This window comes from Peromyscus eremicus, chromosome X, assembly GCF_949786415.1.
Source record: "Peromyscus eremicus chromosome X, PerEre_H2_v1, whole genome shotgun sequence".
In the NCBI taxonomy this organism is placed as follows: domain Eukaryota; kingdom Metazoa; phylum Chordata; class Mammalia; order Rodentia; family Cricetidae; genus Peromyscus; species Peromyscus eremicus.
The window spans coordinates 104,081,612-104,150,600 of NC_081439.1; the positions used below are offsets into that span (position 1 = coordinate 104,081,612).

The following is a 68,989-nucleotide window of genomic DNA, read 5'->3' on the forward strand; positions in this document are numbered from 1 at the left end:
TAGCCATGATGACCTAGAATGCCTGATCCCCGAGCCTTCACTTGCTGTGTGTTGGTGTTATAGGTACTGGAGCCATGAGGCCTGGTTTACTCAGTGTTATGATCAAATCTAGGACTTCATGCATGCTAGACAATCCACCAACTGAACTACATCACCAACACTATACTTTCTTTCTTTTTAACATTTCTCTGTTTATTTGGGGGAATTATAAAAAGTGCCATAGTTCAAATGTGGAAGTGTGAGGACAAACTCCAGGAGTCCTTCCTTCTACTGTGTGGGCCCCAGGTATCAAACCCAGGCCTTCAGGCTTGGAGGTAGGCACCGTTAACTGACGAGCCAACTTGCTGCTGGCCCCTTCCTGCCTTTCTTCCTTGTTTTTGGACTCTCCCCACTTTTTAAAAATGTTGACATCATGATAATTCCATACATTTAAAGTGGAAGACAACCTGTTCAATAAAAGCAATTTCATATATATGTGTATATAACATATATATATATATATATATTACTTTAAAAGGTCTGTCATGCCGGGCGGTGGTGGCACACACCTTTAATCCCAGCACTCGGGAGGCAGAGCCAGGCAGATCTCTGTGAGTTAGAGGCCAGCCTGGTCTACAAAGCGAGTTCCAGGAAAGGTGCAAAGCTACACAGAGAAACCCTGTCTCAAAAAACCAAAAAAAAAAATGTTCAGGCAAAATTCTGTCTGTACATTCAGGAACACTCATATATCTGGTTATATACAATTCTCTCATCATGCAAAAAACCTCAGTTAATTTTTTTCTAAAGTCTAAGTAGGTCCGATGAACTAATATTAGCCATGTATTGACCAAGCTGTTAATCAGAGAAGTGCATGAAAGACCCTAACCCTTCAGGCTTACACCCCAAGCCCCAGGAAATGAGAAACTAAAAATCTAGTTCCAAGGGCAAGCTGACTCAATCATTATTCAACCACCCCTGCAACAATGTAACAATATAAAAAGATTTCTGTTAAGAGATGTGCTCAACTGTGACTGGGATAGTTACAAGTGTTCCAGGAAGGACCACTGTGACCTTTGTGTAAACTCCACTCCTGCCTTGATACCCCCCTTGAGGTTTCGGGAAGAATGTACATGTGGACATGACTGTACTCACTCTGTGATCAGACAATGATCTTGTGAAACGAAATTGTATGGGAATTGTAATCTTATGGCTTTTGTGGGTTTTTCCTTTAAAAGTACCCATGTGATTGCAATAGGCGTGACTCTTGCTCTCTGGAGCTGAGTTAGCCCAACTGTACAGCCGCAACAATAAACACCTCTTGCTGTTGCATCAACTGGATCGGAGTCTGGGTTCTTGGGGCGCCCACTCGAGACCCTAAACTTTGGGAAAGAGAGAGATCAGGCTGCTCAGCTGTCCTTCCTGCCATGGTGTGGCTACTCGATCTATTTACTTCCTGTATTTGTATCAAAGTGAGAATTTCATGACTGCAGCAAAGGACAGAATATGCAAGAAAGGAGTTCCTCGTGTCTGACAGACTTCGCCATCCTATAATACAATCCTTACAACTGTATGTGTCTAGGCAGAAGGGAGGAGGAAAGAAAAGCAGATCAAGACAAGTACAGAAGGAGAACGTCAAGACAGCACGTGGTCCTAGAAAACCAAAACAAGCAGAGCAGATGTCAGGGCCACTTGAGCATGGTAATTTAATTGGGTGGGAGTGGGGAAAACTAGTCTGGATGAGAAAACTTCAGTTCTTCCCTTACAAGCACAAAGAAAATCAACAGGACTTTTAGAGGTCATAGATGAGAAAAAATGCAACGGTAACTCCTAGTCTCCTCAATTAGCCAAAACAAGCTAAAGAAAACAGGTAAAAATACTTTCACCCTAAATATCTACCTATATATTCTACTGAAACCAACAGGTTTTTGAATAAGAAAAAAATATCAAACCACCCCCTCACAAAGTTTTTCTAAGAGGTACCACCATGTAGAAGTGACTAAAACAAATTAGTTCCCCCAATGACATTTCATTTCTAAAGCATAAAAGCTATGGACTACCTCACACAAATTAACAAGCATTCTTATAAAAAATAAAGCCGTTTGGGACTAATGATATTACACTGTATTTGTAGGGAAGTTCGAGGTACAAGAATACATGCAGTAATCAGGCATTTCCAGTCTAATGCGTCTTATCACTTAATGTTTATCACTTAATGTTTGGCAATAGATGCTAACTGGCCATGCATTTTGATACTTAAGTCACAAATTGTAGAGATCAAGAAGTAGTGTGTCACAGTAACGAGGTTTGTACTTGACGAATGACTGCAATGTTGAACACATTTCTTTTATGCACTTTGGGATTTGTTTTGCTGTCAGTGGATTGTTGTAGGTCCTTGACTCTTCAATATTCAGGACGTCTCCATCTGCATCCTCTTCCTCTTCATCGTACAGATCTGTTGAAATGAACTGTCCAGCTAATTTAATATTCAGGCCTTCGTTCTAATGAGGCTTCCTTTTCATTTCAAACTCTTGCTTCTTTTTTTGGCTCTTCCTCTCCACTGTGTTCTTATTCCTGAATCTGATGTTTGGGCTCCTAGCTTTCAGCAGCAACTAATTTCTTAGCCAGTGTATCTGGAGTCCTGGAATCACTGGCTTCTGAATCACTGGAGGTATCTTCCTCATCACCTATCACCTTGTGGTAAAGAGTGTTTGGGTCATCTAGTTCAATCAAACCATTGTCTTTGTCAGCTGGAGATACATTACCAGGATATTCATTTCATCCCACTTCTGGGACTTTTTACTCATCTCTTCCCCTGGCCACCACTGGGGAAGCTGCAGATGCCTTGTTCTTTAGGATTCCCTCAATGCGTCTATGCAAGGCCATCGAGGTCGCCATTACTGGTTGCTCCAGCTGTCAGCTCAGGGTTCCTGCTGACATGGGACAAAGGGATGGTGGCTGAAGAGACCCTCCAGCCCACTGCGGAGCAGACACAGAAGGCTCAAGCCGCTACATCTGTTGTCCTGGAAACCACTATCAGTATCCCCTTATGTCACAATGTCCTCAATCAATGCCACAGCAGACTGCACAGCTGGATGCCCTTTGCTGTCTCCTACACTGAATCCCATGGACCCACAGAGGAGACCAACCTAGTGTCCCAGGGCAGGAGCAACATAGACACCGAAGCCCCCTTTATTTCTTTAGATGCAATTCTGGAGTCAGGTCCAACGGCACATTCCTGTAATCCTAGCAGTCTGGAGGTGGAACTGGGAGGATCCGAAATGCAAGGTCCTCCTCAGCAGCTTTGTGAGACCCTGTCTCAGACAAAACAAAAAGTTCTGTCATTAAAAAGAACATGAGTCCCAAGAATATCAAAGTCTAGAAAAAAAGTCTAAAAACCCCTTCTTGTTGTGCTAGCAGCCAGTCACAGCCCATTTCCTGGTCTCTATCATTTCTCAGGAGATACCACTAGTAGGGAAGTGATCACGAAACAACATCACTTCCAATGATGCGATGAACAAACGCATCCAGATTAAGCATTTCCTAAACAGACCAGGGTTCTTGGCCAACCTTTAGTTAGATACACAAACCCCTTCCTTCCCTCAGATACTGCTCATGCCTCCACCAGGTAGACAAACTTCATGGAGACCAGCGTATGATCACCTCCCCATTGAATATAGGACACTGGCTGCAACTGTGACCACATACCCATGCAAACTCAGTCGACAGTATGTAACTATGCCAAGATTAAGATTTTTTTCCTGATACAATTGTCTGGGGTCACCAACCCTAGTTGAGACCCTCACAGAATGGTATCAGTACAGCCTCTGGCCTTTATGGATATACCAAATCACATGCCCAAATCGGAGCTGAGACAAAACCCCTACTGTGTTTGTCTTGCCAGATGAAGGCTTAAGACGGACCACTTCCAGGGCTGAATGGGACATGGAGCAATGGTCCCAAGGCCAACGCTAGTAGGCTATAACTCAGAGTAAGGCCTCCTGAGCTTCCTCTGCTCTGACACTGTCAGGCTTTCCAGTGTCACCTAGAGGGGGATCAAATGTCCCCCTGTGCACAGTCTATCCTGACTTGTTTTTGTTGCCAGGGTTTTCCCTTTTTTTGAGAGACGATCTCACTGTAGCCCAGGCTGGCCTTAAACTCCTGATCCTCCCCACCTCAGCCTTCCCAGTGCTTGGATTACAGGCTCGTATCACCATGTCTGGCTTATCTTGATGTTTGAAATGCAAAGCCTGGCTCCCAACTCCTAGGCAATCCTCCAGGCCCAGGAGAGCTGGTAAAGGTGGCCCTGTGTCTCCCTCTGATGGGGCACCTCCCCACCACTGCCCAGAAGGATGCTGGGCCCCTGCATGCAGAGAGAGGCCTGGCTGCTCTGGGCGTTCAGAAGCCATCACTTGACCTGGAATCGGAGGGCCATCACTCCCATTTGCGCTGCTGCAGCCAAGTGTGGCTCTCTCCTGCCTCTCTCAAGCCTGCCAAATTGCCCTGACTCACAGCAGGACTTCAAGGGTCCTCCAGGCCTCTCATGATGGCTAAGTCTGCACCCACACATTTAAGCCAATTCAGCTCCCACTGACTCTGCCCTCTGGAGTTACCAGAGCCACTTGCTGGGAGCGGTCCTGACTGCACAGCCCCTCTTGTCTCCTCCTTCTTCAGCTTCTACCCAACAGGGTGCTGGCCTGTGTGTCCTCTCCTGCCTGTCTGTGGGAGCTCAGGGATTGCCTGTGCGGGTCACAGCTCCTCCTTCCCCCTTTGGATCTTCCAAACACACAGGCCTCTGGCTGGGGAGGAGCCCAGTTCTGTGTAGCCCTGTCCTGGGGGACTTGAGGGTGTGGGACAGGGGGTTCCTATCAGTGAGGAAGTAAGGGGGTACCCAGGATCATCATCTTGACACACTGTGACAGAGAGGAAACACCAGGTTATTCTTGGGTGGTAGGGGACACGTGGGCAGACTAGGGCCACAGAAGTAGTGTGAACTAGGGAGCTCTGCAGAACACAGTGGGGAGCCCAGAGGACAGCATCCATGGAGGACTGAGGTTGGCTTAATGGTCTGATCAGCATACATCAAGCCCGGAGTGGGAGGCTCTCTCTTCATAGTGCCCGCATTAGGTCAGATGGAGTCCTTGTCTTACTCCTGACTACAGAGCCATAGGACAGGTACAGCGATCCACCCTGGCATGTGTGTCTCCTTCTATCCTGAGCCTGCCCAGGGGCATGGACCCAGCTCTCAATAAAGTGCCCCCCCAATATTTTTCCCTGTTAATCTGCTTGTCATTCCATAAAAATTAATCTGAACCCACCCTCCAACTCTGTCTTTGGGATATGCACCATGGCTGCCAGGACAATGAATTCTTTGCTCTCCAGTCTTTTTTCTTAATCAGATATTCTGGCTTCCCCCACAGCCTTCTCCCTTGCCACAATATATAAAAACTTACTTTACAGATTTATGGTGTTCATATTTAGAACTAAACTTCCAGCTTTTACATATGTGGGTTCTAAATATCTATCTATAGAGATATATTGAAACTTGGCTGTCTTTTATTGATCTTGTGTGTACAGGTGCAGGTATGAATGGCAGAGCATACATGTAGAGGGCAGAGGACAATGTGCAGGAGTTGGTCCTCCCCTTCCACCAAGGGGGTCCTGCGGATTGAATTCAGGTAGCCACACTTGGCAGCAAGAGCTTCGACCCACTCAGCTATCTTTTTTGTTTGTTTATTTTTATTAGTTTTTAAAGTTTTTTCTCAACTGAGCCATTTTGCCAGCCCTAGATATTATTTGTTTTCAACATTTATATTAGCATATTTTAATTATACCAAATAATGTGTCTCACTGGGATGCTTTCTCATATTCAAATAATGTGCTTTCATCATATTTACCCCCACATTCAATCTCTTGTTCCCTCCTCCAGCGCCTAGTATTTGGAAATGAACCTCGGGCCTTCTTTGGGTTAAGCAAGGCTCTCCAATACTGAGCTGTATCCAGGACTTCTTTTTACCTTTTATTTTGAGACCAGCTCTTACTAAGTTGTCAAGTCTGACCTTGAACTTGCAATCTTCCTGCCTCTGCCTCCCAAGTAGTTGGGGTTACAGGCCTCTATCGACAAGCCTAGTTTTCTTCTTTGTTACTTAGTCATAGGCTAGCCTACAAAACCCTATCCTTTGTGTGCTTCACAACATATTATCACACACACACACACACACACACACACACACACACACACACACAAATGTGTCCCCTTTTAAAAAATATTTATTTTATCTGCATGAGTTTTTTACCTGAATGTATGTATGTGTACTACATGCATGCCCATGGAGGTCGGAAGAGGACATTGGATCCCTGTAACTGAAGTTGCAGATAGTTTGGGGTACTATGTAGGTGCTGGGAATCAAATGGAGACCCTCTGTAAGAGCATGAAGTGCTTTTCTGGCTATTTTTTGGAGGATAGTGCCTGATGTAGGCCAAGTTGGCCTGAAATTCACTAGGTACCCAAAGCTGTCCTGGCCCCCCTGTCTCCACTGTCTCCAAGTGCCTATTTCAGGCATATGCCTCTACTCACACTCAAACTAGGCCTTTTGCTATCCTAAATTCCCTCATCCATTTCTCCTTGCCCATCAATTGTCCTCATTTCTCTCTTTCCTTTTCCTGGTTACAGTTTTATGACAGAAACCCCTAGCCATACTGCCTAGGTGCCTAGACTCTGTACAAAGTTAGACTTCTAGACTCTGTAATGCATCGTAATGGATAACCCTCAAAGACCTACCGAGGAGAAAACATTGGGGACTAACGCAACCTGGCTAGAAAATAGCTTGCTAACACCCATGCTTCTCTTAAAACCAACTACTTCATCCATGTAAGGGAACTCAACTGGTTTACATGAACCTCTGTAGCACATAGGCTTCTGCTTTTCCAGATCTCTGCTTCTGTGTGCTCACTTATCCCTGGATAACACCCAAGGCCACCACACCTACCCCACCCATACCACATTCTCAGTTGTGGAGCCTTGCCCAACCTTTGTAAGTTGCCTCAACTAGAGCCATGCCCCACAGGACTTTGACTTCTCCGCAAGGTCTGCTTTTGGTGTTTGTAACAGCATATTGACAGTAGCTCAGGATGGCCTCAAATTCTCAGTCTCCCTGCCTCAGCCCCTCAAGTGCCAGGATTGCAGGTATGTGCCACCATGCCCAATAGACACAGGGTGCTTTGTCAAAATTCTGCCTTATCCAACCATGCACTATGCTAACTGATTCATATCTACTATCTCATTTGGTGAGCACAACAACCTTATAGGGATGAATTAGGCCCTCATTTTCAGCCAATGATTACATCCTTCATTCTACAGGAAAAGAACAAGGCCAACCAACACAAGCTGCTTCAGGTTCACTCTTACCTACTTCAAGATCTCTATGGGCTTTTGATCACAATGTTTCCTTTATTGCAGTTATGAAAAAAAATGTCAAATGGGCAGAATCAGAAACAGGAGAGGGAGTGAGAGACAGAGACAGACTGTAGTTCTCAAGAGCAGAAAACTTGATGGAATCTCTAAGGATGACAAGAGATGTCTAAAGTGCTAGAGAGATGTCTCAGAAGTTAAGAACACTTCTTGCTGTTGCAGAGGACCTGGGTTCGGTTTCCAGCATACATGGTCGCTCACAGTGATCTGTTACTCAAGTTCCAGGGGATCTGATGCCCAATTCTGACCTCTGAAGGCAACAGGCATGCACATGGAGCACATACATACATACAGGCAAAACACTCATACACATAAATAAACAAAACTTACTTAGTTTTTAAGAACAGATGTCTAAGAGGGTGTGGATGTGGCTCAGCGGTAGCACACTTGTCTTAGTTTGCTTTCTATTGCTGTGATAAAGACCACGACCAAAAGCAACTTGGAGAGTAAAGGATTTATTTCATCTTATAGTTTAAAGTCCATCATTATAGGAAGTCATGGCAGGAACTCAAGGCAGGAACTTGGAAGCAGGAACTAAACCAGAAACTATGGAGGAATACTTCTTACTAGCTTGCTCCTCAAGGCTTGCTCAGTAGGATGGGCCCTTCCACACCAATCATTATTCATGAAAATGCCCCCACATACTTGCCTGAAGGCCAATCTGATGGAAGCATTTTCTCAACTGAGGTTTACTCTTTCCAGATCACTCTTGCAAAGTTGACCAAAAACAAAAACAAAAACAAAAACAAAAAAAAAAACCTAACCAGAACACTTGCTTTGGGTTCTATTCCCAGCAAACATACACATACACACCACACAGACACACTCATACTTGCACACACACAGGCACATACATGTTTACACAAAGGAAAATGAGAAACAAAGACATATATAAAATGAAACGCCAACAAACTTCCAAGAAAGTTCAGAAAGTTGTCATCCACAGACATGCTGGGCAGGGCTAAGGATGCACCTCAGCTGGTAGAGAGCTTACCTCACAGGTAGTAATTCCTGGGATGGATGCCTAGCATCACATACCTGGGCATGTGGTAACACACACCTGTTATCACAGCACTTCAAAAGTGGAGGCAGAAGGATCGGGAATTCAAGGTCATCCTTGGCTACAACAGGAAGTTCAAGGCCAGCCTGGAACACATGAGGCTTAGATTTAAAAAAGAGAAGGCGTAAGGGGAGCTAAAAGCAAAAGAAATCCTCCTAAAAGGTAGGGATGCAGCTCAGTGGTGGAATGCTTCCGTACAAGGTCTTGGGTTCTGCCTCTAGCATGCACACACACAACTTTAAATTATCGAGGTTCAAAGTGTAGCTTGCTGATGGAAAACCTCCTCCTTTCTAGGATGTAAAAGCTTTTACCTTTCAGTCTTTTAAAGGTACTCCTCACTTTCTAATCTCCATCATTTCCACCAAGTGAAGTTAATCACTGTAATGGCTTTGATTTTATCTGCACAACCACCACTTCTAAGTTGATGGCTCCTGACTCCTCCCTGATGATTTAAAATGATGACTCCAAATGTCTGTCCCCCATGGTAGCCAAGGGCCTCTGCATTGAGGAAAGCTAATAACCACTCTTCTTTTTAGACATCTCATTTGACTGGTCATGGTTCTTCTCTCATCCCTTCATCTTCATGTACTCTGTGCCACTTCCTAGCCCTAAATGAAAGGTACCACTTCTCTTGTACCTCTCTCCAGTGGAAGATGCTCATTTATTTATGCTGTGTATATCACAGAACCATGTCCGAGGTGAAGCTTGGCATTCTCCTACTTCATCACTGCTTCTGCTTTGCAACAATTCTTTTAGCATTGCTTCTGTGAGTTCCACGCTATCTACCATCAGCTCTTCGTTGAAACTATCCAACAACATACTGGCCAGTCTGTCACCGAACATGTCGCCAGTCTCCCGGTCTCCTTGCCAGAATATTGGCCATGCGTATGTATGGAATTCACTATGTAAACCAAGCGAGCCTCAAACTCAAGGAGATCCACCTGCTTCTGCCTCCTGAGTGCTGGGATCAGAGGCATGTGTCACCAGACCTGGTTGGTTTTTAATTAATTATTGTGTATATATGTACATGATGTGGGGTGGGCAGGGGTGCCAGAGTGTGTATGTGGAGGTCTGAGAACAACTTTGTGAAGTTAATTCTCTCCTTTCCACCCTCTTGGGGGTTCTAGAGATGTAATGGAGGTTACCAGGATCATGCAGCTCACATTTTACCCACTGAGCCACCTCCCTGGCCTTTCCTGCAGTATTTTTATGAGTAAAAATCCATCTTGAGAGCCCATTCAGGTGGAACAGTCTAAAGTAGCAGCAACTGGACAGCAGTAGATGAAGTAACTGTCTGGTTTCTTGCTGAGTTTTGAACATACACCAACTGTACTAATAAAATAATTAATTTGGTCTGAGGACAAAAATCTCACTCTGTAGCCCAAACTGTCCTGGACCTCGCTATGTTAGCCAAGGCTGGTTTCAAACTCTCAGTGATCCTTCCACTTCAGCCCCTTAAACGTCAGGATTACAGGCATGTGCCGCCACTCCCAGCTTCCCTGGTGCTGGAGTGCAAGGCTGGGCCTTCAAACTTGCTAGGCAAGCATTTTCACAATTAAGCTGTAGACTCGGGTCCTTAAATGACCTTACCAGTTCACTATAAATCATTCATATACCAAGTTGTGATGGTGATACCCACTGCAAAAGGCTGTTTTGGGGGATTTGGTTTGGTTTGGGATGCAAGAGCATCACTCTGTAGTCCAGGCTAGCCTGAACTCAAGGCAGGGCTTCTGCTTCTGCTTGCCAAGGCCTGAGCCACCATGCCTCGTTAGGATTGTTATGAGATAGATTTATTTCTTTTAATTTACTGTTATTGGATTTTTTGTTCGGTCTTTTTATTTTTTGGTTTTCTGAGGCACAGTCTCATATATCCCAGGCTGGTCTTGAACTCCCTATGTAGCCAAGGATGACCTTGAACTCCTGATCCTGCCTCTACCTTCCAAGTGCTGGGATTACAGGTGTACATCACCACATCTGGCTTATGCAGTACTGGGTCTTGAACCCAAGACTTCATGCATAGTAGGCAAGTACTCCACCAACTGAGCTACATTTCCAGCCCCTTCCATCTTTTTTTAAAGACAAGGTCTCATACTCTAGCCCAGGTTTCCTTCAACTGTCAGCAATCCTCCTGCCTCAGCCTCTTGAGTGCTGTGAACCAGCATGCATGACTTATGACATTTAAATGAGATAATTCCTTTAGGCAGTAAATGGTAAAGAAAGGAAGGAGGCCATTGTGAACTCTTCTGCACCTCCCGTGTCTGACCACCAGGTGTCAGCCTCCCATAGCCAAACCCTTCAAGGCCAGGGTGGCCTTAGTCGATGGTCCTGTCCAGCCCCAGAGAAAGAAGCAAAGCACAATGATGCAAATTTTGCCCCTCACATGCTCCTGGTACCAGTTACTTTGGTGGAGAAATTTCACAGGACTGCCTCTGAGTGGTGACCCTCCTGTCTGCACAGAAAGCCCTATTTAAAGCATCATAATTTGGAAATGACAAAGATAAGGTCAGAAAGCAGAAAAAAAAAAAAAAAACATTCAAGGCAGAGACGAAAAGCCAGGCTGATTTAGGAGAAGGCCAAGGGGAGAATGAAATATATAGGTGAAAGAGTAGGCTGTGAGAGAAAGAAAGATAAAACTTCTGTCCTCAGTCACCTCTCACACTCAAAGCTTTATTGTAGCCTCTTCATTTAAGCCACCAGCAACCAGACCCCCCCACCTCCCAGCCTCTGGCCACACGTCCAATCCCTTTTCATCTCTTTAATCCCACTGGTTCTCTAGCTGGCGTTTTCTCAGGTATGTTTCAGAGAGGAGCACTCGAGTCCCTAGCAAAGAAGTCATCATTCTTTTGCAGTCCGTGTAATTTCTGCTTAGCATCTGAGCTGCCATGTTTTTCTAACTCCCCAATTCTCCCCATCAGAAACTATATTTCTAGGTTTTCAAAGACATCTTTTTCCTTCTTATAATAGCTTCTTTGACATTGCAGCTAACCAAGTTGCGTATTTGATTTCCCATGTACCTAGTACTTTTTTTTTTTTTAACATTGGCATACATTTTTTCCAGGCTTCCAACAGGGTATTTTATTTTTTCAATAATCCACGGGTTTCCTGTGGGTTATTGACTTTGTGAGTGTTAGCCTTAATTTTTCCTAATGTCTTATACCATGAGGCATACCCAAACAGGAATAGGCCTTGTTCAGACAGCATCCTGAAAAGGAACTGTTGATTTAGGCTGCTCTATCTGGACAGAAATGGGGCTGTAACCATCGGTAATGCCAAACCACTGCTTAAGAGCTCGTTCCTCCACACAGCAAAGATCTTTATTCAGCATTTTCTTTCGGTGCTGAGGACAGAATGCCCAGGGTTTTCACATGCTAAGCACAGACTCTACCACTCAGCTCTGCTCCAGCCTAAAGCCTTGTAAGGAAATAAGAAGGACTAATTGAGAAAAGGGAACTGTACTGTAGAAAGAACAATACAATACAAATGAAATCATCGGAATTCAAAGGCCAATGTTGTTAGCTTACCACTAATCCCCTCACTCACCTGACAAGACATGGCCGGAGGAAGCAAATCAATTTCTAGAACATCGAGACTCTAAGATCTAACCGTCAGAAAATAAGACCTTGTATTTTCTGCAAATCGTGATCAATCAAGTGAGGTCTGCATCCTTCCATCCACACAAGACTGCAGCTGCCATTACTAACAAATAAATAGGCTTGCTGTGGGCATAGCTCTAGACAAGGCATTTTACAGCATCTCCTCTAAGGCTGAGGGAACACTATGGAAAAGATGACAGGAAGTATGTAATAGCCGGAAGATACGGTGAAGCGGTATGAAACGCCATTCTCTAGACTCCATACAACTACGGCAATCACTAACGTACAGTTTAGCTACCTGTACCGGGTGCATATAAGACAAGCCCTATCGGTAACTCAAGGCGGGGTTGGGGGTGCTCACCCTTGAAATACTGGCTATTGATAAGACTCTGGAAGAAGGGCAGCCGCCATCCTTAGTTGTCTACCTACTGCTGAGTCCACTAGGCTCCAAGAGATAGCTCAGATCCCTAGTCACACAGACAGACCTGGTTAATCCCAGTGGATCACAAAACAGCTGTGAATGAGTCAGAGAACTTCTATGGGGTGGTAGGGAGGTGAGAGGTGAAAGTGGTCAGTGTACACTGTGTCCATGTGCAAAACTGCCTAAGAAATTAACTTTTTGTTTTGAGACAGGGTTTCTCTGTGTAGCCCTGGCTGTTCTGGAACTCACTTTGTAGACCAGGCTGGCCCCAGACTCAGAGATCCGCCTGCCTCTGCCTCCCAAGTGCTGGGATTAAAGGCGTGCGCCACCACTACTGGGCAAGAAACTAACATTTTAAGATTTATTTAGCTTACCATGTGTAAGAGTTTTGCCTGCATGTACATGTGTGCACCACCTGTGTGCCTGGTCCGTGCAGAAATCAAAAGAAGGCATCCCTAGAATGGTTGTGAACCATTATGTGTGGGGTAGGAACAGAATCCAAGGCACTGAGCCATTTCTCCAGGCCAGAATAATAATAGAAATAATAATAATAGAAATAGGCTGGAGGAAAATGACCCCATCATGGCGTGTATCCACACAGGCAAAGGTCTGACCCACAACTGACCTGAGTTCTGACAGAATGAAAGCCTTGTGACCCTTGTGGAACGACTGCCAGACCCTCTCACTCACTGTCCTCCATCTCCCACGAGACTGGCATGAGCCAGTTTCTTTTTGCTTCCCTGGTTCTGATGAGAAATGGCTGTTGTGGCCCTGTCTCTGCAAAAGACAAAACTGCTTTCATGGACAATATGTACATTCATAAAATGAAACGGTGGGGTTTTTTTGGGGGGGGTGTTTGTTTTTCAAGACAGGGTTTCTCTGTGTAGCCCTGGTTGTCCTGGAACTTGCTTTGGGGACCAGGCTGGCCTTGAACTCACAGAGATCCGCCTGCCTCTGCCTCCCGAGTGCTGGGATTAAAGGCGTGTGTCACCACCTCCTGGCTAAAAGTGTTATGTCAGTATGGAGTACAACTTTGTGTAAATGGAGATTTCATAGAATGTAAAGTCACAGAATATGATCTCCCCAAAGGCAGCCTAAAATGGCTTCCTCCAAAGAAGCGTGTCTCCCAGTTCCTTCTGTAGTCATCTGGTTCCTTCCACTTCAGTGTAGTCCTCTTCAGGATGGCAGACAGGGGTCACAGGCAGATGGCATTAGGTTGACTTATGTAAATCTAGAAATGACTTGTATCTTTATAGATGTTAGTATAATAAAAGGCTTGGCTCTACCTTGTCCCATGTGTGAACTTTACAAATCTTCATGGCTTCTATATAACCAGGTGTTAATTGTGTCCAAGGCATGACTGATTGAGGACAGAGTGATACTTTGACCAGCTCTGAGTCATCCTCCCTGATGGAGGCTGTTGCAATTTCCAAGTGAGGGTTCATTCGAGACAAGTATTCTCTGTTAGTGGAAAAATATAGAGCGACATGTATGCACTGTTACTGCTGTCATACAAAATAGTCTCGTTGCTTTAAGAGTCTTCTATGCGCTTCCTATTGGTTCCTTTCACCAACTAATCCTGGGCTAAGTGACCTTTTAGTCTCACACTCATTTAGCCTCTTCCATAAAGTCACACAGTTAGAGTCACACAGCATGTGGTCCTTTCAGACTGCCTTCCTTCACTTAGTATGCATTTCAAGTTCTGCAAATGTTTTTCCATGGTTTGGTAGCATATTTAATCCTAGTGCTAAAACAGTCCATTGGCTGGCTGTTGGAGGCCACTACGTTTCCTAGTGGCTGTACCCAGGAGGACTGCATAAGAGGTTGATTGGACCACCGGCCTGGGTGCCAGGTGTTTGTAAGGGTCTAACTAGCAAGTCTTTCGCTCCACCCCTTGGCACTGTTATAAACTGACCTTTGGAATAAAGTTCTGGGCCGGTGGATAAGGATCCACGCCCACTCGAGTCTATCCTGTGTTTTCTCTCTGTTTCTCTCCCTCTCTATTTCTAACCAAGTCTCTTATCCCTCATTCCTCAAGAGTTCCTGGGGTAAATAAGTGTGGGGGCTGGTCCTCTACATCTGGATTTTGTTTATTCATTTACAAACTAAAGGGCATCTTGGTTGCTTCCAAGTTTTGGCAGTTACGAAAAACACTACCTTACAATGCTGGGTCTGGTGGTCCCAGCCTTTAATCCCAGCACTATAGAGGTGGAAACAGAAGGAGCAGGGTTTACAGCCATCTTCAGCTACAGAAAGAGCTCAAGACAGCCTGGAATGTACATGATTCCCTGTGTCACACAACAAGGAAGGCGCAGTGCTCTAAACATACGGTTTTTGTGTGGACATACTTTTTCAATTCATTTGGGTAAATATCAAAGACCATGATTATTAAGTTATATGGCAAGACAGTATGGTGATACTTTATTTGTGCTGAAATGTGATTTTATTTGTATGTTAATAAAGTTGCCTGGGGGTCAGAGCTAAAAGCAAGCCATTTAGCAGAAGTCCGGAGGTGGTGGCACACGCCCTTAATCCAATCACCTGGCAGGCAGAGTCTCTGTGTGTTCAAGCAGTGACCCGAGCCTTTAATCTCAGTATGAACTATAGAGACCTGGAGGTCTGTATAGACAGGCAGTGACAAGGAAATCATGTGGTTGGGTTTAGAGCCAATGAAAAGGTAGAACAGAAAGGCAATAAAAAGACAGGTCACACAGGAGAAGGTCTCTCTCTCTCAGGGGAAGGACAGCAGTGACTGGTAAGCTAAAGGCTATTCACTAGTGCTCTGACCTCTTGGGCTTTTAACTCTGTATTTGGCTCTGCGTTTCTTATTTAATAAGACCATTTAGAATTACATCTACAGGACAGTGCTGAGTTTTATAGCAAACCAAAGGAGGCAAGTGTAAGAGATAGCTTAGTACCCTGGGAGCTCCATTTGGTTTCATTAGACACACCCGCTCACTTGTCCCATTGCCCTTGGCAGCCCAAGTTCTTCACCTGCACATAGTATGCACCCACAGCCCTATCCAAACAAGGGATCTAGTACCCTCAGAACTCAACCCTGACTCCTGCATCAGACAGCATACACTCCTGTCTCTCAACAATGGCATAAGTTTTCCGCCCCCGGGCAACAATCAAATTTGGACAGTTTCTATTCAAGCATATCTAAGTATAGAGAATAGAAGGGTCAATCCAGTCTGAACTGGTTTTGGGTTCATGAAAAGCAAAACTGAGACTTCTAGTAATATTTTAAGGAGAATCCACTATTTACTATCTTATACCTATGTATAATGGGGTGTGCATATAATCGAAACAGGATGCATTTTGGGAAGGGACATACACAGTAGAAAAATGATTATAGACCCTAATCTATCATTCAAAATAGTCACCCAAACTATGTTCTTTAGTAACCAACTCTTCCTTCTCTTGAGCCCCATAAAAGGAAGCCCTGAACAATAATTGGGGCCCTTGGGTCTCCTCACCCATGTGGCCTGATGTCAACCTTTCTAAAATTTATTTTTAACTTTATGTGTATAAGTGTTTTGCCTGCATTTATGTATGTGCATCACACGCATACAGTGTGCCCTTGGAGGCCAGAAGAGGGTATCAGATTCCCTGAAACTGGAGTTAAAACAGCTGTGAGCTGCTACCTTGTGGGTACTGGGAACCAAACTCAGGTCCTCTGCATGAGCACTATGTACTCAACTGCTGAGTCACCCCCCACCCTTTTTTGTTTTCTTCAGAAAGGATCTCCTGTAGCCCAGCTTGGTCTGGAATTTATTCTGGAGTTAAAACTAACCTTGAACTCCTTCCTAGTCTCTTCAAGGCCTGTTGAACACTGGGATTATAGGCATGCACTATCTACTATCATTTTTCTAGAAAATATTTTAGATAATATACTGCTTTTTCTTGTTCTGGATACTGTAGGGAAAAGGGGCTGGCTAGAGAAACCCACCCTGACCCTGGGGCCCAGAATTAGGGTAAGATGGCTCAGATAAAGCCAATGAAAGAAACACAGTTTAGCTCAGATCAGAGCCATCTCTGCCCCTGTCCAACTGACTTGTGAAATCAACCAATCACAGAGCAGGATAGCAGAATCCTGGCCCTAGGGCCCAGGACCAGGGAAAGAAACACAGCCTGTGTTTGGGACCTGGACCAGAGAAATGAACCAAGGAAACATGCCCTGACTCTGAAACTAGTACCAAAGAAACACTCTTGTCCTCTAGAATCAGAGTCAGTGAATGAAATGTGCCCTGGCCTTAGAGGTAGAGACAGAAAGTTAAGTAAGGCCAGTGAGAGAAACACAGTTTAGCTCAGATCAGAGCCATCTCTGCCCCTGTCCAACTGACTTGTGAAAACAACCAATCACAGAGCAGGACAGTAGAATCCTGGCCCTAGGGCCCAGGACCAGGGAAAGAAACACAGCCTGTGTTTGGGACCTGAGCCAGAGAAGTGAACACTTTATCCCCAAACCCAGAACCCAAGAAATATGCCCTGACTCTGAGACTAGTACCAAAATAACACTCTTGGTCCCTAGAATCAGAGTCAGTGAAAGAAATGTGCCCTGGCCTTAGAGGTAGTGTCAAAAAGCCAAGAAAGGCCAGTGAGAGAAACACAGTTTGGCCCTGAAATCAGGGCCATCTCTGCCCCTTGCTCACAAAACTGGCCAATCACTGGGCAGAAAATAAACTAACCAATCACAGTTGACTCCGCCCCATAGACATCCTATATAAACCACCCTGCCGGGTCAGTTGTGAGCTGTTCTCTCCACCCTGGTAGAGGCAGTTACTCTCTTGGTCTCCTCCTTCCCAAATAAACCTCTTTCTCAAAAGAGTATTGGGTGAAGACCTTCATTGACAGCTGAACAGAAGAACCTTGTTGGGACATCCCATAGTGGACTGAGCAAGGGGGAGCTGAACAGAAGAACCTTGCTGGGACGCCCCATAGTGGACTGAGCAAGAAAGAGCTGGTAACACTGAGCCAGAGATTGTGGCTCTCCAGGAGAGGAGCAGGATTGCTGTGTCCTGCGGGGAAACCATCCCCCATCATACCAGGTATATCCTGACCTTCCCGAAGAGTCAGGATACCCTTCCTTGCTGAAGCAGTTCCAGGCCTGACTCTCCTGAGAAGTCAGAAAACCTTCCTTTCCAAGGTTGGGCTGTTTCTTTACAGTCTCAGCCATCAGAGCTGTGCTAAACAGCTCCAGGTGTCCGGGACACCTTCAGGGCAGAGCTCTTGTCCTACGTAGCTCCGAGTTGTCCGGGATACCTCGCCTCTGGGGCTGAACTGTCTCCAGTTCAGCCATCAGAGCTGTGCTAAACAGCTCCAGGTGTCCGGGACACCTTCAGGGCAGAGCTCTTGTCCTAAGTAGCTCTGAGGTGTCCGGGATATTTTGCCCTCTAGGACTAACTGTCTCCTCGCAGTTTCAGCCATCAATTTACTTACATTTGGTGCCGAAACCCAGGACACCAAACCCAGAGCTTTTGCAGTTTACTAACAGATACTGTGTACTGTTTTGTGGATAGTTTCTCCCATTCAATGTAAAATTTTTTGAGATTTGTCCAAGTTGTCACATCTATGAGGAATTTGTTCTTCTTTACTGTTGAATAGAATCCCACTACATGAATATTCCAGTTGGTTCATCCACTTTTTCTAGTGATGGGCATTGTTCTATTTTTAGTTTTTAGCTATTATAAATGAAGCTGCTTACCATTCTTCTGGTAAAAATTCATTTATTTCATGGGTTTTCATATGTTTGGGTATGTGTACATTACAGATTGCATGTGGAGATCAGAAGCCAGTTTATGAGGGTTGGGTCTCTCCTTCCACCATGAGGATTTCAGGGATGAAACTCTGGTCGTCAGGCTCTTTTACCCACTGAGTCATCGGGCTGAGCCATGCCATCACTCTGTGGATGTACATTTTCCTTTCTCTTCCATTTATTGTTTTCATTTGCATTTCCCTGTTTACCAGCAAGCCTGAACACATTTTATGGTAGGCATATTTCATCCTGTTTTTCTACCCATACACTTTGCTCACTTTTGATTGGGTTATTTGTCTTTTAACATTTTCAGTATTTGAAGCTCTTACTCTGGATGCTAATCATGAGTCTCTAACATGTTGTACATATCTTGTCCTTTTACTTTGTTTATATATTTTTCTTTCACAGAATTTTAAATTTTTAATTCAGTCAAATCCATAATTATTTTCTATTTACAGTTTATAGTTTATCTTCTTTAAGACCAGGGTCTTAATGTCTGAGGTATATTCTTTATATTCCTTAAGGGTATCTGAAGACTTTCCAAGGTGTTCAAGTACATAGATGGCTTAGCCTAGTATCATGACACACGTATCAATATTCCTACCACTAGGGAGCAGGGACGGGGATAAGGAGTTGAAAGACAGCCACAGTTACACAGTTCAAGACCAGACTGTGTTACATGAGACATTACCTCAAAAAACAAAACAAAACTATCTGGGGATGCAGTTCAGTTGGCACAGTGCACACCTAGAATGCACAAGGCCATCCTTTGATTCCCCAAACTGCATACAGCTGGGGCTGGGGAGTTGGTTCAGCAAGTAATGGGTGACTGCTGAGAAGCCTGACTGCCTGAGCCCCATTACTGAGTCCTCCACAGGGAAAGAAGAGAAGAGCCGACAACAGTTGTTCTTGGACCTCCATGTGTGCAAAAGAAATAAGTATCAACAACCTAAACCAAAAATGGGTATGGTGGCACACACTGGCAGTTCCAACACTTGGGAAGTGGAGACAGGAAGATCAGATGCTCATGATTATCCTTGAGTATGTATACAATGAGTTCAAGGCCAGCCTGGCCAAGCCCTGTTTCGAAGGACAATAACAAAAGCAAGCAAACAAACAAACCAACACAGCAAAGCAAATATAGACAACTTTAAGGGACTTTATTTCCATATCCTCAATTTCCATGTCTACTCTGGCGGGGGGTTTTGTTTATTTGTTTGAAAACAGGTTCATGTAGCACAGGCTGACCTTGAACTAGCTACATAGCTGAGAATGACTAACAGGCAGGTGCTGCTGTGCATGGTTTTATAAGGTACTGGGCACAGAACCCAGTACACTGTGTATGCTAGGCAAGTGCTCTACCAATTGAGCTACACCCCCAGCCCCGACCAGCCTTTTTCATGTTCACTCATGCCTAAAGTGGAAATACCTCAAGAGTACCTGTGTGGTGTCCTCATTCTTGGTTTCCTTTCCCCTGCTTTTTTCCACAAGTGTGCCTGCATCCTTTCCCCACAATTGGAATCATGTGAAACCTCTTAAATCACACTTGAAGCAGACAGAAAGCCTGTGACAAAGCAAACAAAGGAGCACATCAATAGATCGATGTTAAAAGTGTACATGCTGTCAGGCCGAGTGGCGAATGTCCTTACTCCTAGCATTTGCAAACATGAGGCAGGAGGCTCAAGAGTTCAAGGCCAGCCCGCCGACGTCTCCATTTGTTTAAAGTGTTTCACAATGACATATCAAAGGGATAATGGACAAATACTACTGATGCCAAGAAAGTCTCTCCACGTCCATAGTCTTGTGTCGTTTTTCTGTTCCAGAGAGGTAGTCCCACAGGAAAAAAAGAAAGTAAATAGAGTTTGAGTAAGAAATACTGAAGGCGGCAGAGCCTTATTCCTTATTTCAGGCAATAACGTCACAGCAAGACTATGCCACATCTATCTTAGAATTCAGAAATGATAGCTGGAGAGATAGCTTAGGCACATAAAGGTGCCTGCCACCAAACCTGACGACCTGAGTTCCATCCCCAGTATCCACACAGTTGAAGGAAAGAACTGACTCCTGAAAGCTGTCCTCTGACCACCGTAAGATATGGATGGCACTTGTACACACAAAAGAAGAGAGGGAAGGAGGGAGGGAGGGAAGGAGGGAAGAAGAGAGCGTGTGCACATGCTGGAGAAATGGCTAACTAAGTGTGCTTGCTACTTTTCCAGGGAACCACAGTTTGGTTCCCAACACCCATGTCAGGGAGCTCACAACCTCCTGTAACTCCACCTCCAAGGTATCTGACTCCCTTTTCTGTCTTCTGTAGGTGCACTCATACACACACAATCAAATATAAATCTGAAAGGCTGGGTGGTGGTGGCACACACCTTTAATCCCAGAACTTGGGAGTCAAAAGCAGGTGAATCTCTGTGAGTTTGAGGCTAGCCTGGTCTACAGAGCGAGTTCCAGGACAGCCAGAGTTACATAGTGAAACTCTGAAAAATATCTTTAAAAAAATTAATCTTAGAGCTGGAAAGATGGCCCAGATGTTAAGAGCATTGACTGCTCTTCCATAGTACCCAGGTTTGATTCCCAGCACCCACATGTCAGCTAGTAACTTTCTGTAACTCCATTTCCAGGGGACCCCACATCTTCTGACCCCCACAGGCCATGCATGTACATGGTGTATAGACGTGGAGGCCAAACACCCATACACATAAAATACTACATAATATTTCAAATTAATTTAAATGTAAGTAAAACTTAATAAAAATAGACTTCATAAATGAGACAGTGATAGTTGTTTACAAACACTATATTAATATGCTTTCATTTGAATTGAAAGTAAAGTCAGTTTGTAAAAAACAATGTAAATCTCACTCACTTCACAGTATTTTTTTTGAACATTGTAGGGCTGATTGTGCCAATGAGATTATATGGCACACTATTTCCATAAATTAATGAATGTAAACAAGCAGTTCTGAGGCATTAATGAAAACATATTCAAAGCACAAGGGAAGATAGGAGCATTTAATTTTAAACTCTAAACTGATAAAGATTGCTTCAAATTAATAATAGTTTATTTTCCAAGACTATCTGAATATATCAAGTGAATTAACCATCCTCTAAGTAAAAGAATAGATAAGCACAACTATTGGCCATTTAATAAGCTTATTGATATAGTTCCTAGAAACTGAAAAACAAGCAAATAACTCTAGGTAATGAGTGACAAATATTTTTTAATTCAGTGGTTTCCAATCATCTGCTTTCAACAAATTTAAGAGCAAGTCTAATCAAGTAAATAGATTACAAAATAACATTGCTGATACATCACTATGCATCTTTTGTGTTTTCTTTTTTTTTTTTTTTTGCCAGAAGACTTCTGAAGAGTTCACATAATTAAATTGACAACACTCTATTCCCATTTTCTTCTGTGTTTGAACAGGTCTCTTGGAGTACTGATGTCTATAAAAACAGAAATAAAGGTGGGAGCTGGAGAGATGGTTCAGTGGTTAAGAGCACTGGCTGCTCTTGTACAGGACCCAGGTTCCATTCCCAGCACCCACATGGCAGCTCACAACCACCTGTAATTTCAGTTGAGAGGATCCAAGGCCCACTTCTGCTCTCCACAGGTAACAGGCATGCATGTGGTCCACAAACATACATCCAGGTAAAACATTCATATGCATGTAATAAAAATAAGTAAGTCTTTTTTTGAAAATAAAGAGGGCTGGAGAGATGCTCTTTCAGAGGCCCTGAGTTCTATTCCCAGCACCCACATGGCAGCTCACAATTGTCTGTAGCTCCAGTTCCAGGAGATCTGGCACCCTCACACAATGCCTTCACACAGACATACATGCAGGCAAAACACTAATGTTCATAAAATAAAAATAAATTTTAAAAGGTGAAAAAAAATAAAAAGAAAGAAAGAAAGAAGTCTAGGAGCAGTGGTTAAGAGTACTTACTGGACGAGAGGCATAGTACTGCATGCCTTTAGTCCCAGTACTCGGGTGGATATCTGTGAGTTTGAGGCCAGCCAGGTCTACAGAGTGAGTTTCAAGACAGCCAAAGCTACATAATGAGGCCCTGTCTTAGAAAAAAAATAAGAGCACTTTCTGGTTTCTCAGAGGACCAGAGTTCAGATCTCAGCACCCACATGGGGCAGAGGCAGTTCACAACTGCCCCAGCTTCAAGAAATCCAGTGCCCCTTTATGGGCACCAATACACACACACACACACACACACACACACACACACACACTTAAAAAAAAACAAGTAATAGAATTGATGCTGAATTCTGTCATATTCTAACCAAAAGTAGTACTCATCCATTCATATTTGAAAGAAAAAAAATGTCTAGTAGTTAAAACTTATGCTGGCTAATAACTTACTTTTTCTAATTTATTTTATTATTATTATTTTTTAATGTATACAGGTGCTTTGTATGCACATATGCCAACAGATCAGAAGAGGGCATCAGATTGTAAGCTGCCATGGGGATGCTGGAAACAGAATTCAGGACCTCTGGAACAGCAGTCAGTGCTCTTAATCACTGAGCCATCTCTCCAGCCCCTCTCATATTTTCTAAAGCCCTCTTATTTCAGGAGGTCTAATGTAGTCCAGGTTGGTAGTGAACTCACGGCGCAGATGATGACTACCTTGGGTTCCTGATTCTCTTTGTCCACATTCCAAGTGCTGAGATTCCAGGTGTGTATTATCATGATGTTCTAAAGAATCATTTTATATTCATTTGAGCTGAAAAGAAATGTGAGAAGTGATCAGTAAAAGATTGTCCCCACTCTCGTTGCCATAACCAAATATTATAGACTGGGTAACTAAAACAAAGGACAGTCATTTTTCCATAGTTGAAGAGGTTAGAGGAACAGGACAAAGGAATGAACACAAACAGGGTCAGGTAAATGTGCTCTTCTTGACTGTGCACAGTCTTCTTATCCCTGTGTCCCCACATAAGGATCCCCACAAAGATCTCTTTTACAAGGGCACCAATCCCAATATAAGACATCCCCCCCCCACACTCTCAGGCCTCTCATTTCAATCTCATTATTTTCCAAAGGCCTTATATCCTAACATCCAGTGGGAATTATGGTGTTAACATATAAATTTGGGGAAGAAATAATTCAATCCATAAATTTTTAAAGCATAAAATCATGTTACATTAAGATAAAATTCAATGAGGTAAGTATAATGGAAAATGAATTCGAATTAAAGATAATTTATATAAACTTTCTGCTATTATTATTATTATTATTATTTTAGGTTTTTTGAGACAGGGTTTTTTTATTATGTAGCTCTGGCTGTCCTTGAACTCACTATGTAGACCAGGCTGGCCTCAAACTCAAGAGATCTGCCTGCCTCTTCCTCCAAATGCTGGGATTAAAGGCATCTGCTACTATGCTCAGCTTATTTTTGCTTCTTTAAAGGTAATTTCATGTAACCCAGGCTATCTCAAACTTCCTATGTACTGAGGAGAACCTTGAACTTCTGATCCTCTTGCCTCACACACAATTCCCAAGTACTGGAATTATAAGCATGTCCAACTGTGCCCAGCTGATTTACTTTTTCAATAGTAATATATTGTTTAAGTATTAGGCAGGGAGTGGTGGTGCAAGCCTGTAATGCCAGCCCTTGGAAGGTAGAGGCAGAAGGATCAGGAGTTCAAGTTCATTAAAGGTTATATATTGAATTCACATTAGATGCCACCCTGGTCTATATGAAACCTTATCTCAAAAGAAATAAAAACAAACAAAAACTCAAGTATGGTGCTGCATGCATGTAATCTTAGCATTTGGGAGATATGTGAGGCAGGAGGATCACTGAAAGTTTGAGGCCAGGCTGGTCTATATAGCAAGAACTAGGCTAGTCGGGGCTGCATGGCAAAACCCAGCTTCAACAGAATAAAAACAAAAATATCTTTATATTTTATAGAACTAAGGGTTGAACTCAGGGCTCCACACATGCTAGGCAAGGACTCTGCCACTGACCAATAACCTCAGTCTTTTATTCAGAGACTGGATATTGCAATGTAACCTGAGTTGGCCTTGAGCTTCTGAGCCTAGGCAATCCCCTGCTTCAACCTCCTGAGAGTCAGGACTACTGGCACATGCATGACACCCAGCTGAATCTCTTTTTAACTGATATATAAAAGCATAAAAATCATGCATATCTATTGAGCATCAGGTGACAGTTAAATACATTGTATACACATTTAAATCAGGTTAAACTATATATCTCCTATCAGTTTCACTTTTTTGGTGAAAACTTTCAAAAGCCTGTTTTGTTTTGAGAAAGGGCCTCATTATATAGCTCCAACTGGCCTCTAATACACAAGGATATATCTACTTCAGCATCCAGAGTGCTGGAATTAAGGCATGTCACCATGTCTGACACACCAGAAGATTTTATTCTTATCCAAATGCAACTTAATTACTCACTGATTAACCTTTCTCTATCCCTCTCAGTCCCTTAATCTCTCCCTTCTCTGCTAATTACCATTCTATCTACTTCTATGATATCAATTCTGTCTTCTCTGTGTTTATTTCACTTAACATAAATCTCTAGTTCCATCCACATCACAAATCACATTTTTTAAAAAGATTTATTTATTTATTATGTACACAGAAGAGGGTGCCAGATCTCATTACAAATGGTTGTGAGCTACCATGTGGGTGCTGGGAATTGAACTCAGAACCTCTGGAAGAACAGTCGGTGCTCTTAACCTCTGAGCCATCTCTCCAGCCCCAAATCACATTTTTTTTTATCCAAGCATCAGTTGATGTACACTCAGGTTATTTCTGTTTCTTGGTCATTATGAATATTGCTGCAGTTAATGTGAACATAGAGTGCAGGTGAGTTTTCATCGTAACTGATTTCATTTTCATTGAATATATACCAGTAGTATAACTGCTAGATCACATAGTAGTTATACTTTAAATTCTGTTAGGGACTTTCTTTTTGTTGTTGTTCTCTTGAGACAGGGTCTCTCAACATAGCTCTGACTTTTCTGGAATTCGCTATGTACACCAGGCTGGCCTTGATCTCAGACATCTGTCTGCTGGGATTAAAGTCACAACACCTGGCATGTTATGAACTTTAGTACTTGCTGTGGGATGTTCTGTATGCTGGGAATATGTGTTGCTCTGATTGGTTGATAAATAAAATGCTGATTGGCCAGTAGCCAGGCAGACAGTAGAGGCAGGATAAGCAGAGAGGAGAATTCTGGGAAGAGGAAGTCTCAGTGAAGAGACCTCAGCCTGCCATCCAGGGAGCAGAATGTAATGGCACACAGGTAAAGCCATGGAAAACGTGGTGACATATAGATTAATAGAAATGGGCTGAGTTTAAGTGTAGGAGCTAGTCAGTAGTAAGCCTGAGCAAATGGCTGAGCAGCCTCTGTGTGTTTACTTGGGTCTGGGTGGCTGCGGACCGGGCAGGACACAGGAAAACTTCAGCTACACATACTGCTTCTTCTTTCATTAGATAGGGTTTTATCCAGCAGATTTAGTGGGCCTGGAACTGATCATGCAACCTTGGCTGGCCTTAAACTTGTAGCCATCCTTCTGTCTCAAGCTCACAAATGCTGGCATTACAGGTGTAAGTGACTACGCTTCCACACTGTTTTCCATAATGACTATGCTAGATAACATTTACACCAACTGTGTAAAAAGGTTCTCTTCTCTACATCCCCATCATTGATTGTTAAACTGGATTTGTTTTGAGAAAGGGTCTCATGTATCTTTGGCTAGCCTCAAGCTCACTATGTAGCTGAGGATAACCTTGAACTCTTGATTTTCATGCCTACATTACCCTAGCAAGGGCATTACTAGCATGTCACCATGCCCAGTTTTATGAAATGCCAGAGATTGAATCCAGGGCCTTGGGCTAAGCAAGCACTCAACTAATCCCAGCCCCAGCCCTGGATATTTTTTAAAACAACCATTTTTATCGGTATGAAGTGAAATCTCATTATGGTTCTGATTGCATTTTCCTGATGATTAGTGGTATGGAGTTTTTCCATGTACTTTTAGCCATGTTTTTGAGACAGGGTCTTAGTATGTAGCCCTGGGTATCCTGGAATTCACTATGTAGACAAGGCTACCTTCAAACTCACAGATATTCTCCTGCCTCTGTGTCCCAAGTGCTGGGACTAAAGACCTGTGCCTTTAGTCATTCTTCTGTCTTGTTTTGAGAAACTTCTATTTAGGTATTTTTTATATTTTGTAATTGAGTTGTTTCTTTTTCACTATTAAGGTTTGTTTTGTTTTGTTTTTTGTTTTTTTGTTTTGTTTTGTTTTGTTTCTGAAACAGAGTCTTGCTACATAGCCCGGGCTGACCTGGAACTTAATACATAACTCAGGCTGGCCTTAAACTCACTATCCTGCCAGGTGGTAGTGGCACATGCCTTTAATCCCAGCATTCCAGGGGCAGAGGCAGGCAGATCTCTGAGTTTTGAGGCCAACCTGGTCTACAGAGTTCCAGGACAGCCAAGATTGTTCCATAGAGAAACCCTGTCTCAAAAAACAACAACAACAACAACAACAACAAAAACCCAAAACCCTCACTATCCTTTTGCTATAGGCTGCCAAGTGCTGGAACTATAGGCATGCTTCATCATGCTTAGCTTAACAACATGTCTTTTAGACACATTGCTACTCTCTCTGGTGGGAACTTCCTCGTTTCCAGAGTTACTGCAATAGTTTCCTAAGTTCCTTCCATCTCTTCTCTCAAATCCTTTCATTTTATTATGCTATCACAGTGATTTTTTAAAAGCCAACTTTGATTTAAAATTCTTTTGATGACTCGGGCATAGTGGTTCAGGGTTACAATGCTAGCACTTGGGAGGCTGAAGCTGATGGATCACAAGTTAAAGCACGGTCTGTCTCAAGAAAACATAAAATACAACCAAACAAAGCATAAATCCATGAATTCTTTTGATGGTATTCTCCATAGAAGTGTTCCGAAAACCTGACCAAACCATAAGCCAGCCAAGTCTGGTGGTATATACCTGTGCTGTCAGCTATTTGGGAGGCTGAACCAGAAAGGTAGAACCTGGGCAACTTAGAGACACCTTGTCTCAAAGTAAAAAAAATAATGTGTGTGTTTAGATCAGAGGGCAATTTGGGGAGTCAGTCCTTTCCATCTACTTTGAGATCAGACTGAGGACTGAATGCAAATCATCGAACTTGCATGGAAAGCACTTTCTAAATGTTTACTTTTATTTTATATTTATGAGTGTTTTGTGTGTGTGTGTGAGTGTGTGTGTGTGTGTGTGTGTATGTGCACCGTGTGCATTCAGTGCCCATGAAGGTCAGAATAGGGAGTCAGAACACCTGGGACTGGAGTTAAGAGGATTGTGAGTCACTATGTGAGTTCTGGAAACTGAACTCAGCTCCTCTACAAGAGAAGTAAGTACTCTTAAACGCTGAGCTAGCGCTCCAGCCCCATGGAAAGCACTCAGGCCTTAGTTGTCTTTGTTCTGTTGTTCTGTTTTGTGAGACAGGGCTTCACAGAGCCCAGGCTCGCCTTGAACTTTTCATCTTCCTATGTCCACCTCCTAAATTCTGGGATTGCCCATATCTGCTTTATATGACGCTGGTACAAGCATTCTACCAACTAAAGTATATCTTCGTCCTGAGGATTCTTTTTATTCATGTTCTGATCCCAGTCCTAGAAGAAAGCCAAGCATGCAGGATGTTCTCAAGTTAGGTTCCCTCTACCCAAAGCCCTCTACCACTCATCCACCTAAGCCTACCCCTGCAGTGACTGCTGTCTGATGGAGCCAACAAGAGAGGCCCTGGACGCAGATCAAAGCAGGCTACAGCAGACTTCAGCAGTAATTTGTTTTTGTTTTTGTTTCTGAGACAGGCTGTTCTGGAACTCGCTCTGTAGACCAGGCTGGCCTCGAGCTCACAGAGATCCACCCCCACCACTACCACCACCAAGTGCTGGGATTAAAGGCATGCGTCACTACAGCCTGGCAGTAATTTGTTTTTTAATAAAGGGTCTCATGTAGCCCAGGCTGGCCTCAAACTTCCTATGTAGCCAAGGCTGGCTATGAACATTTTTTGTGTTATTCTGCTTTTTTTTTTTTTCAGACAGGGTCACATTATGTAGCTCTGACTGTCCTGGATCTCACTCTGTAGACCAGGCTGGCCTCAGAACTCACAAAGATCCACCCGACTCCGCCTCCTGAGTGCTGGGATTAAAGGCGAGTGCCACTAAGCTGTGCTGTGGCTCTGAACTCTTGATACTCCTGTGATGAGATTATAAATGTGAAGCACCACAACTTGCTAAGACTTCCGTCTTGAAGGACAACTAAGAATTGGGTAAATAAAGCAGTGGGACACAAGCATTTAAGCTGACAAGTCAGAACACGGTAAGGCATAGAAATGGAACAAAATACCTTGTACACTGGAGTGGTAGTTAACAGCTTCTGTGTGCTTACTGTTCTCATACTACGTTAATTGTCTTACATAGTGACAAAGGCTCCCTCCTTAACCAAACTGGGGTCTGGCTCCTCTCAGACACTGGGTTGAGTCCTAAGTCCAGTCAGTCCAGTTTTACAAAGAATCTGAGTCTCCAGCAACCACCACCCTTCATATCTGATCAAATTCCTCATTCTGTGCTTGTCACTCTGGGCTGCCTCCAGCAAGAATTCCCCTAGATTTGACATTTCCTCTTGGTAATTTTCCATGTGTTGACCCCTATCCTTTCCCTTGGCTACAAATTCCTGTCCTTCCTTGCTATGTTTGAAGCTGAGCCTAACTTCCTTCCTCCGCTGCAAAATCTCATTGTTGTGGTCACTATTCCCATTGTGATAGAGCCTTTCTTTAACAGACATCCTGAAAGGTATGTTAACGAGGATCACATTTGGTTTGATGTAACCCTTCGAGAGGCATATTTTGCTAATACCTTTTTGCAGAACAGAAGACTGGAGATGACTGGAGAAGTTGGCCAAGTGGGAGGGAGGACAGAAAGAGTGACAGAGGCTCTAGGGAACTCTTCAGGGCCAGATCCAAAAAAATTCGTCCTAGTCCATCTGACCTGCCCTAACAAAAATACCAGATACAAATGCGTTTGGTCTCAGGTCAGAAGCTAGAAAGTCTTTTTGTTGTTTTTGAAGGACAAAGCCTAAGATCAGGCGTGAGCAAGTTCACTTTCTTCTAAGGCCTCTGTCCTTGGCTTCACATGGCCACCTTCTTCCTAGATACTCATATGCTCACTGTGTATGTGCCTCACTGATGCTGTTGTTGTTTGTGGGTTTTTTGTTTTGTTTTTTTAAGACAGGGTTTCTCTGTGTGGCCTTGGCTGTCTAAGAACTAGCTCTGTAGACCACGCTGGCCTCGAACTCACAGAGATCCGCCTGTCTCTGCCTCCCAAATGCTGGGATTAAAGGTGTGAGTCACTACAACCCAGCTGATGTTTCTTTTAATGGCCTCATCTCCTATTGATAAGGCCAACAATGGGGTTTGATTAGGTTCTACCCTGACCGTTGCATTTTAACTTAAATACCTCTTCAAAGGTCCTTTCTTTAAATATAGTCACACTCGGATACAGGAATCCAGCATATAAATTGGGGGAGAGACATCTGAGCTCAGTAAAGGATTTGAACTTTATAGACCAGTTATTCTGAAACCTGGTGGTGAGTCAGAATCACTGGAAGATTGTTGGGAAACTCCTAATTCCAGGACATGATTCATATTCGATCACTGTCGGCTAGGTTCTGGGGAGAAATCTAGTTCCTCTGTCCTTTCCAGTTGATTCTGGTGCAGTCAGGTTTTTCTCCCTACCCTGCTCCCCACCCCAGGTACTAGGGATTGAACACAGGACCTTGCATGTGCTAGATTAGCACTTATCACCAAGTTCTATCTTCAGCCTTTTGAAAATTCTGAGGGCCAACACAATGGCTCAGTGAGCAAAAGCATTTATTTGCCTTGTAAGCCTGACGGTCTGAGTTCAGTTCCCAGATTTCAAGGTGGAAGGAGAGAATCAACAGGTGAAAACTCTCTTCTGACCTCCAAACCCAGAGCATTGCACACACATCCATACTCACAGCACACACACACACACACACACACACACACACACACACACACACACCATAATAAAATTAGAGCAAAAAAAAAACAGACAAAAAGAACACTTAGACCGTGGTGAACATTCACCAGACACTAACTGCAACTATCTACATTTAAGATATGAATCCCTTCAGCTCTTTGGCTTCTGATTCATATTCTTTCCAGCTAAACATTATTCATATTGACCCTCTAACATGCCAGCTTCCCTCCTGGATCTTAACTCCAGTAGGTTTTGCCTTCCCCCAATCCAGACTCACAGGGACAATTCCCTGACCTTGGCTGGTTTTGGATTGTTGTCTCTTTGAACACTGAAGAGACTGAGTATAGCCACAGGACTGGACTAGTACACAGAAAGCTTGGACGGACTTTTGCCTTAGCTGGAGATGACTGTGTGCTCTTTTGGCCCCACCCCAAACTGTACGAGCCCTTCCCTGGACGATAAAGGCGGAGAAAGGAAAGGGCGGGCTGGAGAGAGAGAGCTGCTTTGTCAGCGTTTGACTATACAGAGGAAGTTACAGCTGCAGGAAGTGAGGCAAAGTTCAGCTCTGCTGACACCGGAGCAAAAGTCCGGAGATAACTGGGTGGGACTGGTCCACACCTATAATCCCGGAAACTCAGGAAGCCGAAGCAGGACGAGTCCCAGGAGTTCCAAACCAGTCTGGACTACAGTACGGGACCTTGTTAAGAGAGAAAGAGAGAAGTAGAGGAGGACAGAAAGAGAGAAGGGGAGAGTGAGAGAGGAGAGAGAGAGAGAAAGAAAGAAAAGAAAGAAAGAAAAAGGGAGAGAGAGAGAAAGAAAGAGGAGGGAGGGAGGGGCCAGAGGGCAGAAAAGCAGATGTTGCAAGTAGATGCCAATTGATTGCCATGAATGATCTTCAAGAAGGCCATCCTCTGACTGATACCAGGGTGCTCCTTGGCAGGTATGTACTCCTTCCTGTAAAAGGGTACAAGGCAATAGCTCTAAGGGCAAAGCCTAGCTCATCCCACCTTCACCCCCTCAATCAAAGCAGTTCTGCTTTCGATCTACTATATTTGAGCTCTATCTTAGAACTTCTTACAAAAAAGTTCCAATGCCAAACCACTGCGATTACCCTTAGCAGGTTAATTACGAATTTCACTTTTGATAAAATCTAGTTGCCACTGAGGTGTGGTGACTACTGTCAAATGTTCTCGTCTATTTATCAACATCTAATGCATTTTAGTCTCTGAAGGCGTGCCCTTTCTCCTAGTCAAAGCAAATGCTTCTCTTTGTACTTAATTCTATCTTTTATCTTTTCCTTGCTTCCTATGAATCCTTATGCCATCCATTTTTTTCCTACTATATGACAGCACACTACTTTTCTGTTGGAATCATTTAGAGGGCCAAGTTGGCAGAGTTCTGTTTCTTGTTTGTTTTGAGTTAGGGTCTCAAGTATCTCAGACTGGCTTAAAACTCACTATGAAGCCATAGATGGCCTTGAACTTGTGACTCTCCTGTCTCCCCCTCCTGAATACTAAGATCACAGGTTGGACACTGTTGCTTTCACTGGTTGCAGTCTTGTACCTTGTACACTTTTCTCCAATATTTTCCTTAGCTTAGAAAAATCCCAAGCAAATATCCTTGCACAGATAAGGATAAGGTCTCAAGAGATGTCTTTTTCTAATTTAACATTTCTATGGGTCCCTGCACACAGAACCTAGACATTATACTTTTGTAGGATCATATCTCCCAGTGGACAACTCACTATTTACCAAGGGTCTAAAACAGTCATGAAATGCTTGTTCATCCATTCTACAATTATCTGCTGAACACATCCCATGTCAGGTGTTGTGAGTACTTGGACTATATCTGTGAACAACAGAAAGGTCTCTACTCTTTGGAGTATTTTTTCTTTCTTTCTTTTCTTCTTAATTGTATGTGAGCCTGCAAGAGTTCACGTGTACTATGTGATGAAAGTTCAAGGAGAGGGCATCAGATCACCAGCAACTGGAGTTACAGACGGTTCCAAATCACGGTGTGAGCACTGGGCACTTAGGAAGGTCCTCTGCAAAAACAGAGAGCATGTTGAGCCCCTGAGTCCTCTCTCCAATCCCTGCTTTATCTTCATCTGAGACAAGGTTTTACTCTGTAGTGGAGCTGGCCTCAAACTCTTGCTCTTCTTGCTGCACTCTCTTAAATGCTGGGGTTACAGAAGTGCAGGACCATGCCTGGCTCCTCATCCTTCTCTTCTTGAAGGTCTTATTCTAGCAGGGATGGAAGGAAGAAATATATAGTAAAGAAAATAGATAGGGCTGGAGAGATGGCTCAGTGGTTAAGAGCATTGGCTGCTCTTCCAGAGGACCTGGATTCGATTCCCAGTGCCTACATGGTAGCTTGCAACCATCTGTAAATTCAGTTCCAGTGGATCCAAAGTCCTTTTTCTGGCCCCACCAGGAATGCTCATACTGAACCAACATACACGCGGGCAAAACATTAATACACATAAAATAATAAAACAAGAAAAGAAAATAGCTGAGAGGCCATGGAATGGGGGCGCGTGTTGAGGTTGCCTAAGAAGGAGTGGGAAGAGGAGTTAGGAGTTCCTATGGGGAGTGGGAGAGGGGAATTTGGGTGCATATGATCAAGATGCATTGTTTACATGCATCAAATTGTCAAAGAAAAAAGTATTCTATCAAGACCAAACCAAAAGAAATGGCTGAAGAGATGTCTCAGTGGTTAGGAGCAGGTACTGCTCTTCCAGAGGACCTCAGCTCAATTTCCAGCATTCACTCTGGGAGGCCTATAACTAGTTCCAATAGATCTAATGTCCTCTTCTGGTGTCTGTGGGTACCTACACTCATATGCACATACTCCCCCACACATAAACTTACGTGTACACATAATTAAAAATAAAAATAAATATTTTTAAAAGAGAATAAGATAACTATATACTATATCAGAAATGCAGGAGATGGATGAAAATAGTACAAGGAATATAAGCAAGACACATGATATTTTAAGTATGAAAATATCATAATAAAACCTATTATTTTGAGCCAGGCTGTGGTGGTGCATGCTTTTAATTCCATCACCCAGGAGGCAGAGGCAGGTGGACCTCTGTGAGTTCAAGGCCAGCCTGGTCTATAGAGCCTGTTTCAGGATAGCCAAGGCTACACAGAGAAACCCTGTCTCAAAAAACCAAAACCAAAAACAAAAAAAAGGAAAGGAAAAAAAAAGAAAGAAAAGGAAAAAGCTTTATTATTTTTTAAACTAAGTATAAAAATATTAAAAAGAAAAAATAGCTGATTGTGTTGGCACACACCTTTAATCCCAGTACTTGAGAGGTAGAGGCAGATGGATCTCTGAGTTTGAGGCCAGCCTGGTCTACATAGCAAGTCAGGCCAGCCTGGACTATGGAGTGAGCTATGAAAGCTAAAGGGATAAAAGGGGAGAGGCGAGGACATGGAGATGACAGGGGTGAAGTCGGTGGAGGGCTTTTTATTAGTTATCCGTTGCTGTGTAATAAATCACGCTAACACTTAGCTACTGAAAACAAAAGACAACAGTGTAGGGCCGGGAGGGAGGATAACTCAAGAAAAGTGCTTGCCTCACAAGCATGAAGCCCTGACTTCAACACCCAGACCCTATGGGGAAAGCTAGGCATGCTAACAGGGCCTTGCAATCCAAATACGGGGAGGTGGAGACAGGGAGATTCCCTGGAGCTCACGGCCAGTCGGCCTGGTACACGCAGTGAGCTCCAGGCAAAAGGAGAGCCCTATCTCCCAAACCAGGTAGGCAGCTCCTGCACTTGCTTCTCTGCTGATGGAATAAACATCATGACCCAAAGCAACTTGGAGACAGAGGAGTTTTTTTGTTTTTTTTTTTGGTTTTTTTCGAGACAGGGTTTCTCTGTATAGCTTTGCGCCTTTCCTGGAACTCACTTGGCAGCCCAGGCTGGCCTCAAACTCACAGAGATCTGCCTGGCTCTGCCTCCCAAGTGCTGGGATTAAAGGCGTGCGCCACCACCGCCCGGCTCAGAGGAGTTTTTTTAACTTACAGTTTACAGGTTATCATGGAAGGAAGTCAGGCTAGAAACTCAAGGCAGGTACCTGGAGGCAAGAACTGAAGCAGAAACCATTAGAGGAATGTTACTTACTGGCTTGTTCTCATGGCTTGCTCAGTGTGCTTTTTCATACAACCCAGGCCCATCTGCCTTGGGGTAGCAACCACCCACAGTGGGCTAGGCCCTCCCACATCATTAATCTAAAAAATACCACACAGACTTGCCTATTCGTCAATATGATGGAGGCATTTCTTCAAATGAGGTTCTCATCTTCCCAGATGACTCTACCTTGTGTCAAATGAACAAAATCTAATCACCATAGCTCTTGAGAAACATCATCTGAAGTTGTCTGACCCACATACAAAAGAAAGGAAAACAATGCACACAAATTCAGGAGAGAGGTTTATCTGGATAGTTCTAGCTTTGGTTCTCAATAGGTTATAGAGGTTTTTTTAGAGGATGTGGTAGTTTGAAAGTAATTGGCCCCCATAATCTCATAGGGAGTGGCACTATTAGGAAGTGTGGCTTTGTTGGAGTGGGTGTGGTCTTGTTGGAGGAAGTGTGTCACTGTGGGGGTGGGTTTTGAGGTTTCCCATGCTCAGGATACCTATTGCCCAGTGTCTAAGACCACTTCCTGATGCCTGCAAGATGTAGGCCTCTTAGCTATTCCTCCAGCACCATGTCTGCCTGCATGCTGCCATGCCCTCCACCATGATGATAATGGCCTGAACCTCTGAAACTGTAAGCGAGCCCCTTTAATTAAATCTTTTCCTTATAAGAGTTGCTGTGGCCATGGTGTCTTTTCACAGCAATAGAAACCCTAAGACAGGTGATTTTAGTTTTTTTTTATTGATTTATGTTTTTTAAGACAGGGTCTCATGTATCCCAAGCTAGCTTTGAATTCACTATGTCTGAGAATAACCTTGAACTTCTGATCTTCCTGCCCACACCTCCCAAGTGCTGGAGTTACAGGTATGTTCCACTACACTAGGTTTATGTGGTGCTGGAGTTCAGAGTCAGGGCTTCATGCATGCTGGGCAAGCACTCTAGCAACTGAGCTACGTGCCAATCCACAAGAGATTGTAGCTGTCGTAATCTTAGGCCTGAAGTAGCCTCTTCAAAGTGTCTTACTCACATGGTCAGCAAGGTGTGGCAGCTTGCTGGTCCAGGGGAAGGAAAGATGGGAAAGGGGTAGAACTCATTTTCTCATTAGTTTAGATACTGGGCTGGGTCGTCTGGTTTCCTGCCCTTCCTTCCTCCTTTTCCTTCTCGTTTTCTCTTTTGGGTGGGTTTGAGATATGTAGCCCAGGCTTGCTCCCTATGCAGCTAAGGGTGACCTTGAAATCCTGGCCTTCCTGCCTCCACCTCTACCTCCAAGGACCAGACTACAGGCATGTGCCAACAATCTGTTTTCTTTCTTGAATAAAAGTCTTACTACGTAGACTAGGCTGGCTTCAGATTCATAGTCCTCTTGCCTTGGCCTCCTGAGTGTTGGGATTACAGTCATGAATCATCACAGCTTGTTTCACCTTCTGTTTGAATACTCAAACATGCCTGGGTTACTCCACAGCAATCAATCCAAGAGAGCCAGGCAGAAACCACAAGGCCTTTTATGACCTCACTTTAAATGTCACACATCACCACTTCTGTATCCTATCAGTCACACAGGCCAGTAACTAATTCTATGCAGAAGAAACACATGCAAGCACATGACTAGTGGTGACTAGGGACAGATGAAGACTGTTGGACACCATCTGGTAGCTGACACCAGAACCTTTGGAGGTATTCTTTTCTTTTTTTTTTTTTTTTTGAGTAAAATGGAGAGCTAGTGAAGGGATCTGAGCAGGAAAATTATCTGTACTGTGGTTTCCATGCGTTACTGGTTGCTGTGGAAATGGAGTGGAGAGGGAACTGAGAAGGCCAACGAGGAAGCTCCTGAAGGCCAGGAGAGGGATAGGCTTGATGAAGTGGTGCTGAGGTTGAAAGCTGTGGTACTCGGGACATATTTTGAAGATAGCAATGGTAAGCTTTGCTGACGGGTTGGGTGTGAGAGGAAAGGAACTGGAGATGTGTCTAGGTGCTGGGGACTGCAGCTGTGGGGAGAGGGCACACCTAGGATGCACCGAGTCCTGCGTTCACCAGCACAGCATGAAGTGGGCATGGTGGTGCACGCCTATATCCTAGCGACAGGGAGGTGGAGAAGGGAAGGGGAGTCCAAGGCTGGGTCTACAAGATGGCTCAGCAGGTAAAAACATTTCTCTTGTAAGCCTGGTAACCTGAATTTGATTCATGGAGCCAATGGTGAAAGTGGAGAACTACTAAATATGCCCTCTAACCTCCACACACGTGCCTGTCATGTGCCTGTGGAACGAACGTGTGAACCTGTACTGACACACATCTCTCTTACATACGCCTTAATAATAAAAAAGAAAAAAGAAAAGTTCCAGCTATGTAATAAGTCTCAGATACATAAGACTGTCTTAAAAACATCAAAAAAAGGCACTAGAGAGGGAACAGTGCATAAAGGGACTTGCTGATAAGCCTGATGACCTGAGTTTGAGCCCCAGAATGGGAATGGTGGGGGGACAGTCAACTCTAGCAAGCTGTCCTCTGACCTCCACACACGTGACATGGCTTCTGCTTCCGTGAATACATTTCAAATTCGTAAAAGATGACTTCAAGGGTTTTCCACAAATGATTTGGACAGAGACCTTCCCCTAAATGAGCTTACAGCATAGGAGAGATGAGACATTTATTGTGTGGCATAGGCACTGTGCACAGTAACAAGGCAGCAATGTCAGTGATGGAGTTAGATGGAAAGTTCTAGAAATGGACAGTGGTGATGGTTGCACAATAACAGGAATGTTCTCAATGCCACTGAACTATGTACTCACTGTCAGATCCCAAAGCAACCCAAGGCTCACTCAGTACCTGTGGCTCCTCCCAGCTCTCCCAGCATGCCTCAGTACCTGTGGCTCCTCCCAGCACTTCGCACCCCACCCCTACCCTAAACCGCTCCAGCACGGGCTGGACTTTGCTTCCCTTCCCCCAGCTTCTCATTCGTATATAAAGCTGCCATTTTGGTCATGAGTACTCTTGGTCCTCGGCTCCTCTCTGTATCCCCTTGCCCCTTCTCTTCCTTCTCTTCTCTTCCTCTCCTGCTCCCCGCTCTCATGGCCTAGTTCAGTCCTGACCCTTCCAGACGCCTCTGGCTGAACCCTCCCACACACTTACAATCAAATCCTTCTCCTCGACCATAGCTTGGAGCAGTCATATCGTCATTTTCATTCACTTACAGTGGTTAAAATAAAATGGCTAAAATAGTAAATTCGTGTACATTTTACAATAAAAAACGTTAACTGGTTGGGGGTAGTTGCTCAAGCTCATAATCTTAACACTCAGGAGGTTGTGGCAGAGGATTGATTGCCAAGAGTGAGCCCAGCCAGACAAGGCTACATAGCACAATGTCTCACAAAACAAAGCCAGACATGGTGGGACAACCTCAACACTCAGAGGCAAGAAGATCAGGAATTCAAGGTCATCCTTGGCTACATAGCAAGTTTGCAGCCAACATAAGATACATGAGACCTTGATTCAAAAAACCCAAGCCAAACAGTACTAGCTAGGTGACGGAGCGGTTGCCTGCAATTCAGGCTGGCTTGGCCTTCCACGGTGACTTCTGAGACAGCCTGGGCTATACAGTGAAACCCTGTCTCAAAAAGTGAAATAACAAAAAGCCCAAAACAGCAACAATAAAGAGTCTACAGAACACTTAAAGTTCAAAGACTAAAGAATAACAGAAAATGAGAAAATACAGTCTTCAGGTACGGGAAGGAGAGAAGGTTCTGCTTCTGTTCAACTAGTTTCAACTGGCAAGAGCCGGGGCATAGTTCAGTAGTGTTCTTAGAAGCCACTATACATTATCCTAGGGGCGAGTGAACTCAAGGCTAAGGGGATTTACTCTCATCTTGAAGTCAGAATGAAAGGATTTAACTCAGCCTCATGCAAGCTGGGGGGGGGGGGGGGAGGCGGGGCGACAAGCCTAAGACCAGAGAAAGCAGCCTGGGTGATAGTCAGCAGAAGACCTGTGAGCAGAAAGATCCAGGGTTGGCTAACAAAGACGAGCACAGTTGATTTCAGCCTCTTTAAAATGAGATGATGATGGACCAACTTACTATAAAGACAAAGGAGGGTAGCTTGAGGTGAATTTCTGTTTTGGTTTTGTTTTGAGACAGGGTTCCATGCATCTTAGGCTGAGGTCACACTTGCGTCTGAAGATGACCTTGAACTCCTGATCCTTCTCTTGAATTTGAAGGTGGCTTGGTAAGACTCCTATCTAAAGAAAAAAAGGGGAGGGTACTGATTTATATATTTAAGAGTGCTCTGAAAAATGAGAGAAATATTTTCTTGCAGTTTTCTTTTGTTGGCAGTGATGAGGTTTGAGTCCTAGACCTTGCACATGCTAGACAAGTGCTCCACCAATGTGTTACATCCCCAGGCTTTGCTTGTAATTACTATTATTGCAATAGGTCAGGTCTAATTCTCAGGGCTCTAAGCACACCAGGGCCTCGGACACAGGTGACTCTGGGGAGAAAGGTTTTGCCATCAAGCTTGAGGATCTGAATTCATCCCTGGAACCCACATGCTGGGAGAATGGACTCCCCAAGTTGTCCTCTGACCTCACACACTAAATCAATGTAATAATTTAAAATTAAAAAAAAGATGGCATCAGAAGGGATATTATGTTAGCAAAAGTTTAAGAACCAAAAATATTTTTCTTCTTTTCCAAGTTCCTTTTCATCAAGGGCAGCATTATTTAACCAGGCAGATGGTACTCATGATCTCCTCTGAAATGATATTCAGAATCTATCTTACTACACTAGCCACTAAGAGCCCAAATTCCTGAAACTTAAATCCATATTTATCTGACAACCATACAAGCATATCTGAGTAACCTAGGGGCATGATCATCATTTTGTGTACAAAGACTTTTTGTGTTTCTTTTCCATCTTCGCTCTATTTTTTTTGTCTCTTCACAAATCAAACATCTCTCACTCTCTTTTTGTCTCCCTTTCCTGTCATTCCTTCCATCTTTCTCTATTTAGAAACAACGGATTCTTATCTCAGTTCTCTTTTTTTCCGGTGGGTGATACTGGGATAATTAACTTCTCTGGGTCTCAGTTTCCCCCGGAGAAGGAGTTTAATAGGGGTGTCCTGCCTTTCAGGGTTTTCAAAATAACAAAGAGTACGTTATACACCTAGTCCTTGATATCCAGTAAGAACCCAGTATGTTCTGACCCTTCTCCCTCGGTTTTTAATCCTCTTACCTGGATTCCCCTACTCCTCACCCTAAAGTCTAGGTAAAGGCCGTGGGAACAACAACAACAAAAAGTCCTGCCTGCTAAGAGGAAACGCTTGGGTTGGGCGGGGACTGCGAGGTGACCTGTGCGCATGTGCAGCCGCTGGGTCAGGCTCTGGCTTGGAGCTGGGGAGGGGGGTCGGGCTGCATAATGAGGAGGCCTGGGTTTTTTCTCGATGCCCCCTTCCGGCTCCGGGAAGCGGCGGGACGTTGGTGCTCCCCCGAGCAGGCGCGACGCTAATCGAGGGCCACCCGGGCCCGGGCGGTAGGTCGGAAGATGGCGGAGCGGGAGAGAAGGAGGGGCTTTGTCGGGCGGGAGCCGAGCTCCCCGGGGGGAGGTGGGAAGGACATGGCCTAAGGCCAATGGCTGGGCTGGCCCGGGAAGCTGGCAGCAGCACCCAGTGGCTTTTTTTTTTTTTTTTTTTTTTTTAATAAGCCCTGACGTGGACGCACTTGGTTCCGGTCTCCGAGTTCTCTCCGAGGGGGCCGTCCGGCCTGTGGAGGCCGAGGGAGGGAGACAGAGTGACTTCCGTTTCCTTCTCCTAGGCCGCGGCCCGCCGCCCCGCGGAGTTCTGTTTTCCCGATCCGGCTCGGGCTGCCCCTCCTCCGGGACCCTCCCCTCGGGAACGGTCGCCCACGGCGGTTTGGACAGGCTTACTTGGCGCGGTGGGTACAGCTCTTGCGGGTTTCCCGCCCTCCCCTCGTCCTCTCCTCTCCTCTCCCCTCCTCTCCTCCCTCCTTCCTCTCCTCCCTCCTCCCTCCTCCCTCCTCCCTCTCCTCCCTCTCCTTCCTCCTCCCTTCTCCTCTTCCCCCCTCCCTTCCGCTTGGGCTAGCTCTGCCTAGTTGGGCGGGAAGGCCGCGCCCGCCCGCGGGGAATGCTGGCCTGGGCTCCTTGTCCAAGGTTCCCGGGATTGCCCCTGGAAGCCGAGTGTAGGGTGGCTGGCTTCAAGCCTTCGGGTCAGCCTCCTTAAACTTCGTGACACCTAAGGTAAATCTAGTTAAATGATTAAAAATAAAAGATAGGATCAACCTCCCTATCCCCCCCCCATCTGATGCCTGTGGCGTGTATGGGGCAGGAATCGTATGTTTCTGGCAAGGGTGCGCGAAACCAAAAGACTGAGGGCCCGAGAGCTTCCAGAGGAGGAAATAGCTGGTCATTCTTGCCACCTTTGGTCACTTCCCCAGCATTATTTCTGAAAGAAAAATGTCAAATTGACTTTCGGTTTCAGTATTTGAACTCCACAGTTGAATTGTGGGGGTGTTACTCTTTGAAGGGAGGGGAGTAGTGATTGCTGGAACTAAGCAGGGGCTCTCTCCATCTCCAAAAAGAAAAACGTTTTAGTGGAAACTTGGGGAAAAACCAACCCATTAGATTTTAATAATCTACTACTTTGCCTTCAAGTACAATTATGTCACTACTCTGTCATCACAGCTATACCTTGATAATGAACGAGTCACAGAAATTTACTCTAGTAAGACTGGAGATTACTGTAGTATTTCTTCACTCTTTTCATTTTCTCCTGAATTTTTATTTTATTTATTTTTTTTTTTGTAGCCAGTTCAAGAGAACACTGTTAAGAACCGGCCATCTTAGAATTAATTATACCGTTTTAGGGTTGGGAAGGATTTACCCCAATCCTTTTGTTTTACAGAGCAGAAACTGAGGCTCAAGGTGTCATGACTGGCCTAAGATTACATGGCTAGTTAGATGAGAACTCAGGTTCTGTGGCTCCCTGACCACCTCACTCCTGCTGCTTCCTATAACCTCTAAGCACAAAATCTAAGGATATTCTGTTTAACATTTCTGTACAGCATAATACTAGTTTGTGCTGGTGTCTGCACCATTTTCAGTGTACTTAACATGTATGTACTGAACATATATGTAAAGATTGTGCCTGGTTTGTTTTCCTCCATTACTTAAAAATTGGAAAACATCTTAGGTGAGACAGATTTATACCTACAGACACAAAAACATAAGTTTATGTCTGCTTGGATTGGGTCACATGGATCCTTGAAAGCTATACAGGAAAATGAGTAACACTGGTCACTTCTGAAGAAGAGGGATGGAAAACTTCACTTTGCTTTTCTCCTGTGCCTTAAATGTATGTTTGAATGTTTTACTATAAACAAGTTTTGATTTTATTACTAAAAAGTTTTAAAGCACACATAGATGCATATCAAGGTAAATATTTGGAATTGATATTTATTACCATATCTATTTATGTATCAATGATTTATACTGTAAAAACCCATGTGGCTTATGTTGTCTTAACAGACAGGCTTGATTATTTGGATATTTGTGTTTCTCTTTTGGCTTTCACTTATTGTTCCCCCTATTCATGTGAAATGGTAAAAAGGTTAGTCTCTATTTTTAGGAAATATGGTAAGCTTCCTGATTATCAAATAGTGTAGCAAACTATAGAATTCAGATATCAAATTTGACATGTAGATAAATCTGAATCACAGGGTCTTTCTGGATTACAAATATTTTTAAAAAGATTAAGAATGTAAAGATTGTATTGGGATATGTAGCTCAGTGTGGTACAGTGAATGCTTGCTTACCATGTACAGGGCTCTGGGTTTGGTTTGATTTTGTTGTTGTTGTTTTTGTTTTTCGAGACAGGGTTTCTCTGTGTAGTTTTGGTGCCTGTCCTGGATCTCGCTCTGTAGACCAGGCTGACCTCAAATTCACAGAGATCGGCCTGACTCTGCCTCCAAGTGCTGGGATTAAAGGCGTGTGCCACCACCACTGGCGGTTTGATTTTTGAACATCTCAAAGAAAAGGTTAAGCTGGGTGGTGGTGGCACAAAGCTACACAGAGAAACCCTGTCTGGAAAAACCAAAAAAAAAAAAGAAAAGGCTAAAAGTTGGCCAGAGTACATTATTATATAATTTGTGAAAATATAACGTAAGCCATTGTTTTGGACAATGAATATATACCAATAGAAGAAAGGGAAAGAAAGGCAGACTTGGTGGCTTAATCCCAGCACTGGAGTCAATGCAGAACTGCAAATTCAAGTTCAGCCTGGGCTATGTAGTGAGACCCTGCTTCAAAAACAAGTTGGATTGGAGAGATGGCTCAGTGTTTAAGCTCCCTGACTGCTCTTCCAGAGGACCTGGGTTCTGTTTCCAGCACTCAACATGGTATCTCACAGCCACCTGTAATTCCAATCCCACGGGATTCAACGCCCCCTTTTGGCCTCGATGGGCACTGCATGCAAGACACCCATACACATAACATGATAAACCATCAGAGTCGGGGCACACACTTATAATTTCTACATTTGGTAGGAAGAGGATCAAGAGTTCAAAGCCAGCTTGGGATACATCTGGACAAACAGAATCACAATCAATAAAATTTTTATATTGCATGGCATCATTTGGTGTTTACTTTTTGTGCCATCTTTACCAATCTTCATGCACTTTATACATTTTAAAAATAGTAAATGTTTTGGGTTGGGGATAAAAACTTCAAAGGGTTTAAGGGTTGTAATTCAGTACAGAATGTTTGCATAATATTCATTAGGTACTGTAGTCAGTCCCTAGAACTAACAACAACAAAAAAGTAAACTGAACACACCTCCTAGTGTTCTCTTGTTTACAGATAGGCTGATGAGGATCCAAAGATGAAAAAAATTGCTCAGAGTTAAACTGTTTATTTTTAGCAGACTTCGGACTGGGCTCTACATTCTAGTCTAGAGCACCTGTAATTTTATTGCTTTCATTCAGGGAGGCCAACTAAGGTAACAAAATAATGCTGGCTAAAGGTTAGTTAGATATTTCAGTGGACTAGCATTATAATTAATGTGCCAGTTAATTTAGTATAGCACTTAAAATTTGAACATAAATGTTCCCCTTAACTTTTATTGTGTACATTAATTTATTTAGCGTATCCTCTGTATTTAAAGATTGGAGACTCTAAATGTAACAGTGAGAGTTCACTGTTTTTGCTTGATTTAATAGTTAAGTCTAGTAGCAAGTGCTAGTAGGAGGGAAAAAGCTATGTTTTAGAAAACAAACATTTATTGGGTACCTAATATGTGCCAAGAATTTGCACTTTCCGTTAGGGTTCTAAAGATGAATAAATACCACATACAGTGATATACATTTGTAATTTTTGTACTTGGGAAAGTGAGACAAGAGGGTAACATGTTCCAGGCCAGCTTGGGCTGCATATTGAGACCTCTCATCTCAAAAAAAAAAAGCACTAAAAGTTGAATATGGTAAAGTGCTCTTGTTATTTTGAGGCAGTAAGATTATGATAAGCTGTCGATTCTTAAATTTTATCTCTGGGGTAATCTGTTAATAGTATTATGTAACCTTTTAGCATTGTGTAAGGTCATTGTCGATTCAAGGAGACAAACAGTGTTAGAAAATGAGAAATTAGTACTGAAGTTAAATAATTATATACAGTGGAAAATATCCTGAATTATTTGGTTTTGCGGGGGAGGATGGTCTTGTCTTTATTTCCACTATGCCTTGAGATTGTGACTCTTAGTGTCTCCATGTTCATTTTCTTTTTCACAAAGATATGTTTATTCTATTTAATTCAAAACATAAAAAGGGTGTTTTGGCTATTTTAAATTAAAAGAGCATGTTCTAGAAAATTCATGAAGTTTGAGGTAAGACAGAAAACTAAGGGCCCAGTTATTCAGTACTTTATTACTCAGGATTTTGTTGTGATTCCTATGTTCAAAAAAGTCTTTCAAAATGTAATTTTTGTTTGATAACCTTTTTATCTGTACAGATTTGAGCTCCTTGGTTCAAAGATTCAGATTCAATTATATTTTTAATTATTTAATTATATTATTATTATTACTGTTTGGTTTTTCGAGACAGGGTTTCTCTGGGTAGCCCTGGCTGTCCTGGAACTTGTTTTGTAGACTAGGCTGACTTTAAACTCACAGAGATCCACCTGCCCCTGCCTTCTGAGTTCTGGGATTAAAGGCGAGTGCCACCACCTGGCTCTAATTTTTTATTTTGTGTTTTGTGGCAAGGTTTGCTGTGTAGCTTAAACTGGCACATTTATATCCTGCCAGCTACTCTGGAGGCTTAAGCAGAAGGATCTAGTTAAGGGTTTTTTGTTTGTTTTTGTTTGTTTTTGTTTTTAATTGATTTTTGTAGAAAGATCTCTTGAGCTTGAGATTTTAAGAATAGCCCAGCAACAGTGAGACCATCCCATTTTTAAAGCCTTATAATAATATCAGTTACATTATAAAGAGACAAGAAAGTAAGAATAAGGTAGAAATAGAAACCTTAGTAACTTGTGGTTCATACTTTATTTTTTGGAGATAGATGAGGCCCTGATATGTATCTTCAGGGTGACCTAGAACCCTCCCCTTGTCTTATTCAGGCTTCAGTTTCCTGAGTGCTAAGATTATAGATGGATGCTACCACACTCAGCTTTCTTTCGTTTAATTTGACGTACTTTTTATTATTACTGTTGCAGTTGTTGGTATTTTGAGATTCGGAGTCTCTCTGTGTAGTCCCGGCTGGCCTTAAATGCACAGAAATTCTCCTGCCTCTGCTTCCTAAGTGCTAGGATTACTCCCAGCCCCCTGGCATTTAATTTTAAACTTCTTGTGATAAGTATCTGAATTTGAATTTTTTGAAAGTATAAATGGCAGTTGCTGGCCTGTTTTGTTTTCTGTGGTAGGTACAGAATAGGACGTAAAAAGGAAGAAATGGGTTTCTGGGTTTGAGATTAAGAGAATTTGTGAGAGCTCACAAACTCTTTCTGGGAAAACAGTTGTAGAGGTAATGTCAAATATCAATGCATAGAGTCTGACTTTCATAAAGCCCTATATGGTGGTGCACATCTTTAATCCCAGCACTCAGGAGGCAGAGGCAGGAGGATCTCTGAGTTTGAGGTCAGCCTGGTCTATAAAGTGAGTTCTGGGCCAACCAGAGCTGCATGAGACTTTGTCTCAAAAAGAAACAAAAAAGACATTGCCTATCATATTACATGTAGTTCTTGATAAAAATAATTATTAACCCAGTGTTCATCAGTTAAGAGCACTTGCTGCACTTCTTTTTACGTTTTGAGGTGAGGGCTGCTGTGTAGCCCAGATGAGACTTGAATTCTTTTTTGTTTGGTTGGTTTTTGTTTTCGAGACAAGGTTTCTCTGTGTAGCCCTGGCTATTCTGGAACTCTTGTAGACTAGGCTGGCCTCGAACTCACAGAGATTTGCCTGAAGGCATGCACTACTACTGCCCAGCTGGGAATTGGAATTTTAATCTTCCTACTTTAGCTTCCTGGTATCATGGATATATCAGCATTATAGGCTAAGATCGACTTTTTGTTTGTTTCTTGAGACAGTCTCATTGTGTAGCTGTGGCTGTCCTGGAACTTGTGTAGAGTTAGCTAGTCTTGAATTTGTGGTCAGTCCTCCCATCCCTGCTTCTTGAGTATTGGGATTACAGGTATATGCCACCATGCCTGGCTAAGACGGACTTTTTTTTTAAGGGTATTTGGTTAAATGGAGTAAAGGTGGTGCTACTGTGCATTCCATAGCATCTATACTTACATGTGTGATTTAAATTTTTATGTATCTGCAACCATTTTATTGACCTCAGAACATAGAGCCTGACCAGGATGGGACACTCCTGTAATTCCATTATTAATTATGAGTAGAGAAAGGAAGATCTTCAGTTCATGGATAGCCTTGGATACATAATAAAACCCTTTCTCAGAAGTGAAAAAAGACACTGGGCAGCGGTGGCGCAAGCCTTTAATCCCAGCATTCAGGAGGCAGAGCCGGGGGATAAGGTTAGGAAGCTTCACATTTTCTTATACTTCAATAGATTCTGCCAATAGTTATGGTAACTTCTTTAAAACTATATTAATCACAAGAAATGGGTTTGATTTTTTTTTTTTTTTGTCTTTCATTTGCCATGTTAGGTCTGACAACCAGTCAGAAGCACAGTTTGCCCATTTTATACATGAAAGCTGTAATAAATGTGTTCTGTAAGTTAAATCAGATATCACATAGCAAAACATCCTAACGAAATTTTAAGGTATACTGACAAGTTGTAGTTATTATGAAAGGAAACATGGTTAAAAAAAAAAAAAGGACGAGATAGAGGATTGCACAAACCTGTGCTTAAATGAAGGCAATTCCTCATTGCTTTTAAGCAAGTTTTCTGGATTTGAGCAGATATTTCCCTGCAGCTAAGCATTTAGTTATAATATGGTATTAAGGAAAATAAAAATTGCAAAGTAGTGTTTGGTACTTGAGGACATTAAGTATGCACTTTAAAAATCTAGGTTATTGTTACTGAGGTAGATTACTTTGCCCAGTTTTTAAGCTAAAACCTAGGCTTGGTGGTGCATAGGCACCAAGTACTTAGTACGTGAAAGGAGGAGGGAGGATCAGGAGTTCTAAGCCAGCCCAGGATATATAGTAATTTTTTTTAATTTTTTTTTCAAGACAGGGTTTTTCTGTGTAGCTTTGGAGCCTATCCTGGAACTTGCTCTGTAGACCAGGCTGGCCTCGAACTCACAGAGATCCGCCTGCCTCTGCCTCCCAAATGCTGGCATTAAAGGTGTGAGCCACCACTACCACCCAGACACATAGTAAATTTTAAACCAGATTTTCATGAGGCCCTACCTTTAAAAAAGTAAAATTAATTAAATAAAAATAAAATCTAGACAGGATAAACCTACCAAATGTTTTAGTATAGACAACAAAGTTGTTTACAGACAGAGCAGAATGTTTTTGTAGTGGGAAAAGGAAAAAAAGTAGGCTCCCATCAAGAATTTGTTTAAAAGGCCTCGCATAGTGGTATGAGTTTGTCATACCAGCACTCAGGAGATTGAAGTAGAAAGATCACAATTTTTGAGGCCAGCCTGAGCTACATAGTGTGGCACTGTCTCAAAAAAATAAAATAGCTAGGCATAGTAGCACATGCACATCTGTAATCACAGCACTTAGGAGATGGAGGCAAATGGATCAAGAGTGCTAATCAAGATCAGTGCTGATGAGATGGCTCAGTATGTAAAGTTGCTTGCCCCCAGCCTGACAACCTGAGTTACATCCCACATAATGAAATGAGAGAGCCAGCGACTGCAAGTAGTCCTGCCTTCTGCAATGCCCCCTCCAAATAAATAAATAAATAGATAGATTGATTGATAGATTGATTGATTGATTAATTAATGTGATTTTGTGTTTTCAAGTTCATGATTCTGCTATGCTCCCTCCAGATAGATAGATAGATAGATAGATAGATAAATGTGATTTTGTGTTTTCAAGTTCATGATCACCCTCCAACTATAAAACAAGTATATGGCTAGTAATGGGCTATGTGAGGCCCTGTCTCAAAAGTAAAATAAAAAGTTTTGTTTAGCACTCACTCGAGATTCCTAGCATGAACATAAAATAGAATGTTTCATTCCAGGGTCTAAAAGTACAGCTCTGGTAGAATGTTTTCCTTGCATGCATGGGCCTTGGTTTCCATCCCAAACATTACAAAAAAAAATTAATAATAATTTAGTCTGAGAAATTTCTAGGGTAGGTAATACAACTGATTTGCCAAACCATCCACTAAATGAACACCAACATGGCATTGTGAGATCACCCGATTGTACCCTGATCACTGTCAGAATAAGTTATCTAATCAAGTATGGAAGATCAGAATAACATGTAATTCTCTTCCAATAATTAGCTATGTGGCCTTGGTCAAATTTTCATTTCCAAATGCCTTAGTATCTTTATCTGTGAAAGGAGTGATTTCTGCTGTCCTGTTCAGCAGTCTGTTATATGAATTTTTTTTTTTAAAATCTTTTGAGATCATCTCACTTTGTACCTCTAACTGGCCTGGTACTCACAGATATCTGCTGCCTCTGCCTCTCAAATGCTGAGATTAAAGACATGGACACCACGCCCAGCTCATTGTGTGTAATTTTGCTTCTGAATGTCTATAAAATATAATAATACTTTTAATTTTCAGTATAATTGTTTTTCAGCCAGCTGCCTCTTTGTAAAAGATATATGAAAAATAAAATAAAACAAAAAATTTGAGGGACATTTTTGGCTAGAGGTAGGCATAATCCTTTCTGCTTATTAGACCTTTAAAAATCATCGTACTTTTCTTTTTCTTTCTTTTCTTTTCTTTTCTTTTTTTTTTTTTTTTTTTTTTTTTGAGACAGGGTCTCACTATGTAGATCAGGCTGGCCTGAAATTCACGGAGATCTGCCTGCCTCTGCCTCCCTAGTGCTGAGAGTGCATTAAAGGCATGCATCATCAGGTCCTCCTAATTAATTTTTATATGGCAATATATGAGTGGTTAACTAGAAATCAGTTAAAAATACTTTTCAAAAAAGCCCATTTATTTTCAACTCAAAACTAATGATCCAATCCAAATGTGGCTTATATCTATAATACCAGCATTGGTAAGCTAAAGCAGGAGACATTGGAAACCATCATGAGCTACATAGTGAGTTCTAGGCCAACCTGTTCTAAAGAGTAAGACTCTTGTCTCAAAAATAGACAAATTCCCCTCCCTTCCAACAAAGTAGCAATCCAGGATTAACTGATTTCCCCCCCTTTTTGTAGCTGAGTTATTTCCATCTAACCAGTGGATCAAAAGGCATTTATTTCCTGGCAAGCGCCAGGAACACAACTGGTCCATCACTGAGACTTCACCTTTATCTTCTCCATCTCTTGTCTAACCTTATGATCAAACAGTGTTGACATCAATTTACAGTTTCTCCTCTCTTGTACGTTTTCCTCCCAGACAGTTATCTAAGCCTTTCCAAGTTCCTCCACCTTCCTCTCCCCTCTTCTCACTTGCCTTCTCTATGATCTTCTCTCTTTGTCCTTCCCACGTTCTTCCACTTTGAATTCCCCTCTTCTCTTGCTTTCTTCTCTATGATCTTCTCTCTTTGTCCTTTCCACTTGCCTCCACCTTCCACTCCTCTCTTGTCTCTTGCTTTCTTCTCTATGATATTCTCTCTTTACCCTTTCCATGTCCCTCCACCTTCCACTTCCTTCTTTCCTCTTGTTTTCTTTTCTGTGACTCCTCTTTGTCCTTTCCATGTCCCTTCACTTTCCCCTCCCCTCTTCTCTCTTGCTTTCTTCTCTTTGATCTTCTCTCTTTATCCTTTCCCCACTTTCCACTCCCCTCGTCTCTCTTGTTTTCTTCTCTATGATCTCTCTTTATCCTTTCCATGTCCCTTGACTTTCTATTCCACTCTTCTCTCTTGTTCTCTTCTCTATGATCTCCTTTCTTAATCCTTTCCAGGTCCCTCCACCTTCCACTCCCCTCTTCTCTCTTGCCTTCTCTATGATTTTCTCTTTTGTCCTTTCCATGTCCCTCCACTATCTGCTCCCCTCTTTTCTCTTGCTTTCTTCTCTATGATCTTTTCTCTTTATCCTTTCCACGCCCCTTGACTTTCTACTCCGCTCTTCTCTCTTGTTCTCTTCTCTATGGTCTCCTCTCTTAATCCTTTCCAGATCCCTCCACATTCCACTTGCCTCTTCTCTCTTGCTTTATTCTCTATGATTTTCTATCTTTATCCTTTCCATGTCCGTTTACCTTCCACTACCCTCTTCTCTGATGTTTTTTTTCCCTGTGGTATTCAACCATTGTCCTTTCCATGTCCCTCCACCTTCCACTCCCCTCTTCTCTCTTGCCTTCTCTATGATCTTCTCTATTTGTCCTTTCCATGTCCTTCCACTTTCAGTTTGCCTGTTTGTTCTTGCTTTCTTCTCTACGATATTCTCTCTTTATCCTTTCCACGTCCCTCCACCTTCCTCTCCCCTCTTCTCTCTTGCTTTCTTCTCTGTGATCTTCTCTGTTTGTCCTTTCCACATCCCTCCACCTTCCACTCCCTCTTTTCTTGCTTTCTTCTCTATGATCTTCTTTCTTTATCCTTCCCCCTTTGCTCAGGTTTCCACTACCCTCTTCTCGCTTGCTTTCTTCTCTATGATCGTCTCTCTTTATGCTTTCCATGTCCCTCAACTTCCCACTCCCCTCTTCTCTCTTGCTTTCTTCTCCACGATCTTCTCTTTTTGTCCTTTCCACATCCCTCCACCTTCCAATCCCTTCTTCTCTCTTGTTTTCTTCTCTATGATCTTCTCTCTTTATCTTTTTCATTTCCCTCCACTTTCCACTTCCCTCTTCTCTTCCTTTTTCTCTATGATCTTCTCTCTTTATGCTTTCCAAGTTCCTCCACCTTCCGCTCCCCCCTCATCTCTTGCCATCTTCTCTGAACTTGTCTTATTTCCCTTCCATGTTCTTCAACTTTCTACTCCCCTCTTCGCTCTTGCTCTCTTCTCTATGATCTTCTCTTTGTCTTTTTGATCTCCCTCCATATTCCACTCCCCTCTTCTCTCTTGCTTTCTTCTCTATGATCTTCTCTCTTTATCCTTTCCACATCCCTCCTCTTTCCACTCCCCACTTCTCTCTTGCCTTCTCTGTGGTATTGCCTCTTTGTCCTTTCCATGTCCCTCCACTTTCCACTCCCCTCTTCTATGTTACTTTCTTCTTTATGATCTTCTCTCTTTATCCTTTCCACGTCCATCCACCTTCCTCTTCCTTCTTTTTTCTTGCTTTCTTTTCTATGAACCTCTCTTTTTGTCTTTTCCATGTTCCTTCCCTTTCCACTCACCTCTTCTCTCTTCCTTTCTTCTCTATGATCTTCTCTCTTTATCCTTTCCATGTCCTTCCACTTTGCACTCCCTCTTTTATCTTGCTTTCTTCTCTATGATCTTCTCTTCGTCCTGTCAATGTCTCTCCATGTTCCACTAACTATTCGGTTTGTATTCTTCCCTATGGACTGCACTGTTGATCCTTTCCACGGCCCTCCACTTTCCACTCCCTCTTTTCTCTTGCTCTCTTCTCTCTGATCTTCTCCCTTTCACCTTTCCACATCCCTCCACCATCCACTCCCCTCTTCTCTCTTGCTTTCTTCTCTATGATCTTCTCTCTTTATCCTTTCCAGGTTCCTCCAACTTCCTCTCACCTCTTCTCACTTGCCTTCTCTGTGATCTACTCTCTTTGTCCTTGTGACCTCCATCCACCTTACACTCCCTTCTTCTCTTTTGCTTTCTTCTCTATGACCTTCTCTGTTTATCCTTTCCACCTTCCTCCACTTTCTACTCCCATCTTCTCTCTTGCTCTCTTCTCTACTGTCTTCTCTCTTAATCCTTTCCAGGTCTCTCCACCTTCCACTCACCTCTTCTCTCTTGCTTTCTTTTCTATGATCTTCTCTCTTTATCCTTTCCACGTTCCTCAACTTTCTACTCCCCTCTTTTCTCTTGTTCTCTTCTCTATAGTCCTCTCTTAATCCTTTCCAGATGCCTCCATCTTCCACTCCCCTCTTGTCTCTTGATTTCTTCTCCATGATTTTCTCTCTTTATCCTTTCCATGTCCCTCCACCTTCCCCTCCCCTCTTCTCTCTTCCTTTCTTCTGTATGATCTTCTCTCTTTGTCCTTTCCAGGTCCCTCCACTTTCTACTCCCCTCTTCTCTATTGTTCTCTTCTCTATGGTATTCTCTCTTAATTGTTTCCAGGTCCCTCCACCTTCCAGTCCCCTCTTGTCTCCTGATTTCTTCTCTATGAATTTCTCTCTTTAACCTTTCCACGTCCATCCACATTGCTCTCCCCTCTTCTCTCTTGTTTTCTTCTCTATGGTCTTCCCCCTTTGTCCTTTCCACGTCCCTCCACTTTTCACTCCCCTCTTCTCTCTTGTTTTCTTCTCTATGATTTTCGCTCTTTATCCTTTTCATGTCCCTCCATCTTCCACTCCCCTCTTGTCTCTTGAATTCTTCACTATATTTTTCTCTCTTTATCCTTTTCAAGTTCCTACACCTTCCTCTCCCCTCTGCTCTCTTGCTTTCTTGTCTATGATCTTCTCTCTTTGTCCTTTCACCGTTCCTCGACCTTCCATTCCCCTCCTCTCTCTTGCTTTCTTCTCTATGTTCTTCTCTCTTTATCCTTTCCATGTCCCTCCACCTTCCACTTCCTTCTTTCCTCTTGCTTTCTTTTCTATGACTCCTCTTTGTCCTTTCCATGTCCCTCAACTTTCCCCTCCCCCTTTCTCTCTTGCTTTCTTCTCTATGATCTTCTCTCTTTGTCCTTTCCAGGTCCCTCCACCTTCTACTCCCCTCGTCTCTCTTGCTTTCTTCTCTATGATCTTCTCTCTTTATACTGTCTAAGTTGCTCCACTTTCTACTCCCCTCTTTTCTCTTATTTTCTTCTCTATGATCATCTCTCTTTATCCTTTCCAAGGTCCTCCACCTTCCATTCCCTTCTTTTTTCTTGCTTTCTTCTCTATGAACTTCTCTCTTGTCCTTTACGTGTCTCTCCACTTTCCACTTTCCTCTTCTGTCTTGATTTCTTTTCTATGATCTCTGTTTGTCCTTTCCACATCCCTCCACTTTCCACTCCCCTCTTCTGTGTAGATTTCTTCTCTATGATCTTCTCTCTTTGTCCTTTCCATGTCCCTCCATATTCCACTCCCCTCTTCTCTCTTGCTTTCTTCTTTATGATCTTCTCTCTTTATCCTTTCCAAGTTCCTCCACCTTCCTCCTCCCTCTTCTCACTTGCCTTCTCTATGAACTTCTCTCTTTTTCCTTGCGACCTGCCTCTACCTTCTACTCACCTCTTCTATCTTGCCTTATATGGTCTTCTCTCTTTGTCCTTTCCATATCCTTCCACTTTCCATTTGCCTGTACTTTCTTGCTTTCTTCTCTACGATCTTCTCTCTTTATCCTTTCCACGTCCCTCCACCTTCCACTACCCTCTTCTCTCTTGCTTCTCTATGATCTTCTCTCTTTATCCTTTCTATGTCCCTCAACTTTCCAATGTCCTCTTCTCTCTTGCTTTCTTCTCTATGATCTTCTCTCTTTGTCCTTTCCACATCCCTCCACCTTCCACTCACTCTTTTCTTGCTTTCTTCTCTATAATCTTTTCTCTTTGTCCTTTCCACGTTCCTCCACATTCCACTCCCCTCCTCTTTCTTGCTTTCTTCTCTATGATCTTCTCTGTTTGTCCTGTCCACATCCCTCTACCTTCCACTCGCCTCTTCTCTCTTGCTTTCTTCTTTATGTTCTTCTCTCTTTATCCTTTCCACGTCTCTCCACCTTCCATTCCCTTCTTGTCTCTTGCTTTTTTCTCCATGTTCTTCTCTCTTTGTCCTTTCCATGTCCCTCCACTTTCCCCTCCCCTCTTTCTTCTCTATGATCTTCTCTCTTTGTCTTTTTGTTGTCCCTCCACCTTCCACTCCCTCCTCTTTCTGCTTTCTTCTCTATGATCTTCTCTCTATCCTTTCCAAGTTCCTCCACCTTCCTCTTCCCTCTTCTCACTTGCCTTCTCTATGATCTCCTCTCTTTGACCTTACGACCTCCCTCCACCTTCCACTCCTTTCTTCTCTCTTGCCTTCTCTATGATCTTCTCTCTTTGTCCTTTCCACGAGCCTCCATTTTGTACTACCCTCTTCTCTCTTGCTTTCTTCTCTATGATCTTCTTTGTTTGTCCTGTCCACGTCCCTTCACCTTCCATTCCCTTCTTTTTTCTTGTTTTCTTCTCTATGATCTTCTCTCTTTATCCTGTCCACGTCCCTCCACTTTCCACTCCCCTCTTCTCTCTTGCTTTCTTCTCTATGATCTTCTCTGTTTGTCCTGTCCACGTCCCTCCAATTTCTACTCCCCTCTTCTCTTTTGTTCTCTTCTTTATCGTCTTCTCCATTAATCCTTTCCTGGTCCCTCCATCTTCCACTCTCCTCTTGTCTCTTGCTTTCTTCTCTATGATTTTCTTTCTTTGTCCTTTCCATGTCCCTCCACCTTCCACTCCCCTCTTCTCTCTTGCTTTCTTCTCTATGATCTTCTCTCTTTATCCTTTTCATATCCCTCCACTTTCCACTCCCCTCTTCTCTTGCTTTTTTCTCTATGATCTTCTCTCTTTATCTTTTCCAAGGTCCTCCACCTTCCTCTTCCCTCTTCTCACTTGCCTTCTCTATGATTTTCTCCCTTTGTCCTTGCGACCTCTCTCCACCTTCCACTCCCCTCTTCTCTCTTCCCTTCTCTATGATCTTCTCTTTGTCCTTTCCATATCCTTCCACATTCCATTTGCCTGTTCTTTCTTGCTTTCTTCTCTCTGATATTCTCTCTTTATCCTTTCCATGTCCCCCTACCTTCTACTCCCCTCTTCTCTCTTGCTTTATTCTGTGTTCTTCTCTCTTTAACCGTATCACATCCCTCCACCATTCACTCCCTTCTTTTTTCTTGCTTTATTCTCTATCATCTTCTCTCTTTATCCTGTCCATGTCCCTCCACCTTCCACTGCCCTCTTCTTTCTTGCTTTCTTCTCTCTTTAACCTTTCTATGTCCCTTGACTTTCCACTCCCCTCTTCTCTCTTGCTTTCTTCTCTATGATCTTCTCTCTTTGTCCTTTCCACATCCCTCCACCTTCCACTCACTCTCTTTTTCTTGCTTTCTTCTCTATGATCTTCTCTCTTTGTCCTTTCCACATCCCTCCACCTTCCACTCCTTCTCTTTTTCTTGCTTTCTTCTCTATGATATTTTCTCTTTATGCTTTCCAAGTTGCTCCACTTTCCACTCCTCTCTGCTCTCTTGCTTCCTTCTCTATGATCTTCTCACATTGTCCTTTCCGCAACTCTCCACCTTCCACTCCCCTCTTGTCTCTTGCTTTCTTCTCTATGTTCTTCTCTCTTTATCCTTTCCATGTCCCTCCACATTCCACTTCCTTCTTTCCTCTTGCTTTTTTTTCTATGACTTTTTGTCCTTTCCATGTCCCTCCGCTTTTCCCTCCCCTCATCTGTCTGGCCTTCTTCTCTATGATCTTCTCTCTTTGTCCTTTTGACGTCCTTCCACCTTCTACTCCCTCTTCTCTCATGCTTTCTTCTCTATGATCTTTGGTCTTTATCCTGTCCACGTCCCTCCACTTTCCACTCCTCTCTTCTCTCTTGATTTCTTCTCTATGATCGTCTCTCTTTATCCTTTCCACGTCTCTCCACCTTCCATTCCCTTCTTTTTTCTTGCTTCTCTATGCACTTCTCTCTTTGTCCTTTACGAGTCTCTCCACTTTCCACTCTCCTTTTCTGTCTTGCTTTCTTCTCTATGATCTTCTCTCTTTGTCCTTTCCATGTCCCTCCACTTTCCACTCCCCTCTTCTCTCTTGCTTTCTTCTTTATGATCTGCTCTCTTTATCCATTTCATGTCCCTCCACTTTCCACTCCCCTCTTCTCTTGCTTCTTTCTCTGTGATCATCTCTCTTTATTCTTTCCAAGGTCCTCCACCTTCCTCTCCCCTCTTCTTACTTACCTTCTCAATGATCTTCTCTCTTTGTCCTTGCGACCTCCCTCCACCTTCCACTCTTCTCTATGATATCCTCTCTTTACCCTTTCCACTTCCCTCCACCTTCCACTCCCCTCTTCTCTCTTGCTTTCTTCTCTATGATCTTCTCTCCTTTTCCTTTCCATGTCCCTCCACCTTCCACTCTCCTCTCTTCTCTCTTGCTTTCTTCTCTATGAGCATATCTTTCTCCTGTAATTTATGAAACTTGTCCTTAATGAAAAGTCAAAACCTGGTAGTACAAGGCCCCAATACTCACTTTATTAGGTTAATGTTTTCACAGATGAAGGAAGCATTTTGACATGGATAAGTAGATGATACTCTGGTGGGCAGGATTGTATAATGGTCCCCTGACAAAATGTCTACCTGCTTATTCTTTTGATTGGAATTCTGTATACTTGATGGATAAAATTTAAACGATGAAAGAAAGCACAAAGAAGAAAATAAATCAGTAATAGCATTACCCAGAGATAACAGATTTTTTTTTTAAACAATAAGGTCTCACATTGTGGCCCAAACTGGCTTGGAAATCACTGTGTATCTCAGGCTTGCCTCAAACTTTGAGCAGTTTTTCTGCCTCAACCTCTGCAACATGGAAATACACTTGTGAGCCATCGTGCCTTACAACAATAGAATTTCAGTGTATAATGCTGCCACTTCATACGTTTTTATTATTGGGATTATATAGTTTGTATCATCATTATTATACTGGGGATCCTGGGACTTCATGCATGCTAAGCAAGCATTGTACCACTTAGTTACACCAAAACCTTGTAAACAGCTTTTTCACTTAATACAGTATCATGAACATATATGTCTTTTATACTTTAGTATTCATCTACAACCTGAGTTTTTGGGCTTTTTGTCGTTGTTTGCTATGGTTCTGGGGTTGGAATGATGGGCAAGTATTCTACCACTGATCTAAATAACACTGACCCTAAAATCTGGGGTTTGCTTTTTTTAAATTTGTAAATGGTTTTTAATGATTTGCATTGGGGGGTGCACGTGTACCATGTGCATGAGGAGGTTAAGGGATACTTTGTGGGATCGGTTCTTTCTTTCCACTTTCACCTGGGAGCTACAGATTGAACTCAGGTTGCCAGGCCTTTACCTGATAACTGTCTCACCTATCCAACCTTAGTTTATAATGATTGCTTTTACTTCTGGTGCTGAGAATTGTGCCCAGGTCCTTGCATATGATAAGCACACTGTATGGTGTTAAACTGAGCCTATATACTTTATTTGAAACAGGATCTCCTGTAGTCCAGGCTAGCCTCCAACTTAGCAGGATTACAGATATGTCACTATGGTGATTTGAATGAAAATGGACCCTATAGGCTCATAGGGAGTGGCACTATTAGGAGGTAGGGCCTTGTTGGAGTAGGTGTGGCTTTGTTGGAGGAAGTGTGTCACTGTAGAGTGGGCGTTGAGGTCTCATATATACTCAAGCTGTGCCCAGTGTGACTGTGTGCTTCCTGTTGCCTGTGGATCAGGATGTAGAAGTCTCAGCTCCTTCTCCAGCACCATGTCGGCCTGTGTGCGGCCATGCTTCCTGCCATGATGACAATGGACTAGACCTCTGAAACTGTAAGCCAGCCTCAATTAAATGTTTTTCTTCGTAAAAGTTTCTGTGGTCATGGTGTCTCTTCACAGCAATAAAACCCTACATTAGCCACTGGTTTTATTTCCCTAAGTGTAATGTATCAGGTTTTGTCTGTTGTCCTATACCTTCCCATGTTTATGGGTTATATTGTCTTGTAATAATAATTTCTGCCAAGTAGGATAAAAATGGCATCATGTAATTATTCGTTATTTTGATTACAAATGAGATTTAATACTTTTGCATACATTTGCTAATCTTTATAGTTGCTATTTGCAAATATTCTGATTCTCTGTTGGCATGTTCATCTTGTAGAATTATGAGTGAATTTATGTCTTTCCTTTTCTTGTAGAATTATTAATGAATTCATATCTTTCCTTAGAAACTGTTATTGGTTAAAAAAAACAACAACAAAAAACCCAGGATGGATTAAAAGAAGGTACTGATTGATACAAGATACATTTCTGCTTGAGACCATTTAATATTGTTGTGAAAAGCAAATAAAATATAAACAGGTTTAGACAAGGTACTCCCTTTTAAAATTACATTTATTTAGAGAGTATGTGTGTGTACATACCCACATGTCATGTCACTCATTTGAAAGTTAGAGGACAACCTTTGGGAGTTCGTTCTCTCCTACCGTGTTGGTCCCAGGGATCGAACTCAGATTTTCAGGCTTGGTGGAGATTGCCTCTACCCAGTGACCCATTTTGCCAGCACAATGCATTCTCTTTTTTAAAATTAATTTTTAAATTACTATACAAAATGATGAGTTTCATTGTGGCATTTTCATACATATATGTGATTGTACCAGTTTTTCGTTTGTGTATAAATATTTTTCTGTAGATAGATTTTGTGTCTAAAACATGCTACTGGAATTCATTAAAAAAACTGAAAAGTATTGGGCATAGTTGTACATCCCAGCTCATGGAATGCTGAGCCAGGAGGATGGTGAGTTCATTGCCAGCTTCAAACAAACCTAGGGTGTATAATAAAACCTTGTTTCAACTCTCCTTGCCCCCACAAAACAAATGCACACTGGAAGCTTGACATGCTGCAGGCCTGTAATCCTAGCATTTAGAAGGCTAAGGAGGAGGATTACGTTCAGTAGCTTGTCTGTACTATAAAGCAGGTTCAAGGTCAGTCTGTCAGTTGAATGATAGACACCCAGTTGTAGCTAGAGTTTTCCTGTCTGGCCCACAGTCAGGACAAATCTGTTGTCACCTGCCAGTCCCACAGCTGCTCAGACCCAACCAAGTAAACACAGAGATTTATATTGCTTACAAACTATATGACTGTGGCAGGCTTCTTGCTAACTGTTCTTATATCTTAAATTAACCCATTTCTATTAATCTATACCTTGCCACGTGGCTTGTGGCTTACTGGCATCTTCACATGTTGTTTGTCATGGCGGCAGCTGACAGTGTCTCCCTCCTCAGCCTTCCACTTCCCCCAATTATCTTCTCTTTGTCCCACCTATACTTTATGCCTGGCTACTGGCCAATCAGTGTTTTATTTATCACCCAATCAAGCAACACACGTAACATACAGAACATCCCACAACACTTCCCCTTTTCTTTTTTTCTAAAAGGAAGGTTTTAACTTTCGCATAGTAAAATTACAGATAACAAAGCAATTATCAAGCAAGAATTATAGTTATAATATCTAGTCTATTTATAATAACTAGTTTATTTGGCAAAATTAAAGAAGATATCCTATCTTATATTTGTGAGTCTAAGATTTTATATCTAACTTATCTTTTATCATAACTAAGGAAAATTGTAACTATCTAGCTTCAACTACATCAAAGACCTCAGAAGGATATACTATTACCTGAGAAATGGGAGAAGGACGCAAGCAACTTTCGGGAGTCTTGCAGGGTAGACAGAGACAGCTGGCAGCCTGGACAGTCACCTAATGTTCCTTTGTAAAGTTGGGGCATCTGTCTTCAGCCCACAGGGCTAGAGTCCCTCGTTACTTTTCTCAGTGTCCTGTAGAATGTCTGCCAGTTTCCTCTGTGAAGCAGGAAACTGAAGGACCATTTTGTCAAGCAAAGTTCAGTGGTCACCTTTCTATGGGTCCTGCATGTCCAGTCTATCAAGCAGTCCAAGCAAGAACAGTTTCTTGGCCAAATGGCTGTTTTTGCCAAGGTGAAGATAAACTCCATATGGAGTGTCTTCGATGCCCATCCTCCTCTCTGAAGTAAATCGATGCTGCCAGGAGCAGACATGTCTCACTGTTCAGAAAGTCTAAATTTTTAAAATATTTTAAATACCATATTCTGTAGGTCTTTTGAAGTATTTGAAGATTACCTATCTATCTGAAATATATCTATGTATACCTGGAAGACTTAACTAACATGGCTATGAGTATGATTATCATAGATGACTAATTATTAATCTATTTTTTAATTATCTATTACAATTTTAAATGAGCTGTACAAATATAACACCTTAAACAAGAGTAGAAATATACACACAGTATAACAAAATTAACTTTAAGTTTGTATCAATAAACTAAAATCTATACCAATGTAAAACATTTTAAACAAGTTGTTGCTCTTTAAAATAGGTTTAGCATTTACCCTTTTATCCTATCATATCTATATCATATCCCCTTTTTCTTCTTTAGAAAGAGATTATATTTATAATCAACTGTTTTAAATAAAAAATACTAGTTTTTTTCTCTGTCCCACATCAGAGGTCTTTTCTGATTTGGGACATAAGAATCTCTTAACCTTTTTTTTTTTCTTTTTTTTTTTTTTTTTAGCAATATGATGTATCTTAATTTGGAACAAATCCATAGCCTCTGGCTTTCTGTGGAAACAAAAGCAGAGCCTCTTTTCCAAAGCAACATATCCTTATATCCAAATTTTGAAGTCAAGATACCTTTAAAATATACATTTTGGCATAACTCAACAGCTTTTGCAATCAGATGTTTTTCTTCAGTTAAGAATATCAAAGAGAACATAATCCAGATTCTCTGTGTGATAGCCATCTTTATGTGTCTTATATTTTATATTACCTTTACTGGCTCTTTAAAGACTTTATTTTTAAAAACTATCTATTTGTTTATATAACTGTATATATTCCCTTTTCTCTCTCTTTCAAGCCTACGTACATTTTTTATATACATAGTAAACTATTTCATCTGAATCAGTTTTATTGTGAACCTATTGCTTTAAACTGCAGCATTTTAAGACTGAAACGACGCTGTGGCTGCTGGCTCCGCCCACTTCAGCTTCCCAACATAGTGTTGGTACGTTTTCCGCCAGCTCTGGGAGCCATCAACTCTCAGAAATAGTGGGTCTGTGCTTCTATCAAAGCAGCATGTAGCCCAGAAACCTCTTTTTTTTTTTTTTTTTTTTAACTAGCAAAGGCTAAATCCACCACGCAGCTTAATGTGCCATTTGCGGAGGCCTCATTCCTGCCATATTGCAGGTCGAGCGTGCATGCCAGGAACTCGCCATAGTAGCTCAAACATGCAGGCTGCCGCTAACACAAGAGAGACAACTGGGAACTGTTTTTAGCTCCGTTTTAGAATCTTTTTTTCTCAGGTTTTAGGTGGAAACTCTTGCCAACCCATTGGGCGCCATTTGTAGCTAGAGTTTTCCTGCCTGGCCCACAGTCAGGACAAATCTCTTGTCACCCGCCAGTCCCACAGCTGCTCAGACCCAACCAAGTAAACACAGAGACTCATATTGGTTACAAACTGTATGGCCATGGCAGGCTTCTTGCTAACTGTTCTTACATCTTAAATTAACCCATTTCTATTAATCTATACCTTGCCACGTGGCTCGTGGCTTACCGGCATCTTCACATGTTGCTTGTCATGGCAGTGTCTTTCTCCTCAGCCTTCCACTTCCCCCAATTCTCTTCTCTTTGTCCCGCCTATACTTCCTGCCTGGCCACTGGCCAATCAGTGTTTTACTTATTACCCAATCAAGCAACACATATAACATACAGAACATCTCACAGTACCCAGTCTCAGAATTTTAGAATGAACCAGTGAGATGGCTCATCAAGTAAAGCACTTGCCATGCCAGATTGACAAACTGAGTTCACTGTCCACAACCCATGTAAAAGTGGAAGGAGAGAACTAATTCCACAAAGTTGTTCTTTGACCTCCATACACATGGCATGGATTGCATATGCCTTTCACACAAGCATGTACACAAAATAATAATTTTTTGAAGGTAAGTAAAATTTTTAAAAACCTAAGAAGTGAGGAAATAATTCAGCCTTAGATTACTTGCCTAGCATGTGTAAGGCCATTGTTTTAATCTCTAGCACCACAAAACAATGAAAAGTATACTAATATGCAAATAGACATACTCAAGGGGAATTCCATAAGACTGGAAATAAGGACATAAGTTATTAAAGGAGTCTCATTAAAAGAGGCAGTGAAATTTACTTTTTAAAGTACTTGGAATTGGTTTATAAATATATAAGGATAGAAACCAGTTAACAGTTGTAACAAGATTTCATAATTGAGCATAACTTTAGTGCTTCATAGCATGAAAAGCTATTCCTACAGCTACTTGGCTTTCTAGAAAAAAAATTTTAAAAATTCAGAAAGTGACTTGTACAATTAGTGAGGAAATCATTGCATTAAGAAATAAAAATACACCGGGCGGTGATGGCACACGCCTTTAATCCCAGCACTCGAGAGGCAGAGGCAGGCGGATCTATGTGAGTTAGAGGCCAGCCTGATCTCCAAAGCGAGTTCCAGGAAAGGCGCAAAGCTACACAGAGAAACCCTGTCTCGAAAAACCAAAAAAAAAAAAAAAATACAACCAGGCCTGGTGATTCATGTCTTTAATCCCAACACTCAGGAGGCAGAGGCAAGTGGATATCTGCGTTCGAGGCCAGCCAGAACTATATAGTGAGACTCTGTCTCAAAAAATATAAAAGAAAAGAAAAAAAAAGAAATGATAGGGATTAACAAGATGCCTCAGCAGCAAAAGGGGCTTTGTTGCCAACTCTGATGACCTGAGTTCAATCCCTTAGGTACACATGGTGAAAGAAGAGAACTGATTCCTGTAAGTTGTCCTCTGAGTTCCACATGCATGTTGTGGTGCAAACTCCCTCGCCTTCCAAGTAAATGAATATAATTTTTAAATATACAGGAGCCCAGTGTGGTACACCTCTTTATACCCAGCTCCTAGGAGATGGCAGCAGAAGGACCAGAAATTCAAATTTATCCACAACTACATAGGGAGTTCAAGGCTGCCCTAGGCTGCCTGGAATGCTTCCCTCCTTCCTTGTTTTCTCCATTTCCCTAAAAAATCAAATAATAATATGTAGCTAAAGTCTTCCTGTGTCCCACCTGGCCCACAGTCAGGACAGATCTCTCTCACCCACCAGTCCTGCAGCCACTCAGACCCAAGTAAACACACAGAGGCTTATATTAATTATAACTGCATGGGCATGGCTCAAGTTTTCACTAGCTAGCTCTATATCTTAAATGAGCTCATAACTATTAATCTGTGTATCGCCACATGATCTGTGGCTTTACCTACATCCCATTACTTGTTGCTCCTTGGGCGGCTTATTAGTGTCTCTCCCCGCCTACTTCCTGTCTTTCTCTTTTAATTTCCTGCCTGCCTCTAAGCTGCCTTCCCATAGGCCAAACGGCTTTATTTATCAGCCAATCAGAGCAACACATATTCGTAGCCGTACAGAAAGACATTACCCCATCAATAATAGCAATACTTGGAAACATAAGAGCTTAGATTCTCAGTAACATGAGAGATAGCTTTAAGCTTTTCCACACTAGAATTTATATGTTTCAGAAAAAATTAACTGGGTTCTGGAAGATAAGTTAAATTTGTAAGCACTTAGAACAGAAATGTCTTAGTCTTCTCAATGTTATTCTGAAAATATACTGTTAATACCACATTATGTAATCAAAGACAACTAATTAAAACACAGCTAATTTCACTGGTAAATGCAACTTTTTTTAGACTTAAAATTGACATTTTAACAATTGCCAAACAATTTTAATATCTTAGCAGCTTTATTGAATGTTATATAATTCAAATGCTATAAAATTAAAGTGTGCGTTTATGGAGCCACATACCACCGTAGTGTTGCAGAGCATTTGCTATAGTGGTAGAGCATTTGCTTAGCAGGCATGAGACCATGAATTCCATCTCCAGCACCACAAAAATAAAAACAAAAACAGGAAGTATACCTGCTATTTCATGGTTTTCAGTATATTTATAGGATTGTGCAACTGTCACCAAGATGTAACTTCCCAGTGAGCATTTGCACTTATTCCCCATGTTCCACTGTTCAGTCCTAGCAGCCTTTAATGTACTTTTTGATTTTCTTTTAATAACATTTTATGAATGTGCTAGTTACCTATTCTGGGTCATTGGTATCAAGGGTCAACTCTTTTGTTTTTTCCAGACAAGGTTTCTTTGTGTAGCTCTAGCTGTCCTGAAACTAGCTCTGTAGACCAGGCTAGCCTCAAACTCACAGAGATCTACCTGCCTCTGGCTCCCAAGCAGTGGGATTAAAGGCGTGCACCACCATTGCCTGGCTTCAGCTCTTTTTTTTTTTTAATATAATTTTTTTAAAAGATTTATTTATTTATTTTATGTGCATTGGCATTTTGCCTGCATGTATGTCTGTGTGAAGGTGTCAGATTCCTTGGAACTGGAGTTACAGACAGTTATGAGCTGCCATATGGGTGCTGGAAATTGAACCCAGGTCCTCTGGACAAGCAGCCAGTGCTCTTAACTGCTGAGCCATATCTCCAGCCCCAAGGCTAAACTCTTTTGTTGTTTCTCCTTTTTAAAAAAAAAAATATTTTTATTTTATGTGCATTAGTGTTTTGCCTGAATTTATGTCTGTGTGAGGGTATCGGGTCCCTTGGAACGGGAGTTGTTGGCCACCATGTGGGTGCTAGGAATTGAACTTAGAACCTCTAGAAGAGCAGTCAGTAGTTAAGCCATCTCTCCAGTCCCGATTCTTTCATCCTTTAAAAAAAAAATTTTATTTTACTTATTTTTGGGAAGTACTGGGGATAGAACATAGGGCCTCATACATGCTACATAAGTGCTCTACAACTAAGCTACAGCCACTTTTGTTTATTTGGGACAGTCTTGCTGTCTATCCTTGGCTGTCCTAGAACTCATTGTGTATCCCAGGACTGGCATCATACAGCAGTCCTCCTACTTCAGCCTCTTGCATGCTGGGATTACAAGTGTGAGCTACCACACCCTCTGTAAAAGCTCATAAAAGCTAATTTTACAACTCCTGTGATATCCTCACTTAGAAGACAATCAGTTGTTTCATAATGTTATAATTGTTGTAGCTTCTGAGAGTTTTTTATTGGGAGCATGTGTCTCAAATTCTAGAAATGCCTATACCACATGCAAAGCTCACTTACTTTGAGGGGGAAAACATACCTCAAAACTGAATTTGTTCTTCAGCTGTAGGAACAGTTTTAGCCAGTAGCATACCACTATTTTCTATGATAGTGTGATTTTCATCATTGTCGTCATTCTTTTTTGTGTATTTGACATAGGGCTTTGTATAGGTCAGGCTACACTCAAATTCATGTAGTGGTGGCTGGCCTTCAAATTGGGATATAACCCAGGTAGGCCTTAAACCAGTGGGCTCACTGCTTCAGTCTCCCAAGTACATAGGCTTATAGGAATGAGGTATCATGCTCCACATGTAACATTAACTTCTAAAACATGAAGAGTGTAGTGCCTGTGCTACTACCCATTTGAGGGGCTGAGGATTAAAACAGAGACAAGGCAGCGGGTCATCATCTCAGTAGAACGCCCTTTATTGAAGGAGGGAGGAGGTCTTAAATACAGGATTACAGTACAGTGGGAGAACCCCAGAGCACAGAAGTTCGCTACCGATGTTTTACATACATTCTTGCATCCTAGCTGTTTACAGCAATTTGCAGGATACACAAAAAAGGAACCTCTGTTAAACTGTTTAGGAGGAAGGAAACGGGAGGGAATTAGCATAGGGAGGACATCTGATCACGGTCAGTAAGCAAGGTAACAGCTACCCAAGGAATGGGGGTGAGGGCCCAACAAAAGAGCTAACATTCTTCTGTTGTGAGCCAGAGCTCCTGAGGCAAACTGGGATATAAGGAGGTCTAGGTCTTTTTCCTAAGCCGAATGTTATATTCTCTTATGGTGGAAACATCCCAGATGTAGAATCCTGGGGAATATTCAGTGCTGTGATTGTAAATGAGATAAGTTTATGGGAGAGCATTCATGTCTATAATAGAAAATAGATGCCGAAAGTCTTAAAGCATACTAAGTGACTAGATACTGCCTTTCTGTGGTTGATAGAAGAGCATGAATCAGTTAAAACACCCCCCCCCCGTGTGTGTGTGTGCGCGCACGCTCGAGCACATGTGCACACACACCTATTCATATATGGATGCACGTGCATGCATCCTGTAGCACAGGTGTGGAGGTCAGAAGGCAAACTTGGTCCTTTCCTTTCACCTTGTTTGAGATAGGGTCTCTGTTGTTTTTCCACTCTGCATGCCAGGCTGGCTGGTTCTTGAGTTTCCAGGGATTCTTCTGTCTCCACCTTCTGTCTCCCAATAGGAATCCTGGGATTGTAGATGCTCTTTTCTTATTTGCCCCACTTTTATATGGGTTCTAGGGATTCAAACTCAAGTTCTCACACTTGGCATGGTAAATGATTTTACCTGATGAGCCATCTCCCTAGTCAAGTTAAAGCATTTTTATTGTCTAAATAACATGATTATATCAAAGTCACTGTTTACTGCTTCTCCATTCCTCTATAAAAATCCTAAACAGTAGGTTAGCTGTTGAAACACCTTTAGGGTAGTTGTTGTTATATAGATTATAAGTCTTCCTGGATGTTTGCATGATCTACTAAAATGTTATCAGATCTCTTGTGAACATTTTACAGTAATCCACAAACTCCTTAAAATTTTCAGGTTTTGCTTTTTTTTATGAAATTTGATGCTGACCTTGTTTTTGAACTCCACAACCATAGTTCATGCTCAGTACACCCTTAGGAGTGATAGAAGGCTTGTAAGCACCTGTAACTCGTGAGCCCGCAGATGCATGTGCCTAAAGATGCCATTGGTGTCTAGCCTGGAGTTTCACTGCTGTGTTAGCACAGCTATGCTGCCTTTCTTTGTGGGGGCTGAGCAATCTACTTTTGCTCTCTGCCTCTTACAACTTGATAGACACCTGGCTCAACATGTAGGGGCAACTTGACAGATTTTTGGTGATAATACTAGTATTTGTAAAGAAAAAAGTATAATTTATCCTGAATCAAATGATAATGCTAAAGTTTTCTTTCTTTTCTTTTTCTTGAGATAAAGATCATTTGTAATCTTGCCAGTATAACATTTTTTTTTTCTGAGGCAGTCTCACTATGTAGCCCTGGCTGTCCTGGAACTCACTATGTAGACCAGGCTGGCCTCGAACTCACAGATATCCTCCTGCCTCTGTCTTCCCTCCCAAATGCTGACACAGCAATAATCACATCCTAATAAACTTCATCAGTTCCAATACTACCACCGTGATACTGTTATTGAACAAAGCAGCAATTTTTTTTGTTTTGTTTTTGTTTTTTTTGAGACAGGGTTTCTCTGTGTTGTTTTGGTGCCTGTCCTGGATCTCGCTCTGTAGACCAGGCTGGCCTTGAACTCACAGAGATCCGCCTGCTTCTGCCTCCCAAGTGCTGGGATTAAAGGTGTGCGCCACCACTGCCTGGCTCAACGTATTTTCAATTCATTGAATATTACATTCTGTATCTTGATCATTAGTATGCTTTAATATGGTGGCAGTCTGGTTTATCTCCTATTTTATATCCTTTGTCCTGTTCAAATAACCTTTATTTTACATCTCTTTGTTTTTGTTTTTGTTTTGTTTTTGTTTGTTTGTTTTTCAAGACAGGGTTTCTCTGTGTAGCTTTGCGCCTTTCTTGGAACTCACTCTGTAGCCCAGGCTGGCCTCAAACTCACAGAGATCCGCCTGCCTCTGCCTCCCGAGTGCTGGGATTAAAGGCGTGCGCCACCACCGCCCGGCATATTCTATATTTCTTAATAAAAATCTAAGAGGGGTAACAAAAACCTTTTGTGTTATCTACAAATAGTAAATTGGCTGTTTTTTATGTCTGTATGTCTCAACCTACTTCCTTTTTGCTCTCCAGGTTAACAATCCTCTATTCTAAGCACCTGCCCATAGTTTTCTTCACAGAGCTGACTAGGATGTGTGTGTCTGTCTGTGTACACATGTGTATTTTACTTTTTTCAGGGGGAGACAGGACCTTGTATAACCAGGCTGACTTTGAACTCACCATGTAGGAGGCTGCACTTGAACTTCTGTCTCCACCTCCCAAGTGCTAGGATTACAGGCATGTGCCATTAATCCCAGAATTGCATGTGTGTTTTAAACAAACTATATCACCATTGTAAAATCTTTCAACTCCATCATAGAAGCATATGCGCCATTCCTTGCTGTTTCATTGTTGACTTCCATGGTACAATTTTCCCCAATCCTTTTTTTCCCTCAAGATTTCTGACTGCCTTTCCCCCTCTGACAAAGGTTTCAAAGCTTTGAAAAGCTCCCTGCTTTTCTCCATTCTGGTTACCCAGTACAACGCCGGAATATAACAATACAGAGAAGTCTTCAGTTATCTCAGTATACTCTATTGCTCCTCACTTCTTTTTTGTTTTGTTTTGTTTTGTTTTGTTTTTCACATCCAAAGACATTCTGTAACCTTTCTCCAATAGGCATATACCCCATTTTCTTCTATATTTATAATTTTCTGTTTTTTATAGAATTAATTACACTTCTCTGCAGTTCCTTGCTAGCCTTCATTTCATGTGAATCCTTATTTTACTCTCTGTTACCCTTCCTGTTACCTTCTTCCAACCGGGTTTCCTCTGTGTGTGTGTGTGTGTGTGTGTGTGTGTGTGTGTGTGTGTGTGTGTGTGTGTGTGTTGCAGTGAAACCTTGTGTGTGTGTGTGTGTGTGTGTGTGTTGCACTCAACGTATGTGAGAGAGAGACACACACACACACAAAGTGCATGATTAGAGGTCAAGTGCAACTTTGCAGAGTTGTTTCTATCCTTTACCTTTGTATCAGTTATCAGGATTTAACTCAGGCCACAAACTTTGTGGGATAAGCACTTTTACCTACCGAGCCGTCTTTAGCCCACAGGTTTCTCTTGATTGTCACTTGTCTTTCACTTTTAGCTTATTGGATAACTCAATTTTGGCATCCTTCTACATCTTATAATGTACATGTAGTATTTATTCAAATACCTGCTTTTCAAACCTCTGTAACCTAAACCAACAGCAT

The 68,989-nt window shown here is 42.5% G+C and overlaps 1 long non-coding RNA gene and 1 pseudogene across 1 annotated transcript; both read right to left on the reverse strand.

Moving 5' to 3' along the window:
* Window positions 1–2,183: 2,183 nt before the first annotated feature.
* Window positions 2,184–3,031, reverse strand: LOC131899250 (protein phosphatase inhibitor 2-like; annotated as a pseudogene).
* Window positions 3,032–19,543: 16,512 nt separating this feature from the next.
* LOC131899395 (uncharacterized) lies at window positions 19,544–39,810 on the reverse strand. Its single transcript, XR_009376084.1, has 4 exons — window positions 39,712–39,810; window positions 38,560–38,720; window positions 22,926–23,022; window positions 19,544–19,843 (listed from the first exon to the last, which is right to left on the reverse strand). It is a non-coding gene; the product is annotated as an uncharacterized LOC131899395 (long non-coding RNA).
* Between the last annotated feature and the right edge of the window lie 29,179 nt (window positions 39,811–68,989).